The sequence below is a fragment of the Oncorhynchus clarkii genome, chromosome 22 (assembly GCF_045791955.1).
Source record: "Oncorhynchus clarkii lewisi isolate Uvic-CL-2024 chromosome 22, UVic_Ocla_1.0, whole genome shotgun sequence".
Lineage (NCBI taxonomy): Eukaryota > Metazoa > Chordata > Actinopteri > Salmoniformes > Salmonidae > Oncorhynchus > Oncorhynchus clarkii.
This window is the reverse complement of record NC_092168.1, coordinates 46,321,204-46,393,292: the sequence shown is the minus strand read 5'-3', so window position 1 is coordinate 46,393,292 and position 72,089 is coordinate 46,321,204. Positions and strand designations below refer to the sequence as shown.

Below are 72,089 nucleotides of genomic sequence, written 5' to 3'. Positions count from 1 at the left end.
CAGGTGGCTTGTGGCAATCTTTAAACAACACTTTTTATGGATATCTTTAAGAAATGGCTTTCTTCTTGCCACTCTTCCATAAAGGCCAGATTTGTGCAATAAACGACTGATTGTTGTCCTATGGACAGAGTCTCCCACCTCAGCTGTAGATCTCTGCAGTTCATCCAGAGTGATCATGGGCCTCTTGGCTGCATCTCTGATCAGTCTTCTCCTTGTATGAGCTGAAAGTTTAGAGGGACGGCCAGGTCTTGGTAGATTTGCAGTGGTCTGATACTCCTTCCATTTCAATATTATCGCTTGCACAGTGCTCCTTGGGATGTTTAAAGCTTGGGAAATCTTTTTGTATCCAAATCCGACTTTAAACTTCTTCACAACAGTATCTCGGACCTGCCTGGTGTGTTCCTTGTTCTTCATGATGCTCTCTGCGCTTTTAACGGACCTCTGAGACTATCACAGTGCAGGTGCATTTATACGGAGACTTGATTACACACAGGTGGATTGTATTTATCATCATTAGTCATTTAGGTCAACATTGGATCATTCAGAGATCCTCACTGAACTTCTGGAGAGAGTTTGCTGCACTGAAAGTAAAGGGGCTGAATTATTTTGCACGCCCAATTTTTCAGTTTTTGATTTGTTAAAAAAGTTTGAAAATATCCAATAAATGTCGTTCCACTTCATGATTGTGTCCCACTTGTTGTTGATTCTTCACAAAAAAATACAGTTTTATATCTTTATGTTTGAAGCCTGAAATGTGGCAAAAGGTTGCAAAGTTCAAGGGGGCCGAATACTTTCGCAAGGCACTGTAGTTTAGGTACAATGATTAAGAAATTAAACAAGACAAACAAAATGATCACAGATAACACAACACAAATACAGCAACAGATTACATCGGGTTATTCCCCTGACAGACTTAACCGGTGCCAAGTTCTCTTTTAGAAGTTTAAGTGGATGATATTGTGCCATTGAATTGACAAATAGCCAAAAAACATCAGTTAATTAAATGTCTGTACGTAAATTCATGGTTGTTATTGATATTATTATGACTTACTTTCGAACTGAAAGCCAATATTCAAATAATATAATAAGTTCAAATATCTTCACGTCAAGAAGAGCCTCCAGCCTTATTATTTTCTCAAACACCTGAATCAGCTTTTTCCTGAAATCTAGAGCCGTAATCATTATGTTTAATTCTACGTGGAAAAATCTGTGTATATTTGCATATCTAAGCATCTTGAGCCGTCTGTATCCTCCTGACCTGCAGTCCTTTTCTTATCTGTTTTTACACTCTTCTCTACATCTAAAATCTGGGTAAAAGATTTAAACGAATGTGGAAGTCGTATTCAGTGCATTTAATTATGGCTTTTCTAAAGACTACCAACAGTGCCAGCAGGCACGCCAACTAAGACCGTCAGGCTAGCTAGTTACTCTAGTTACTTGATTTATAGCGTAAAATGGCTTCTTAGTGGCTAGTTGTGAGATTGGGAGATTGGGAACCTATCTGGGCTAAATCCAACTTCGTAAAATGACAAAGTGGTTAGAAGATTTACAGAGAAACAACAATATGTTAATACTGTATATATTTTTGTATTATTTTCAACAGGAGACATCTGAGGGGGGGGGGGGGGGGGGGGGGACGGACGGACGTGCCCTCTATATGGATGACGCATCTGCTTCCGCCTCTGACTGACAGACGTATTGATGGCGACCTTTGACCTCTAGCAGAGGTCCAGACTGACCAGCTCATGTGCATTATGAGTAGATGAGTTGCACAGAGAGACCTGGTCCTACACCCTCCAAGTGGCCCGTGACCTTTTTCTTTAACAGTTCAGAGACAAGAGATAGGATGGGGGGGGGGGGGGGGGGGGGGGGAAACTAACAAATGTATATATTTAATGCATTTTAGAATAAGTCTGTAATGTAACAAAATGTGGAGAAAAAAAAAAGTCAATAGGGTCAATGGGGTCAGGAATTCTCTCCGATTGTCCTGTATGACATCCACATGGTAACTTACAGAACCGTGGGGGTCACATTCGGGCCTTGACCATAGCGAATGCATTAGAACATGTTGTCTGGATAAACTCTCTGTAACGGTTTTCTTGATGAGAAGGAGAGTCGGACCAAAATGCAGCGTGTCGATTGCGATCCATGTTTATTGTGACTATAGCAACACGAATCTAAATACAAACAGTGCAAAATAATAAACGTAATGAAAACCGAAACAGCCTAAACTGGTGCAAACTAACACTAAGGACAATCACCCACAAACACACAGTGAAACCCAGGCTACCTAAATATGGTTCCCAATCAGAGACAATGACTAACACCTGCCTCTGATTGAGAACCATATCAGGCCAGACATAGAAATAGACAAACAAGACATCCAACATAGAATGCCCACCCAGTTCACGTCCTGACCAACACTAAAACAAGGAAAACACACACGAACGATGGTCAGAACGTGACACTCTCATGCTATTTCTCTCAGGGCATGTAGCTGCTCTAAAAATAAACACTTGTATTTATATCTAATACACATAATATTGACTCAATAATCCCCCCCGTTACTCAATGTAAATTATACCTCGTAATAATCTTGGCTAACCCAGACTTAAAATCTCACGTCAGTTGGTCATATTGTTTGATGGTTTAAGTGGTCTGTCTGCGAGAGATTATCTGAACGGAGATATCAGTAACTACTTTGCCCCCGGGGACATTAAGAGCTCTGGTTAAATTGTGATTCAGCCTCAGTGGAGACGAGTTGGTGCAGCAGCAGCGTCTGTGTGAGTCTCTGTGTGAGTCTCTGTGTGAGTCTCTGTGTTGACGTACATCAGAAACCTTCAGGACAAATGAGACAAGGAAACCACACTGGGTCTGCTCACAAGGTCTGCTCCTCTGGGTCTGCTCACAAGGTCTGCTCCTCTGGGTCTGCTCACTGGGTCTGCTCCTCTGGGTCTGCTCACTGGGTCTGCTCCTCTGGGTCTGCTCCTCTGGGTCTGCTCACTGGGTCTGCTCCTCTGGGTCTGCTCACTGGGTCTGCTCCTCTGGGTCTGCTCACTGGGTCTGCTCCTCTGGGTCTGCTCACTGGGTCTGCTCCTCTGGGTCTGCTCCTCTGGGTCTGCTCCTCTGGGTCTGCTCCTCTGGGTCTGCTCACTGGGTCTGCTCCTCTGGGTGTACTCACTGGGTCTGCTCCTCTGGGTCTGCTCACTGGGTCTGCTCCTCTGGGTCTGCTCCTCTGGGTCTACTCACTGGGTCTACTCACTGGGTCTGCTCCTCTGGGTCTGCTCACTGGGTCTGCTCCTCTGGGTCTGCTCCTCTGGGTCTGCTCCTCTGGGTCTGCTCACTGGGTCTGCTCCTCTGGGTCTGCTCCTCTGGGTCTGCTCACTGGGTCTGCTCACTGGGTCTGCTCCTCTGGGTCTGCTCCTCTGGGTCTGCTCCTCTGGGTCTGCTCCTCTGGGTCTGTTCACTGGGTCTGCTCCTCTGGGTCTGCTCCTCTGGGTCTGCTCCTCTGGGTCTGCTCACTGGGTCTGCTCCTCTGGGTCTGCTCCTCTGGGTCTGCTCCTCTGGGTCTGCTCACTGGGTCTGCTCCTCTGGGTCTGCTCCTCTGGGTCTGCTCCTCTGGGTCTGCTCACTGGGTCTGCTCCTCTGGGTCTGCTCCTCTGGGTCTGCTCCTCTGGGTCTGCTCACTGGGTCTGCTCCTCTGGGTCTGCTCCTCTGGGTCTGCTCCTCTGGGTCTGCTCCTCTGGGTCTGCTCACTGGGTCTGCTCCTCTGGGTCTGCTCCTCTGGGTCTGCTCCTCTGGGTCTGCTCCTCTGGGTCTGCTCCTCTGGGTCTACTCACTGGGTCTGCTCCTCTGGGTCTGCTCACTGGGTCTGCTCCTCTGGGTCTGCTCACAGGGTCTGCTCCTCTGGGTCTGCTCCTCTGGGTCTACTCACTGGGTCTGATCCTCTGGGTCTGCTCACTGGGTCTGCTCCTCTGGGTCTCCTCACTGGGTCTGCTCCTCTGGGTCTGCTCCTCTGGGTCTGCTCACTGGGTCTGCTCCTCTGGGTCTGCTCCTCTGGGTCTACTCACTGGGTCTGCTCCTCTGGGTCTGCTCACTGGGTCTGCTCCTCTGGGTCTGCTCACTGGGTCTGCTCCTCTGGGTCTACTCACTGGGTCTGCTCCTCTGGGTCTGCTCCTCTGGGTCTGCTCCTCTGGGTCTGCTCACTGGGTCTACTCACTGGGTCTGCTCCTCTGGGTCTACTCACTGGGTCTGCTCCTCTGGGTCTGCTCACTGGGTCTGCTCCTCTGGGTCTGCTCCTCTGGGTCTACTCACTGGGTCTGCTCCTCTGGGTCTGCTCCTCTGGGTCTACTCACTGGGTCTGCTCCTCTGGGTCTGCTCCTCTGGGTCTGCTCCTCTGCTCTTTTCCAGTCACAAAAAATGTAGGTTGGAATACCAGAGAAAATAATCTTGAGAGGTTTGAAACTTTACTCACCTTTTTTACTCCACTTTTTGGGGGGGTAATTTGGTCAGATGTTAAAGGCATGTTTTTGTTTCGTTTTTTTCTTTTGGAGAACATGATCTTCACTGTCCTTTGGTCTCCTTCTTGTATGGCCATATCATTAATTTGTCCTTGATACTAGATATATGTAATGGCCGTTGGTGGAAGAAGGTGAGGACCAAGGTGCAGCGATGTACATGTTCATCTTGTTTATTTAACTGGACACTGAATAACCAAAACAACAAAGACGACAACAACCCAAAACAGCTCCGTCAGATGCGAAACACACTAAACAGAAAATAACTGTCCACAAACACAAGGTGGGAAAAGGCTGCCTAAGTATGGTTCTCAATCAGAGACAAATCCAAATCAAATTTTATTTGTCACACATACACATGGTTAGCAGATGTTAATGTGAGTGCAGCGAAATGCTTGTGCTTCTAGTTCCGACAATGCAGTAATAACCAACAAGTAATCAAGCTAACAATTCCAAAACTACTACCTTATAGACACAAGTGTAAGGGGATAAAGAATATGTACATAAAGATATATGAATGAGTGATGGTACAGAGCGGCATAGGCAAGATACAGTAGATGGTATCGAGTACAGTATATACATATGAGATGAGTATGTAAACAAAGTGGCATAGTTAAAGTGGCTAGTGATACATGTATCACATAAATATGCAGTAGATGATATAGAGTACAGTATATACGTATACATATGAGATGAATAATGTAGGGTATGTAAACATTATATTAGGTAGCATTGTTTAAAGTGGCTAGTGATATATTTTACATCATTTCCCATCAATTCCCATTATTAAAGTGGCTGGAGTTGAGTCAGTGTGTTGGCAGCAGCCACTCAATGTTAGTGGTGGCTGTTTAACAGTCTGATGGCCTTGAGATAGAAGCTGTTTTTCAGTCTCTCAGTCCCAGCTTTGATGCACCTGTACTGACCTCGCCTTCTGGATGATAGCGGGGTGAACAGGCAGTGGCTCGGGTGGTTGTTGTCCTTGATGATCTTTATGGCCTTCCTGTGACATCGGGTGGTGTAGGTGTCCTGGAGGGCAGGTAGTTTGCCCCCGGTGATGCGTTGTGCAGACCTCACTACCCTCTGGAGAGCCTTACGGTTGTGGGCGGAGCAGTTGCCGTACCAGGCGGTGATACAGCCCGACAGGATGCTCTCGATTGTGCATCTGTAGAAGTTTGTGAGTGCTTTTGGTGACAAGCCGAATTTCTTCAGCCTCCTGAGGTTGAATAGACAGCTGCCTCTGATTGAGAACCACACCCGGCCAAACAACACAGAAATCCAAAACATAGAAAATGAACATAGAATGCCCACCCTAGTCACACCCTGGCCTAACCAAAATAGAGAATAAAAACCTCTCTAGGGCGTGAAAATATATTTTCATATCTGTGTTTAGCACAGTAGAATACCGTTTGCATGATTCTTTTTTTTTAGAGTGGGTGCATGTAGGACTTGCATGGTGAATCAATCCACGCCATTGGGGCGGCAGGTAGCCTAGTGGTTAGAGCATTGGGCCAGTCACCAAAATGTTGCTGGGTCGAATCCCCGAGCTGAGAAGGTAAAAATCTGTCGTTCTGCCCCTGAACAAGGCAGTTAACCCACTGTTCCTAGTCCGTCATTGTAAATAAGAATTTGTTCTTAACTGACTTGCCTAGTTAAATAAAGGTTACACAATGTGGCAGAAAAATAAAAAAGTCGTAAGAGGAGAAACAGGAGGGTAGTTATGGCTGAAAGGTGTCCATGGGGACTGAATCATGAAGAAACATGCATTCAGACCTCAATGAATAAACCAACGATATGCTAATGAACGCCACCACTTAATGTATCAAATTCACAACACTATTTCTGGTTCCATCTCTTTCTTTCCATTCTCTCACTCTCTCGCCCTCTCAATTCAATTAAATTCAATTCAAGGGCTTTATTGGCATGGGAAACATGTGTTAACATTGCCAAAGCAAGTGAGGTAGATAATATATAAAGTGAATATATAAAGTGAAATAAACAATACAAATTAACAGTAAACATTACACATACAGAAGTTTCAAAACAATAAAGACATTACAAATGTCGTATTATATATATACAGTGTTTTAACAATGTACAAATGGTTAAGGTATACCCATCTCTCTCTCACTCTCTCTCTCTCTCTCTCTCTCTCTTTCACTCCCGCTCTGTCTCTGTCTCTCTCTCTTTCTCTCTCTCTCTTTCTCTCCCTCTCTCTTTCTCTCTCTCTCTCCCTCTCTCTTTCTCTCTCTCTTTCTCTCTCTCTCTCTCTCTCACTCTCTCCCGGTCTCTCTCTCTTTCACTCCCGCTCTCTCTCTGTCTCTCTCTGTCTCTCTCTGTCTCTCTCTCTCTCTCTCTCTCTCTCTCTCTCTCTCTCTCTCACTCCCGGTCTCTCTCTCTTTCACTCCCGCTCTCTCTCTTTCTCTCTCTCTTTCCCCTGGACTAATTGCTTGGGCTTTGATAGTAGACTCCCCTCCTCTCCCCTCGCCTCCCCCCGGCACGCACCTCCTCTCTCCCTATGCCTATTGCATTGCGGCCACCTTGTGGAAGTATTTCCCTTGCCCCTGCGGTAACACTTGTCAGGAGTATGCATACGTAGATTGGAGGTCCCATTTTGTCTACTGATGTCGTGCCTCCTCAAAATTCGCTCTGATGCAAAGCCCCCTTGGCGATGCCCCTCCCTCCCCCCCTTGCAAAACAGCCCTGCAGGAAGCTGGGGTACAGTCATTCAGAGACAGAGGCAGGGCATGCTCCCCAGGACTCTACCTCCGCTACTCTAGGGTGGTAATTGTTCAGCCCGCTTGGCTGACCAGCTGCCTTCTGATCCATGGGCTAAACCAACTGCACACAGTTGGGGAGGGGGGGGGGGGGGGTGAGAGTATCTAGGCTTGTGAGTTTTCTATTTTTTTGAGTTATTGTGTGTGTTTTCACAAGTCTGCACGGTGGTTCCAAACCTGTTGCATTGATACAACTCTATCTGGACAGTAATAAACCTCTATCTAGACATTAATACACCTCTATCTAGACATTAATATCTAGACATTAATACACCTCTATCTAGACATTAATATCTAGACATGAATGTCTAGACATTAATACACCTCTATCTAGACATTAACACACCTCTATCTAGACATTAATATCTAGACATTAATACACCTCTATCTAGACATTACTATCTGGACATTAATACACCCCTATCTAGACATTAATACACCTCTATCTAGACATAATACACCTCTATCTAGACGTTAATATCTAGACATTAATACACCTCTATCTAGACATTAATATCTAGACATTAATACACCTCTATCTAGACATAATACACCTCTATCTAGACATGAATGTCTAGACATTAATACACCTCTATCTAGACATTAATATCTAGATATTAATACACCTCTATCTAGAGATTAATATCTAGACATTAACACACCTCTATCTAGACATTAATATCTAGACATTAATACACCTCTATCTAGACATTAACACAACTCTATCTAGACATTAACACACCTCTATCTAGACATTAATATCTAGACATTAACACACCTCTATCTAGACATTAACACACCTCTATCTAGACATTAATACACCTCTATCTAGACATTAATACACCTCTATCTAGACATTAATACACCTCTATCTAGACATTAACACACCTCTATCTAGACATTAATACACCTCTATCTAGACATTAATATCTAGACATTAATACACCTCTATCTAGACATAATACACCTCTATCTAGACATGAATACACCTCTATCTAGACATTAATATCTAGATTATAATACACCTCTATCTAGACATTAATATCTGGACATTAATACACCTCTGACTAGACATTAATAAACCTCTATCTGGACATTAATACACCTCTATCTAGACATTAATACACCTCTATCTAGACATTAATATCTAGACATTAACACACCTCTATCTAGACATTAATACACCTCTATCTGGACATTAATATCTAGACATTAACAAACCTCTATCTAGACATTAATATCTAGACATTATTACACCTCTATCTAGACATTAATACACCTCTATCTAGACATTAATATCTAGACATTAACAAACCTCTATCTAGACATTAATATCTATACATTAATACACCTCTATCTAGACATTAATACACCTCTATCTAGACATTAATACACCTCTATCTAGACATTAATATCTAGACATTAATACACCTCTATCTAGACATTAATACACCTCTATCTAGACATTAATATCTAGACATTAATACACCTCTATCTAGACATTAATACAACTCTATCTAGACATTAACACACCTCTATCTAGACATTAATATCTAGACATTAATACACCTCTATCTAGACATAATACACCTCTATCTAGACATGATAGACCTCTATCTATACATTAATACACCTCTATCTGGACATTAATATCTAGACATTAACAAACCTCTATCTAGACATTAACAAACCTCTATCTAGACATTAATATCTAGACATTATTACACCTCTATCTATACATTAATACACCTCTATCTGGACATTAATATCTAGACATTAACAAACCTCTATCTAGACATTAACAAACCTCTATCTAGACATTAATATCTATACATTAATACACCTCTATCTAGACATTAATATCTACACATTAATACACCTCTATCTAGACATTAATACACCTATATCTAGAAATTAACACACCTCTATCTAGACATTAATACACCTCTATCTAGACAGTGATATCTGGACATTAATACACCTCTATCTAGACATTGATACACCTCTATCTAGACATTGATACACCTCTATCTAGACATTAATACACCTCTATCTAGACATTAATACACCTCTATCTAGACATTAATACACCTCTAACTAGACATTAATACACCTCTATCTAGACATTAATATCTAGACATTAAAACACCTCTATCTAGACATTAATATCTGGACATTATTACACCCCTATCTAGACATTAATATCTAGACATTAATACACCTCTATCTGGGAGAGGAGAGGAGAGGAGAGGAGAGGAGCGGAGAGGAGAGGAGAGGAGATGAGAGGGGAGAAACCCAGCCTGGACTAGCGGTGTGGGTGAGGTTGAAATGTAGTGTGGGACCGGCATGTACCTCATCTTCCCCCGCATGCCTTTCTCTTTCCCTTTCTCTCTTGACCTGATGCAGCCGCTCAGCCTAATCCTCTGATCAGCATGCCAGGGAGGCCCGCTCCTCCGCCCCGCCAGGCCCAGCCACCGATCAGATTGTGTAGAACCACTTATACTAATACACTGGGGCCTATGGAAAGAGGGGGGCAACCCCTAGAGTGGACACCCCCTCTAGCAGACACCAACCAACCCCTAGAGTGGACACCCCCACTAGCAGACACCAACCAACCCAGCCAACTCAATTGAGTGAGCGAGAGAGAGAGAGAGAGAGAGAGAGAGAGAGAGAGAGGGGTAATAGGAGAAAAACAGGAAATCCTTTACACCGTCGTGGCACAGGTTGGGTCCGTAGCCGTAGTCAGGTTCAAGTTTTCACCACCCGGACAGACAAAGGGCATGGTGAATGGACTGGCTTTGGTGGATCAGGGGGTGGGGGTGCTTGGCACACAAACACTAAGCACTCGTCCCTGCGAAGCCCACGGTGGCCCCAAATCCCCACATTTGTCTGAACAAATTGGCTGGACCCAGGGTCTTGTTTTCTTAGCTCTGCAGGGTTGATAAAGAGGGGCTAGGGGTAGCAAGAGAATGCCCTTCCATAGACCAGGGCTCATGGGAACAGAATAAATAGATGTTCTGGTCTGAAAATGGGCCTCACAGGACTCCTTTAGATGTATTGTGAGATACCCAAAAATGCATCTGTTCATGATGGCAACATTAAAGTCCTGTAGATCAATTCATTACTACCGGTTTGTTTACTACGCAAGGTTCCAACTTACCTAACTTCATTGCTAATGTATAAAAGAATGAGATGTCAAACCCGTTCACAGGGTTGGTTAACTCTTCACATTCCTCGGGTCTCCACGGAATTAGGTAAATTCGCTTTACATTTTTTTACACGCTTCGCATTTTTCGGGATTCACTTATAACATTCACTCCGTTTGCATTCTCTGGTGGCACGAGGGCATTTTAAAATCCTGATGATAAATGAGTTGACCAAGGTGTTTCTGTTGCTTTGATTGATTGATTTCTTAACTTGTTTATGGAAGCTTTGACGTCAGTGATGCTCTAATCTAATTGCTTGTTATTATACCTTGCTATATATATATTTTTTAAAGTTAATAGATGAATATGCTAATAAGTGTTATTTTTTTTTAAAGATAGCTGTTAAAACTGCTGGTTAGACTCCTAACTTGAGGGGTGCATCATAGAATTGGTAGAAATGTGTAACGTTAGAGGACCAAGGTTAAGAAACAGTGGCCGACACTGCTGACCTAGTGACCAGCTGGACAGCACCCAAAACAATGACAGGCATGTCACAGAAACAACCTCTGAACTTAGGGTCGCGACCCTCAATGACCACTTTCTCCATCTACACGAACAACAAACAAACCACGTCAATAAGATTCATTGGCTGTGTTGTCAGGGATGAGGATGGTGATCAATAACCAATAATCAACAGCCAGACAGTAGAAGGCAGTACCACGGATGACAGACAGCATCACGGTAATTATTATAAAGTGCGAAATGTTAAGATGTGATAAATCAATCACAAATATATATAATGATCCATTTGCCCCCAAAAGTTTCAGGAATCCATACAAAGAAAGTTAGAAGTAATGATGTGACTCTTTCAATAGAGGGACTGAGATGTTATATGATGAGTTGGTGCAGAACTAGATGCGCTGGTTGAGGGGTGCACTCACGGTGGCGAGGGTTGAGGAGCCCACTCTGCTCTCTCTCTCTCTCTCTCTTCAAAGGTCCTTGAGGAGTTCACTCTGACCTCTCTCTCTTCATAGGTCCTTGAGGAGTCCACTCTGACCACTCTCTCTCTTCACAGGTCCTTGAGGAGTCCACTCTGACCACTCTCTCTCTTCACAGGTCCTTGAGGAGTCCACTCTGACCTCTCTCTCTCTTCACAGGTCCTTGAGGAGTCCACTCTGACCTCTCTCTCTCTTCACAGGTCCTTGAGGAGTCCACTCTGACCTCTCTCTCTCTTCACAGGCCCTTGAGGAGTCCACTCTGACCTCTCTCTCTCTTCACAGGTCCTTGAGGAGTCCACTAGAGCCTCCTCCAGAGAGTGACCGCCTGTCAATCACTGGTGACCCATCAAAGGAAAGAAGGACAGCCCAGCAGCAGCTGTAACCCTCTCAGGGATTCCGGCGCGGCTCATCATCCCTCTGCACAATCAGATAATCCATTAAATCACTATGTACGAATACATTAATGGACCTGATAAAGATTCCTTTAGATGGAAAAGTTGTCAACCAACAGTGTCATGACGTGGCCCTTTCCGGGTATAGATCGTGGCTTCCCCCTCTCTCTCACTCTGTCCTACACCCAGGTTCTGTTATCTCAGGCCATAAATTCCTGGAGGAGACTCTCTCCCCCTGGTCATGCAGAGAGAGAGGCACAGAGAGAACAAAGGATTTCACGTGGCCGAACTCCTAAATCCCCAAAATGAGAATATGAAACAAAATGTCCACTTGAGAGAAGGTGGGAATAGTCCGTGGACACTTAAGGGATGGGTATGACGAGTGTGTTTCATTTGGTGACCTCAGAGAGGACAGGAAACACACATGACTATATCTTTGAATGTGTACATTTCTCAATTATGGGGGTTGCATCTAATTCTTGTATAAAATGAATGAGTAAAGATTAAACTATTTGTGAAATTACGTAATGTGCTGTTAAACCTTTAATGTGAGAGAATTGTATTCCCTTTAAAGTCATTGGCCCGCCCCCGTGAGCACAGACATGATCACATGTCAAAGAACCACCTTTTCTATTGGTGCGAATAAAAAACCCTCCTAAGGAAATCCTCTTCAGACCACGCATACCTGAGGTGGCACAGGTTTGAGTACCAAGACTGAGCAAACCCACAGCGTGAGCTGTGTTTGCAAATAGTTATTGAATTCCTAACCATACCACGTGGAGCATTGGCTACACGAAATGGAAATTGTTAAACTCTGAGACTATCGATCCCAACAGAATAAGAGCATACAGACCAGATACAATTTACTGGTCTGCAGCTAGAAATGATGTTAAACTGGGATGCGAATACCGACAACCGCCAAAACATCTATTCTATTAGAACATTTCTGAATGGTACTCTGAAGTATCTATCCTAACCATGAAATACTTTGATCTTCAGGGAAACAAAAAGAGAGAGAGAGACTAGGATGAACTCTCCAGCAGACGGACCGGATTCCAACAGAGAAGATCACAACGACACCTGGGCGTAAATATATATTGATTGCAATTATTCCCGAATGAGTGAGTGTTCATGTGCAAAGGATTAGCATTTCAATTAACATTATTATCAACTGTTTGTAGTGATTAATTTTGTCTTTCCAGCTTTCTCAGTCCACACCCACTTCCCTTTGTCCACCAAGCCGTCATATCGGCTTAGCCCACTAGGGAATCTTCCCTATCATTTGTTAGTAACATATCTACTGTTTGTTTGTTTATCCATTTCTGTTAGCTAGTAAATAAATGATTAAGCCAATTGGCAATTTTCATTAATAGAAGACTAATTGATCAGATATTAAAATATCTGAAGAGTTATATTCGGAAAATTATAACTTTCGTAATCTGAAGATTTTCCTTGGTGCCTCGACTTCCTAGTTAATTACATTTATATGATTAGCTTAATCACGTAATAACAATCACAGAGAATTGATTTTAATGATGCCAAAGACACGACAACAGGGTATGTAATAAACAGAGCATCTGTGTACTCAGGCCATACTTAATTCCAAGAACACAATTTATACGCTACTTATACCCTACTACCCTACGACTTAGCCTCGTATTACCACACTGATCTCGCAAGCTTACATAAATATGTTTTGTTATGAGTCCGCTATGACTCTGCTATGAATCCGCTATGACTCCACTATGAGTCCGCTATGAATCCGCTATGAGTCCGCTATGAATCCGCTATGAGTCCGCTATGAATCCGCTATGAGTCCGCTATGAATCCATTATGAGTCCGCTATGAATCCATTATGAGTCCGCTATGAATCCGCTATGAATCCGCTATGAATCAGCTATGAATCCGCTATGAGTCCGCTATGAATCCATTATGAGTCCGCTATGAATCCATTATGAGTCCGCTATGAATCCGCTATGAATCCGCTAAGAGTCCGCTATGAGTCCGCTATGAATCCGCTATGAGTCCGCTATGACTCCGCTATGAGTCTGCCATGAATCCGCCATGAGTCCGCTATGAATCCGCTATGAGTCCGCTATGACTCCGCTATGAGTCCGCTATGAATCCGCTATGAGTCCGCTATGAATCCGCTATGAGTCCGCTATGAATCCATTATGAGTCCGCTATGGGTCTTGCAAAACTAAAGAGATCAGTGTGGTAGTAGGAGGCTAACAACTACTATTTATTGGACCAATTAATCTGTCCACTTGCTTTAGTGTGGATTTCGCTGAAACCAATTAATCTGGCCACCAGCTGTAGTGTGGATTTCTATGAAACCAATTCATCTGGCCACTTGCTGTAGTGTGGATTTCGCTGAAACCAATTCATCTGGCCACTTGCTGTAGTGTGGATTTCGCTGAAACCAATTAATCTGGCCACTTGCTGTAGTGTGGATTTCTCTGAAACCAATTCATCTGGCCACTTGCTGTAGTGTGGATTTCGCTGAAACCAATTAATCTGGCCACTTGCTGTAGTGTGGATTTCGCTGAAACCAATTAATCTGGCCACTTGCTGTAGTGTGGATATCGCTGAAACCAATTCATCTGGCCACTTGCGTTAGTGTGATTTTCTCTGAAACCAATTCATCTGGCCACTTGCGTTAGTGTGATTTTCTCTGAAACCAATTAATCTGGCCACCAGCTGTAGTGTGGATTTCTATGAAACCAATTCATCTGGCCACTTGCTGTAGTGTGGATTTCGCTGAAACCAATTCATCTGGCCACTTGCTGTAGTGTGGATTTCGCTGAAACCAATTAATCTGGCCACTTGCTGTAGTGTGGATTTCTCTGAAACCAATTCATCTGGCCACTTGCTGCAGTTTGGATTTATCTGAAACCAATTCATCTGGCCACTTGCGTTAGTGTGATTTTCTCTGAAACCAATTCATCTGGCCACTTGCGTTAGTGTGATTTTCTCTGAAACCAATTCATCTGGCCACTTGCTGTAGTGTGATTTTCTCTGAAACCAATTCATCTGGCCACTGGCTTTAGTGTGGATTTTTCTGAAACCAATTAATTTGGTCACTTGCTGTAGTGTGGATTTCTCTGAAACCAATTTTGCAGAAGAGCTACAATACATGCACACTGTCTTTTGTAATTTTTTGCAATTTTCTTAACATTACCTTCAAGCAGAAAAGGCCAAACATTTTTCCAATCTCATCTCTTTATTCCACAGACATGAGTTCGCTGACAACATATCTTTGTTCCAGACATGAGTTCACTGACATGAGCTTTTGTTAATTTTGATTAAAACATAACCAAAGTTCATTAAATACGAATACCAAAATAGTTTTTGTGTGGATTCCGCAACACGGTTAGCTTTTAACAGGGTTAGCTTTTAACAGCTAGGACCGCAATTTCTTGTCCCAGAATCCCGCCTAACAGACCTGCTTGACAGAAATGCTAAGCTGCTAGCCATCAAGCTAACGAAGTTGGTACCAGATTAGTTTTGCAATGGAGCCCGATTTGTCTGGAGAAATAAATGAGGTTCCAGAGCTGTATCACTATGCTTCGGGACAAACCGGATCACTCAGAGTTCCAATGTGGCAATTGTTTGCTTGCCGAGGATTAAAGGCTTGAAGTGGTAAGAAACTGGGGAAAATGCAGAGTAGAATGTTTACCTTTTCTACGCAGGTGGCTGGAGGGCATACGCGCTTGTTGGATGCATCTCAGCCTTGTTGTTTATCAGGTGTTGCAATGATGGTCGCATGTTGTAAGCCGTGGAAGCCAAAGACAGTGCCCTCCCGCAAAGCAGTGTACACTCCCAACGAGAGGCCCGGAGCGGAAACAAACAACTAATACGTAACATTGCAAAAATCGGAAACTTTCTGTCCAAAAATGATGCCTTATCCATGCTTTTGTCACTTCTAGGTTAAACTACTGCAATGCTCTACTTTCCGGCAACCTGGATAAAGCACTAAATAAACTTCAGTTAGTGCAAAACACGGCTGCTAGAATCTTGACTAGAACCAAAAAAAAATATCATATTACTCCAGTGCTAGCCTCTCTACACTGGCTTCCTGTTAAGGCAAGGGCTGATTTCATGGTTTTACTTCTCACCTAGAAAGCATTACATGGTCACAAGATGCAGGCCTCCTTACTGTCCCTAGAGTTTCTAAGCAAACAGCTGGAGGCAGGGCTTTCTCCTATAGAGCTCCATTTTTATGGAATGGTCTGCCTACCCATGTGAGAGAAGCAGACTCGGTCTCAACCTTTAAGTCTTTATTGACTTGAACTTGCAACCTTCCGGTTACTAGTCCAACGGTCTAACCACTAGGCTACCCTGCCATCCAGATGATGAAGGAACTGAACTGAGCTGTTTAAACTACTGGCGCACAGCTCGGACACCCATGCATACAACACAAGACATGCCACCAGAGGTCTCATCAAATTCCCCAAGTCCAGAACAGACTATGGGAGGTGCACAGTACTACATAGAGCCATGACTACATGGAACTCTATTCCACAGTACTACATAGAGCCATGACTACATGGAACTCTATTCCACAGTACTACATAGAGCCATGACTACATGGAACTCTATTCCACAGTACTACATAGAGCCATGACTACATGGAACTCTATTCCACATCAAGTAACTGATGCAGAAGTAAAATTAGATAAAAAATAAACAGATTAAAAAACACCTTATGGAACAACGGGGACTGTAAAGCAACACAAACATAGGGACAGACACATGCATACACACACACACGATAACATACACACTATACGCACACGTACACAGATTTTGTTCTGTAGATGTGGTAGTGGTGGAGTAGGGGCCTGAGGGCACACAGTGTGTTGTGAAATCTGTGAATGTGTTGTAATGTTTTTAAAAGTGTATAAACTTCCTTAATTATGCTGGACCCCAGGAAGAGTAGCTTCTGCCTTAATTCAACATCACTTTATTCCACAGAAATGACGTTAACTGACGACATCTCTTTTTTCCAAATCATTCCCTAAGTTCCTCAGCTGAATCTGATAATGAATGGTTTGGCAAGTTAAGGAGACTAAATTACTTGCCGTTACCTTAGATTGTAAACTGTCATGATCAAAACATATAGATTCAATGGTTGTAAAGATGGGGAGAGGTCTGGCCGTAATAAAGAGATGCTCAGCTTTTTTGACACCACACTCCACAAAGCAAGTCCTGCAGGCTCTAGTTTTGCCTAATCTTGATTATTGTCCAGTCGTGTGGTCCAGTGCTGCAAGAAAAGACCTAGTTATGCTGCTACTGGCCCAGAACAGACTGGCACGTTCTGCTCTTCATTGTAATCAGAGGGCTGATATAAATACTATGCTGCTAGTCTCTCTTGGCTAAGAGTTGAGGAGACTGACTTCCTCTTTTTTATTGTTTGCATAGTCAACTTATACAAAGCTCTGACACACACACTTATCCCACCAGACATGCCACCAGGGGTCTTTTCATAATCCCCAAATCCAGAACAAATTCAAGAAAGCGTATTTTATTATATAGAGCCCTTATTTCATGGAACTCCCTTCCATCTCATATTGCTCAAATAAACAACAAACCGGGTTTTAAAAAACAGATAAAGCAACACCTCACGGCACAACGCCTCTCCCCTATCTGACCTAGATAGTTTGTGTGTATGTATTGATATGTAGGCTACGTGTGCCTTTTTTAAATGTATGTAGTTCTGTCCTTGAGTCCCTTAAAGTTGATGATGTGGTTGTTACTGACAAGAAGCAAATGGCTGAGCTTTTTAATCACCACTTCATTAAGTCAGGATTCCTATTTGACTCTGCCATGCCTCCTTGCCCGTCCAACATTTCCTCATCTCCCACCCCTTCTAATGCAACCATCCCCGATACTTCTCCCTCTTTTTCCCCTGCCCGCTACAAAGTTTCTCCCTGCAGGCAGTCACTGAGTCAGAGGTGCTAAAGGAGCTCCTTAAACTTGACCCCCCAAAAAACATCTGGGTCAGCCATTTGCTTCTTGTCAGTAACAACCACATCATCAACTTTAAGGGACATGGGCAGCTGTGAGGAGGAGGGTTTATTCTCCAGGTCTTTAACCATTTTCTAGAACTTCTTGTGTTAGACCCACAGAGAGAATTGCTCCTTAAAGTAACTAACTTTGGTCTTCTGAATAGCCTGAGTGCATTTATTTCTCATTTGCCTGAACGAGAGCCAGTCAGCCTGAGTGTGCGTGTGCCGAGCCTTTTTCCAAATGCAATGCTTGAGGTGGAGTAACTCTGCAAGATCATGGGTGTGTTTGTTAACAATACCACTGAAAATATAAAAAAAGAAGGTCCAAGCGTCTTCGACAGAGATCAAGCTGATTCTATACCATTTTGCAGAGGCCAGGTCATGAAGGAAGACTTGCTCATTAAAGTTTTTTAGCAAGCTTTAAGCTTCCCCCATCATCGCCAAGCCTATCTTCAATCTTTTTAACCTGTCTCATTTCTGGGGAGGTTCCCATTGCTTAGAAGGCAGCCACGGTCCGTCCATTATTTAAAGGGGGAGATCAAGCTGATCCTAACTGTTATAGGCCTATTTCTATTTTGCTCTGTTTATCAAAAGTGTTGGGAAAAACTCAATAATCAACTGACTGGCTTTCTTAATGTCTATAGTGTTCTCTCTGGTATGCAATCTGGTTTCCACTCAGGTTATGGACGTGTCACTGCAACCTTTAAAGGTCCTCAATGATGTCACCACTGCTATAGATTCTAAGCAATGTTGTGCTGCTATTTTTATTGGCCAAAGCTTTTGATACAGTACACCATTACTTTCTTGTGGGCCGGCTGAGGAGTATTGGTGTCTCTGAGGGGTCTTTTGCCTGGTTTGCTAACTACGTTCCTCTCAAAAGAGTGCAGTGTATAAAGTCAGAAAATCTGCTGTCTCAGCCACTACCTGTCACCAAGGGAGTACCCCAAGGCTCAATCCTAGGCCCCACGCTCTTCTCAATTTACATCAACATAGTTCAGGCAGTAGGAAGCTCTCTCCTCCATTCATATGCAGATGACACAGTCTTATACTCAGCTGGCCCCTCCCCAGAATTTGTGTTAAATGCTCTACAACAAAGCTTTCTTAGTGTCAAACAACCTTTCTCTGCCCTTAGCCTTCTTCTAAACACCTCCAAAACAAAGGTCATGTGGTTTGGTAAGAAGAATGCCCCTCTCCCCAACGGTGTGATTACTACCTCTGATGGTTTAGAGCTTGAGGTAGTCACCTCATACAAGTACTTGGGAGTATGGCTATATGGTACACTGTCCTTCTCTCAGCACATATCAAAGCTGCAGGCTAAAGTTACATCTAGACTTGGTTTCCTCTATTGTAGTTGATGTTCTTTCACCCCAGCTGCTTGACGAACCCTGATTCAGATGTCCATTCTACCCACGCTAGATTACGGAAACATCATTTATAGATCGGCAGGTAAGGGTGCTCTTGAGCAGCTAGATGTTCCATTCGGCCATCAGATTTGCCACCAATGCTCCTTATAGGACACATCACTGCACTCTATACTCCTCTGTAAACTGGTCATCTCTGTATACCCTTCGCAAACACCACTGGTTGATGCTTATTTATTAAACCCTCTTAGGCCTCACTAGCCCATATCTGAGATATCTACTGCAGCCCTCATCCTCCACTTACAACACCCATTCTGCCAGTCACATTCTGTTAAAGGTCCCCAAAGCACACACATCCCTGGGTCACTCGTCTTTTCAGTTCGCTGCAGCTAGCGACTGGAACGAGCTGCAACACACACTCAAACTGGACAGTTCTATCTCCATCTCTTCATTCAAAGAATCAATCATTGACTCTACTGACAGTTGTGGCTGCTTTGTGTGATGTATTGTTGTCTCTTGAATTTTGTGCTGTTGTCTGTGCCAAATGTTTGTACCATGTTTTGTGCTGCTACCATGTTGTGTTGCTACCATGCTGTGTTTTCATGTGTTGCTGCCTTGCTATGTTGTTTTCTTTAGGTCTCTCTTTATGTAGTGTTGTCTCTCTTGTCGTGATGTGTGTTTTGTCCTATATTTAGAATTTTTTTTTTTTTTTGTCCCAGCCCCCATCACCGCAGGAGGCCTCTAGGTAGGCCGTCATGAGAACTAAGAATGTGTTCTTAACTGACTTGCCTAGTTAAATAAAGGTTAAATAAATAAAACATGAGTACACTGACGACATCACTTCATTCCACAGACATGATGAGTTCACTGACATCTCTTTATTCAACAGACATGAGTTCAATGACAATATATATGACTCCAGGTAAGTAAAGCCATTCTCTAAACACTGCCTTTCCTTAGCGCAAGTTGTCTCAAGTCTGAATGAAATGCTTAAAAAATTATTATTTTTAAATCTGATTTCAGCATTTGAGATATTTATAGCTTATTCGCCTAGAAACACAGATGATTTTAAAGTTAATAAATTCGTACACCTGCTCTGAATCTTTGAATGAGAGAAGAACCTCAACATGTTTGCATTTAAAACCGAGTGACCAATGACATGTTAGCGCCCTCTGCTGGACAATACAGGAACTAGTAGTGCTTCTCTAAATTACAACACTAGAATTCCATTCCATTCCTATAACAGGGAAATGAACCTGTATCTAGTTAGCAGAATAAAGTAGTTTATTATTATAATACATTAATATTCTCTAGATTTCCAGCAAAAACATACAAAATAATTACTTCTATTGAATACTGGCACATATAATAAAATCTAAATCTTAAGCTTTTGACGAATACTTTGTTGAGAGCTGTAAAACCACATAACGAGCACACTCCTTCGATATAGTTTACTGGTGAAGTGGATTTGTGTTGGACAACATTGCTATTTGGTACGATATTTAATTATAAACTAATGTGGGTTCTGCTCTTTCCCTTTCCACTGAGTTTGAGGACGTTGGTTACCATGACGCCGATGCCGTCGAAGATCAGGTGCACCTGGGTCTCACACATGAAGGCTGGTGATGTCACCACCTTGTTCTTCTGGTCTACGTGGGCCTCGTGATGACACTCGGGGTCAAGGGTCACACACAGAGACAGGGATTACAGAGGCTAATCAAAAGCACACGTCAAAACAGCAAAGCTTAAATTACATATTCACTTTCAGCTGAGTGCAGTAACTTTGTAACATACTTTTCACATTGCCTTTGACAAATGTTGTAATATATGTAGTATTTAACATACTTACAATTGGAGTGGCAGGCAGCCTAGTGGTTAGAGCGTTGGGCCAGTAACCGAAAGGTTTCTGGATCGAATCCCCGAGCTGTCGTTCTGCCCCGAGCTGTTGTTAACCCACTGTTCCCCAGTAGGCTGTCATTGTAAATAAGATTTTGTTCTTAACTGACTTTCCTAGTTAAATAAAACATTTATAACATATGGGAGTTTAACCCACTTATTGCAAGCGCCATGATCTATCAAATGACCTTAAATGTGTTGAATTGCTGATGTCAACAGTAAGATAACAGTTAGATAACAAACACAATTGCATTTTATCGATGGCAATTTGAATGCATAGATATACCGTGACAAGATCCTGCGGCCCATTGTCGTGCCATTCATCCGCCACCACGGCCCCATGTCTCAACGATCAGTACACAATTCCTGGAAGCTGAAAATGTCCCAGTTCTTCCATGGCCTGCATACTCACCATACATGTCACCTATTGAGCATGTTTGGGATGCTCTGGATTGATGTGTACGACAGCGTGTTCAAGTAGCCGCCAATATCAAGCAACTTCGCACAGCCATTGAAGAGGAGCGGGACAACATTCCACAGGCCCCAATCAACATCCTCATCAACTCTATGTGAAGGAGATGTGGTTGTGCTGCATGAGGTAAATGGTGGGTCACACCAGATACTGACTGCTTTTCTGATCCACTCCTCTACCTTTTTGTAAGGTATCTGTGACCAACAGAAGCATATCTGTATTCCCAGTCATGTGAAATCCATTGCATGTTGCGTCTATATTTGTGTTCAGTATTTATAATGCAGCATGTGAAAGGATATGGTGACCTCCTTGACGATGTGCTTGGCTCCCAGAGCCTTAATAGCCCCAGCAGTGCCAGCATAGGGCCACTTGCCCCCCTTCTCCTCTTCGTGCCCCACCGTCACCTCTACCCCAGGAAGCAGCTTGGCAGCCAACACAGGAGAGATACAGCACAACCTAGGATAAATATAGCCAGGTTAGGACAATGTACTAATTCCATGTGACCAGCGTAGTTTAGAGGTTGGCCCTCTGATGTCACATAGGTGGATACATTGATATGTTTTAATTTATAAATGATTTTTACAAAAACTCCCACTTTACCTAACATCATTACTAACCTTTAGGCATATGAGCTACTATACGCAGATTGAAAACTAAAAAAATATGCTTTTTGGTCATTTGGTGGTTAAGGCTAGCGGTGTGGTTAAGGCTAGCGGTGTGGTTAAGGCTAGCAGGGTGGTTAAGGCTAGCAGTGTGGTTAAGGCTAGCAGGATGGTTAAGGCTAGCAGTGTGGTTAAGGCTAGCAGTGTGGTTAAGGCTAGCAGTGTGGTTAAGGCTAGCAGGGTGGTTAAGGCTAGCAGGGTGGTTAAGGCTAGCAGGGTGGTTAAGGCTAGCAGGGTGGTTAAGGCTAGCAGGGTGGTTAAGGCTAGCAGGGTGGTTAAGGCTAGCAGGGTGGTTAAGGCTAGCAGGGTGGTTAAGGCTAGCAGGGTGGTTAAGGCTAGCAGGGTGGTTAAGGCTAGCAGGGTGGTTAAGGCTAGCAGGGTGGTTAAGGTCAGGTTTCAAATTGTATTGTATGATTGTATGACTTTGTGGCTGTGCTAGCTAATGCCACTATGCAGAGCTCCCTCCGGAACAAGATTCATGACACAAAAAGTTAACCAGGTCTCAGGGATGGGTAACTCATCAGTTAGATAATTCGGGCTTTTTGTTTTTTTGCACCCCATTTCTGGAAAATCTTCAAAATGTTCTTGAATGTGATGTTCTGGTGTCTCTAGGTCCATTCAGAAAGCTGATCGAGGACTGTATTACTGATGAATGTGACGTTCTGGTGCCTCTAGGTCCATTCAGAAAGCTGATTGAGGACCTTATTACTGATGATTGTGATGTTCTGGTGTCTCTAGGTCCATTCAGAAAGCTGATTGAGGACTGTATTACTGATGAATGTGATGTTCTGGTGCCTCTAGGTCCATTCAGAAAGCTGATTGAGGACCTTATTACTGATGATTGTGATGTTCTGGTGTCTCTAGGTCCATTCAGAAAGCTGATTGAGGACTGTATTACTGATGAATGTGATGTTCTGGTGTCTCTAGGTCCATTCAGAAAGCTGATTGAGGACTGTATTACTGATGAATGTGATGTTCTGGTGCCTCTAGGTCCATTCAGAAAGCTGATTGAGGACCTTATTACTGATGAATGTGATGTTCTGGTGCCTCTAGGTCCATTCAGAAAGCCTTTTGAGGACCGTAATGCTGATGAATGTGTTTTTTAGGACCGTGTTTTTCTATCTGTTTGCATTTTGGATTTATTTTTTTGATATGAGTATTATCTATAATTTCTGTAATTCAGGGCTCATCTGTAAAATAGACCTTGGTCTCAGTATGACTCCCTGATTAAATAAAGGTTACATAAAAACACAATAACTCTTCCTCATTTATACAACCAGTTAGAGATACTAGAATCCTCGTCTTAACCTAGAGCACAAACTGATATTAGATGTTACTTTTCTAAAACGCCTTTCATTCCTTTCTGCCATCTATCCTGATGTCGTGAAAGATGTGGTACAGGCACCCATCTGACTGCTTTCCAATACTGTTTAACTTCAAATTAGTGTGAATGGAAGGATACAAGATTATGAAGCCACTTTAAAACTATTGAGATACACCCAAAAGGTATTCATTTACAAGGGGCACTCAATCCCTAGTCGCTATGGACAGACTACGTAAATATAAATCAAGCATCTGACCAGATTACACAATATTTTTTTGGTCTGGGTTAACCGAGCTCAATCCCCAACAAGCACAGTTTTACACACGACGACAGCACTGACCCGATAGGTTTGCCTGCCTTATGAAAGTCCTTCAGGACACGCTCCACATCTGTGTTGATCTTGCAGTCTGGACCGTCCACGGCAAACGTCGACCTGCCACACAAGACAAGCAAAACAGATCCGTCTGAGGGGTACAGAGAGAAACGTCGACCTACCACACAAGACAAGCAAAACAGATCCGTCTGAGGGGTACAGAGACAGAAACATTGAGATGCCCTTGCAGAAGCTCAAAGTGTTTGTACAGCAGGTATACTTAACATGAATGATATGAATTAACGGTTGTTGTTTTTTTTAACAATGTGGTATGACAACGCTGTTCCACCTACAGGTTTTTTGCAGCCCCAAAGCCCCCTGGGAAGATGATGGCGTCATGGTCGCCAACGCTGAGTTTGGCGAGATCTGTGACGTTGCCCCTAGCGATGCGTGCGGACTCTGATAAGACGTTCCTGGACTCATTCTCAACTGGCACTCCCTTCCCGTGGTCGATGACATGCATCTGGGACACGTCAGGGGCGTACATCTGCACCTCGGCCCCGCCCCTGCTCAGGTGCACCAGGATCCTGTTTCACACACACACACAACACATCAGTGAGAATGATGTAGCACCTCTTGTTCACTGTGTGAATCAGGCTAGACGCCACCTTCTGCTGGCCCACTTCTCACAGGCGACTGGTGCATAGAGTGGCGCACAGTTGGCCCAGCGTCGTCCGGGTTTGGCCGGTGTAGGCCGTCATTGTAAATAGGAAAATGTTCTTAACTGACTTGCCTAGTTAAATAAAAGGTTAAATTAAAATATTATAATCATTTTTAAGATGTAAAACTGTATGTTTTAGCCATCTTGTCAAGCAAGTTAATAGTATGTTGTATAGTGTAAGACAGGCTTGGAATAGAATGGAAATAGACTCACGCTGATGCTTCATGGATTTCTGTTCCGTCATACACACCACAGCCAGACAGCACCTGTTAACATGACTCGCATTAATATGACACGTTCACTTCATAAATTATTGATCATCTTATGGGAAATGAATGCAAAACTAGATCAACTCCCAACAACAAATCTATACTGAACAAAAAAAATATAAAACGCAACATTTAAAGTGTCGGTCCCATGTTTCATGAGCTGAAATAAAAAGATCCCAGACATTTTCCATTAAACAGCATGATCATTACACAGGTGCACCTTGTGCTGGGGGCCAATCTAAAACGTGCAGTTGTGTCACACAACACAATGCCACAGATGTTTTAAGTTCTGAGGGAGCGTGCGATTGGCTGACTGCAGGAATGTCCGCCAGAGCAAATTGCAAATTCTGAAAAACGCTTACCTGTACCAATGTTTGTCCTGTACAACTGCAGTCCTTCCACTGAAATTCATACTTTTAATAAAAACATTTATCATATACAGGCTGTTAAGTCTCCAGTTGATTAACACAATGAGGAGAAAGTCGATTTTATTCTAGAAAAGCTTTTATTCAAAGTATGAATCGCAGTTGTAGACGATAAACATAGGCACAGGTAAGGCACAGGTAAGCCTAAGCATTTTCAGGATTGACCATTTTTCAAAGCGGCTTGATGAGGAGTTGGTTATTTGAATCAGCTGTGCAGTGCTAGGGCAGAAACCTAAATGTGCCTCTCGGGGTGCAGAGGACCGACTCTGCACAAGCTTGCAAAAAAAATAAAAAATGGAGTAGTCCGCCTGAAGCCAGAAGTTGAATAACATTCCGTTTCAACTTACTCTGTCGACTGACTGTAGGCTTGGTTCTTATGCAGGGGCGAATAAACATTATAAAAAGTACATTCATGTAGTGTCTAATTTAACAGAATTTCCAAACGTGGGTCTGCAGTTCGTCAGCATGGTCAGTTCCTCTCTGCTTACCTCATGTCAAAATAAAAGTCCCCCCCCACACAAGTTCTTGCTTTTTTTGTGTGCAGGCATGGCACACTTGAATGACTTTTATTTTGACATGAGGTAAGCTGAGAGGAAGTTTGGAAAGTTGGTTTATGTTCTATTAGATGTTTGTTTTTTTGTAAAATGTTCCCTCTGCATAAGGACCAACCCTACAGACAATCGGCAGGGCGGACATCCCGAGGCGTTCGTGCTGATTGTACGGAGATTGTGACAGACGGTTAAAATGGCATCCCTTGACAAGACAAGAAGTATGTCAGAAGTGCAGTATTATCATAAGTAGATAGTTATACTAGGAATACGGAGGAGGAATGGAGGGGAAAAGAGAGGCAGAGGTTAGAGGGAGAGGGAGGCTAATCCATTTGTGGTTTCAGGGTGGGTGAAAACAAGAGTTGGGTGCTGTGGAATCGGTGAGGGTAACTCAGAAGTGGTCTTGTGATAATTGTTTGTGTTTCTGCTGGTCAGAGGGAGCAGGTGTTACACTAATGGGGGGGAGATGTGAATTGTTTTGCTCTCAAGAAAAGGGTGCCATTGAAAGGAGCTGACCAACTGAAGGGAAAGATTCCCGGTGTTTATGATGCGACGCAGACAGGGTGGCGTATGTGGTAAAACAGAAGAGTCCTTGTCTGTTGTTTTGGTGTTCAGTCTTTCCCCGACAAAGTTCTATTTCTGTCTAGTCCTGCCTCTCCCATCTCCTCATTGGTTTATAGAAGCAGGTACCCACTGTGCCATCCCCTCATTGGTTATACCCACGTGGGTGATTGAAAGACAAACTGTTTAGCCGGTCGTCGTGGTAATACTATGAAAGTGTAGATGCCAATCACCATATAAGTTCAAAGATGAAAAATCGTGGAAGGAGGAGAGATGACTACAAACGATTCGGTTGGCCGTTTTATGTGTGGATTAATTGTCGGAGTAGAGGACCTTGTGCATTTCAGGTAAAATAACAACTCAATGTTTATATCCCAGGACAAATTAGCTAGCAAGTACAAGCTAACTAGCTAAATTGCCATACATGTTTAATGCTTTTTGACCTGTCCCCAAATTAATGTAATTGGTTCAGTTTGTTTTGATATTTTTACCTGCTTGTGGTGATCGCGTTTGGTGTAGGGGGACAAAATATTTTTTTGCACAATGGCGCGTGCCGCCGCTCGTTGACGTGCGCGCGCAATAATTGAATAACATGGATTTCTAAATGTATTTTGCGACGCTCGCGCACGCAACGTGTCCGGTCTGGTCAGCATGTTAGATTAGATTTTAGGCATTTATAGTAACGGTTATCAACTGTACTGCAGGGATGGAACACTTAGAGGTTATGTGGTGGCAGCTGCAGAGAGGTATTTGCGTGTGTGACATCAGAAGAGTTACAGGGTGTGTTAAGTGGTGGTGTCCCATCCTTTCAGGCTGTTGGCATGAAGTAGGACTATATATATCTATATTTAAATAGTGGAGTAAGGTATTTATTTTCATTTTGTTTAATTATGCAAAGCATACGAGTTATACCCCAGTCTAGTAGGTGGCAGTTAACACAACATTTATTGGATGACAACTGCCGTTAAACCACATCGAAGAAGAAGAATCGGCAGGGTGACTTGAAATGACATTGTATTTCATTTCTGGCTTTGCAAGTTAATTCCTAGCAACCTTAGAGTGTAAATGCGTTGTTAAAAAAAGAAAACGGCAAGCGACAGATTGACTCAATGTTGCGACCATTTATCAATACTCAACAACACCGCAATATAATAGAGTGTAGTTGAGCGATTACTCAGCTAGGGATTTCCGATACTACCTGCAACTGGTCAGAACTGACTTGGCACACATTAATCATGTAGCCCACTACTCGACACACTATATCGGATCCAGGTTTACTTACAACTGCAACTTTTGCACCGCTCCATCTGGCACTGGTGTGAAGCCCCGAGTTTACCAACTGTGATTTCCCTGGGAATGAAACCGATTTAAATGCTAGTGATCTTAAAGCAAACATTGTTGACTACAGAGTTGTACATAAACCAGACAGGGACCCCTTTTGACAAACGCGCACAAGATGCCGGGCAGTGGAATCAGCGTCTCGACAGCGAAAATAAAATAGTACTTCCGGGTAACGGAATTTCGGAAACATACAAATTAACAGTACCTCACGTAAATTAGAAAAGTGTCATTAACCTGTATTTATTAATAAAGATGTATGAAAAAATTATTGTCTAAACATTAACAATGACTAATTTGTTCATATTTAACTGAAATTTGCATTAATTTGGGATTTTAAAACACGTTCCAACGTCAAATAAATGCCCCCAAATCACTATATACGCATTACATATAGGCTTATAGAGAAATAATGATTCTGTAAAAGTGGGGAGGGGAGTACTCAGTATGGTCTGTATATATATATACCACTTTGTTGGTTACTACATGATTTCCATATGGGTTGCTTCATAGTTTTGATGTCTTCACTATTAGTCTACAATGTAGAAAATAGTACAAATAAAGAAAAACCCTGGAATGAGTAGGTGTATGAACTTTTGACTGGTACTGTATATATTTACATCATTTGTAACATTATGTACTATGAAAAGCTGCAAAAAAGATTGATTTCTATCATACGCATAGAGTTTTACCAATTGAGATAGAGGACTCTGTGCCATGGCTTCATTAAAGTGGTGGAAGCCCTCAATGGCACTGCCAATGCTAAGACGCCCCTTTGGCCACTAGAGGCCTCTAGCATTCTCCATGGTTTTAATTGTAAAACCTTTATTTTGAAGGCAGAATCCCGAAACCGGAAGTCTTAATGTGGATAGCATCCAGCTAGTGTTGCTGTCATGACGCTAGTGAGAGTGGCCAGCAAATGTGACACCTGGCATGGCATGTTTCAGCAAGGTCATGCAGTGAAATACTTATTTGACATAATTATTTTAGCTATCATGTCATGAAAATACAACAATAGGTTTTGTGTCTGTGTCAGCGTGACCTTTTATTAGTAACCTGAAGTTAAAAAATATATTTTGTTTCTCGGCTCTCCAAGGCCGACCTGAGTCTTTAATCAGGTCAACACTCGTAAAAGCCTCAGGGCCGGACGGTATTCCACGGCGTATTCTTAGAGCATGGCAGGCATCAACACTGTCATTTCCAACCTCTCCTTATCCCAGTCTGTAATCCATACATCTCAAGATGACCACCATCATTCCTGTTCCTAAGAACTCTAAGGCTTTATGCCACAATGACTACCACCCTGTAGCACTCACATCTGTAATCATGAAGTACTTTGAGAGGCTGGCTTTGGCACACATTAACTCCACCATCCCAGACACCTTAGACCCAAGACAACTTCAGGAAATGGTGGGGCGAGCTTGCCCCCATCCACGTAGACGGGGCTGCAGTGGAAAGTGTTGAGAGCTTAAAGTTCCTCGGTGTCCAAATCACTAAGGACTTTAAATGGTCCACACACACGCAACAATGCATCTTCCCCATCTTCCATCATACAACCAGAATCTAAAGACGGTGACATCTTGTGGAAGCCCTAGGAAGTGCATAAACATCCATATCTAAGCTGGACTTCAAATGGCACTGTTTTCAAAATCGAGGTCTCACTTCCTGTTTGGATTTCTTCTCAGGTTTTTGCCTGCCATATGAGTTATGTTATACTCACAGACATAATTCAAACAGTTTTAGAAACTTCAGAGTGTTTGCTATCCACCAGTAATAACAACATGCATATATTCCCATCTGGGAGTAGGAGGCAGTTTACTCTGGGCACGCCTTTCATCCAAAAGTGAAAATGCTGCCCCCTAGCCCCAACAGGTTAAAGACTCCAAACACTCAAGCCATAGACTGTTCTCTCTGCTTCCGCACGGAAAGTGGTACAGGCGTATCAAGTCTGACACCAACAGGCTCCTGAACAGCGTCTATCCTCAAGCCATAAGACTTGTTGCTAAATAGCAAACAGGATCTGTTGACCCTTGTACTGTATTTGTGTACTGTCTCTATGAATACTCACAGGAGTCTACACCCTGATGCATTCTGACACTCCAATGCACACACACACACACACACACACACACACACACACACACACACACACACACACTAATTTAATTTGCTTGCACACATATTTATACTGACTCTACACACACACACACTCACATCCTGAAGGCTCGTCACCTTACCCCTAGATATATATACATGTACCTGTACCACTCCAGTATCCCTGTACATTGTAAATATGGTACTGGAACTGAACCTGTACATAGTAACCTGTAGGTGAGTACAGGTCCCACACTAACCTTTAATGACGTGAGCGATGTTGTGGTCCTGACACATGAAGTCAGCGTGGATAGGGCCCTTCACTCCCATCTCTCCCTTCAGGTGTTTGGTTTACCCCTCCAGGTTGGTGTTGGGCTCCCCAACTTTGTAAACCTCATCATCCTTGCACGCAAGGAGAGTTGGTCATGAGTAACTATCAAACTCCTAACTCCTGCTCGCTACAATCTTACCCCGAACAGGTTACTAAATACAAGTACGGCACTGAAATGTATAGCAGCTGTTTTATAGGCTCCTGACTAATCCTGCTGTTTTGTTGTTGAACACCAGAGGGCATCCTTGAGCACATCTATTCCATCTAGTTTTTATCATTATTTTATTAAAGGAAAACACAAAGATGTTGAAGGGCTCCCAAGTGACACAGAGGTCTAAGGCACTGCATCTAAGTGCTTGAGGCATCACTACAGACACCCTGGTTCGAATCCAGGCTGTATCACAACCGGCTGTGATTTGGAGTCCCGTAGGGCGGCGCGCAATTGGCCCTGGCGTCGTCTGGGTAGTCATTGAAAATAAGAATTTGTTCTTAACCGACTTGCCTAGTTAAAAAAATAAAATAAAAAGTTTACATACACTTAGGTTGGAGTCATTAAAACTTGTTTTTTAACCACTCCTCAAATAAAAACAAATACTGTATGCTTCGTTCTGTATGGTAAAGTGCCTTGCGAAAGTATTCGGCCCCCTTGAACTTTGCGACCTTTTGCCACATTTCAGGCTTCAAACATAAAGATATAAAACTGTATTTTTTTGTGAAGAATCAACAACAAGTGGGACACAATCATGAAGTGGAACGACATTTATTGGATATTTCAAACTTTTTTAACAAATCAAAAACTGAAAAATTGGGCGTGCAAAATTATTCAGCCCCCTTAAGTTAATACTTTGTAGCGCCACCTTTTGCTGCGATTACAGCTGTAAGTCGCTTGGGGTATGTCTCTATCAGTTTTGCACATCGAGAGACTGAATTTTTTTCCCATTCCTCCTTGCAAAACAGCTCGAGCTTAGTGAGGTTGGATGGAGAGCATTTGTGAACAGCAGTTTTCAGTTCTTTCCACAGATTCTCGATTGGATTCAGGTCTGGACTTTGACTTGGCCATTCTAACACCTGGATATGTTTATTTTTGAACCATTCCATTGTAGATTTTGCTTTATGTTTTGGATCATTGTCTTGTTGGAAGACAAATCTCCGTCCCAGTCTCAGGTCTTTTGCAGACTCCATCAGGTTTTCTTCCAGAATGGTCCTGTATTTGGCTCCATCCATCTTCCCATCAATTTTAACCATCTTCCCTGTCCCTGCTGAAGAAAAGCAGGCCCAAACCATGATGCTGCCACCACCATGTTTGACAGTGGGGATGGTGTGTTCAGCTGTGTTGCTTTTACGCCAAACATAACGTTTTGCATTGTTGCCAAAAAGTTCAATTTTGGTTTCATCTGACCAGAGCACCTTCTTCCACATGTTTGGTGTGTCTCCCAGGTGGCTTGTGGCAAACTTTAAACAACACTTTTTATGGATATCTTTAAGAAATGGCTTTCTTCTTGCCACTCTTCCATAAAGGCCAGATTTGTGCAATATACGACTGAGAGTTGTCCTATGGACAGAGTCTCCCACCTCAGCTGTAGATCTCTGCAGTTCATCCAGAGTGATCATGGGCCTCTTGGCTGCATCTCTGATCAGTCTTCTCCTTGTATGAGCTGAAAGTTTAGAGGGACGGCCAGGTCTTGGTAGATTTGCAGTGGTCTGATACTCCTTCCATTTCAATATTATCGCTTGCACAGTGCTCCTTGGGATGTTTAAAGCTTGGGAAATCTTTTTGTATCCAAATCCGGCTTTAAACTTCTTCACAACAGTATCTCGGACCTGCCTGGTGTGTTCCTTGTTCTTCATGATGCTCTCTGCGCTTTTAACGGACCTCTGAGACTATCACAGTGCAGGTGCATTTATACGGAGACTTGATTACACACAGGTGGATTGTATTTATCATCATTAGTCATTTAGGTCAACATTGGATCATTCAGAGATCCTCACTGAACTTCTGGAGAGAGTTTGCTGCACTGAAAGTAAAGGGGCTGAATAATTTTGCACGCCCAATTTTTCAGTTTTTGATTTGTTAAAAAAGTTTGAAATATCCAATAAATGTCGTTCCACTTCATGATTGTGTCCCACTTGTTGTTGATTCTTCACAAAAAAATACAGTTTTATATCTTTATGTTTGAAGCCTGAAATGTGGCAAAAGGTCGCAAAGTTCAAGGGGGCCGAATACTTTCGCAAGGCACTGTATATATAATATGACATTTGTAATGTCTTTATTGTTTTGAAACTTCTGTGAGTGTAATGTTTACTGTTCATTTTTATTGTTTATTTCACTTTTGTATATTATCTACCTCACTTGCTTTGGCAATGTTAACACATGGTTCCCATGCCAATAAAGCCCATTGAAATAGATAGATAGATAGATAGATAGATAGATAGATAGATAGTGGCTATTTGAAGAATTTCAAATATAAAATATATTTTGATTTGTTAATAACTTTTTTGGTTACTACATGATTCCATATGTGTTATTTCATAGTTTTGATGTCTTCACTATAATTTTACAATGTAGAAAATTGTAAAAAAATATATTAAAAAATTAAGAAAAACACTTGAATGAGTATAATGCAGTATAATTCTGTGGGTGTTGTGTGCTGTGTGCATCCGTGACGGCTCCTCTGAAGATTGTTTGTCTAAATCATCCAAAAGTATCTCAAATTGATTAAAGTCACTAATATCAAGTAACCTACAGACTTGATATCATTTGGCCACTTTAATAAATGGAACACTAGTCACTTTAATAATGCCACTTTAAGAATGTTTACATATCTCATATTACATGTATATACTGTACACTGTATCCTTCACTATCTATTCTTTACTATCTATTGTATCTTAGCCACTCTGTCACTGCTCATCCATATATTTATACTTATATATTCTTATCCCATCTCATTTACTAGATTGTGTGTATTAGGTTTTGTTGTGGAATTGCTAGATATTACCTACTGCCTGCTGTGCTGTCAGATCTAGAAGCATAAGCATTTCACTACACTCACAATAACATCTGCTAACCATGTCTATGTGACCAAAACAATGTTATTTTATATCACTTAATTTGAACATGATGCGCAAAAAATATGCTAATATCGGTCCCATTGACTTGAATGGGGATTTGTACCACAAACGCTAAAACGTCAGCATGTGGGAAAGTAAAACAAACCATGGGTGGCTGTCATACCATTTCCATAGACAGCTTACAGGGTAACGAAAGAAATGTGTCATTTTGTAATTTGTGTGTACTATCCCTTTAAGAGAGCGAGTAGCATGGTGCACAGTGTACAATAAACGTATTAACGTGTGAGAAAAATGTACATATATCATTGACTAAGCATGACCTGTGCAAGTGATGTTGATGACAACTACAACATCAATTAACATTGTAAAATTCCTTTACTGACAGCATTAAAAATGGTTTAACCCTACTGAGATGGAAGTGATATACGCATTGAGTATAGACTACACTGAGTGTACAAAACATTAAGAACACCTGCTCTTTCCATGACACAGACTGACCCGGTGAATCCCTTATTGATGGCACTCATTACATTCACTATCAATCGGTGAAGATGAAGGGGAAGAGACAGGTTAAAGAAGGATTTTTAAGCCTTGAGATAATTGAGACATGGATTGTGTATGTGTGCCATTCACAGGGTGGATGAGCAAGACAAAAGATTGGAGTGCCTTTGAACAGGACGTGGTAGTAGGTGCCAGGCGCACCGGATTGTGTCAAGAACTGCAAAGCTACTGGGTTTTTCACACTCTACACTTTCCTTTGTCCTCCACCTAAAGGACATTCAGCGATCTTAACACAACTGTGGGAAGCATTGGAGTCAACAAGGGCCAGCATCCCTGTGGAACGCTTTCGACAACTTGTAGAGTCCCACGACCTCGACGAATTGACACTGTTCTGAAAGCAAAAGGGAGGGGCGGGTTCAACTCAATCTTAAGGTGTTCCTAATATTTGGTATAGTCGGTGTGTCCTGCTAGTCACTGTAGAGAAGTGAAGAGATTCAACACAACAGATGGAAACCTGGAGGCAGAGACAGAGATAAGATATCAAACCGTTGAGGTACAGATACAGTAAACATTATGCAGATGAGAAGAGACATGTCGTGACCTGCTCCCACATCTCGGGGTCAAATTCAGCTGTTTTTTTTTCTTCTAGTCGAAGCCTTGACTCACACAGCTAGCTTCGTCTGTGATATGTGTCACGACCGGAGCGAAGCCCATAACAAAAAGGGAGACAATGTGGAGATAAAGAATATCAAAATATATGTATTTAACTGAAGTAAACTAAATACAATTAACAATGGTGTGTGTGTGTGTAGTCAGTAGTGTAAGTGAGTGGTCGCGGGTATACATGTGATAATGAGGGGTGTTGAAAGGTGCCAACGCAAACAAACCAAATAGCCACAAAAATGCCACAACCAAAATCTGTCTGTGTCTCCATGGAGAGAGTCTCCCCAATGAATGGGGAAGAGGTGCATTTATCCTGGGACACACCTGAGCCCAGGTGTGTCCCATTTAGCTGACGACCCTCCCGGCCCCGCCCACCTACATCCTATTAAGGAAAACGAGAGCGAAGAGAAAGAATTCGGCAGACAGAGTGGGAGGGATGTCACATTAGCTTCATGCTTCAGGAAAGCCCAGTAGAAATGATCGTTCACCTGTGTTTATTACATCATTTTACAACGGGTTGGGTCTTATCCTGAATGCTGATTGGTTAAAACTGCATTCCAACCAGTGTCTATTTCACAAGTTAACACCGGCTAAATCTATGACAATGAAATGCCTATTTACTCTGTTCCATCTCACTGCTTAATCCACTGTCTCATCAGCCCAGCCAGGCAATTTATAAACTTGATCCCCACTATAAAAAGTGTCTAGACATTACCTCACATTTCTTTTAGACTAACATTGTCTTATTCGGGCATTAACACTTAATTATTACACAATGTGGTTTATGAATGGGTCTGAATTGATAGAATGAAAAATAGATATGGGGCCCAAATAGAATAAATGATACACTTCAGGCTATTTTTCACCAAAAACAATTAAAGGACACGTTGACATACTTGTGAGCTCAACATTTTAATGGTCTCCCTCTTGACAGTTAATGAAGTTCGTTTTCTGCAATTCTACACATTTTGCCATGGGGGGGGGCATAGAGAAAATGTGGCCGATTTAAAGCAAGTTTTCTGCAATTCCACACATTTTGCCATGGGGGGGGGGCATAGAGAAAATGTGGCCGATTTAAAGCAAGTTTTCTGCAATTCCACACATTTTGCCATGGGGGGGGGCATAGAGAAAATGTGGCCGATTTAAAGCAAGTTTTCTGCAATTCCACACATTTTGCCATGGGGGGGGGGCATAGAGAAAATGTGGCCGATTTAAAGCAAGTTTTCTGCAATTCCACACATTTTGCCATGGGGGGGGGGCATAGAGAAAATGTGGCCGATTTAAAGCAAGTTTTCTGCAATTCCACACATTTTGCCATGGGGGGGGCATAGAGAAAATGTGGCCGATTTAAAGCAAGTTTTCTGCAATTCCACACATTTTGCCATGGGGGGGGGCATAGAGAAAATGTGGCCGATTTAAAGCAAGTTTTCTGCAATTCTACACATTTTGCCATGGGGGGGCATAGAGAAAATGTGGCCGATTTAAAGCAAGTTTTCTGCAATTCTACACATTTTGCCATGGGGGGGGGGGCATAGAGAAAATGTGGCCGATTTAAAGCAAGTTTTCTGCAATTCTACACATTTTGCCATGGGGGGGGGCATAGAGAAAATGTGGCCGATTTAAAGCAAGTTTTCTGCAATTCCACACATTTTGCCATGGGGGGGCATAGAGAAAATGTGGCCGATTTAAAGCAAGTTTTCTGCAATTCCACACATTTTGCCATGGGGGGGGGGCATAGAGAAAATGTGGCCGATTTAAAGCAAGTTTTCTGCAATTCCACACATTTTGCCATGGGGGGGGGGGCATAGAGAAAATGTGGCCGATTTAAAGCAAGTTTTCTGCAATTCCACACATTTTGCCATGGGGGGGGGCATAGAGAATATGTGGCCGATTTAAAGCAAGTTTTCTGCAATTCTACACATTTTGACACATGGTGAAGAGAATTATGTGCAGTTTTAATATGATATCTGAGTGAGTGACTAACAAAATCAATGCCCCCCCCCAGTCGGTAATTCGACCATGATTACTACAAGTTTAGATAGTCTAGCCAGCTAACTTACTCTTCTAAAAAAAATGTTAGCTGGGCTAATTGACTGACTGTCTGTGACTTACATAACGAGAAACTAGCACATTTAGAAAGTGAACTAGTTGCCCATCCCTGGGCTAGAATACATGTCCAAAGAAGTACTGTAAATGACTGAATGAATGCCAGTGCAGGTGTAGGAAGCCTAAGAGTCCTCTCTTTCAGTTGGACTCTTCCCTCCATTCTTGGCTGAGTTCCTTCCTGTTCCTGTTCCAAAACAGACAGATAGAAACGCACGGCTGTGAGAGGATTTCCTGCTATGATACATTCCAGCTATTTTTACATCCTTTTGGCAACAGGGAGTCAGGAAAGGAGATATGTTCCCTTAAAGCAATCAGTACCACACACACACACACACACACACACACACACACACACACACACACACACACACACACACACACACACAAATAAACATTTTCCCGTACATTAACCAATGTATTTCAGCATTGTGTGTCAAATGTAAAAAGCACCAATCAGCAACTACCTTTTTCTGGTCTCTTGAGAGCACATCCTTCTGTACAAAGAAACCACCTATAGAAACCACCTATAGAAACCACCTATAGAAACCACCTATAGAAACAACCTATAGAAACAACCTATAGAAACCACCTATAGAAACCACCTATAGAAACCACCTATAGAAACCACCTATAGAAACCACCTATAGAAACAACCTATAGAAACCACCTATAGAAACCACCTATAGAAACAAGCTATAGAAACCACCTATAGAAACAAGATATAGGAACAACCTATAGAAACCACCTATAGAAACCACCTATAGAAACCACCTATAGAAACCACCTATAGGAACAACCTATATAAACAACCTATAGAAACAACCTATAGAAACAACCTATAGAAACAAGATATAGGAACAACCTATAGAAACCACCTATAGAAACCACCTTTAGAAACCACCTTTAGAAACCACCTATAGAAACAACCTATAGAAACCACCTATAGAAACTACCTATAGAAACTACCTATAGAAACCACCTATAGAAACCACCTATAGAAACAACCTATAGAAACTACCTATAGAAACCACCTATAGAAACAACCTATAGAAACAACCTATAGAAACAACCTATAGAAACAACCTATAGAAACCACCTATAGAAACAACCTATAGAAACCACCTATAGAAACAACCTATAGAAACAACCTATAGAAACAACCTATAGAAACCACCTATAGAAACAACCTATAGAAACAACCTATAGAAACCACCTATAGAAACCACCTATAGAAACCACCTATAGAAACAACCTATAGAAACCACCTATAGAAACCACCTATAGAAACTACCTATAGAAACAACCTATAGAAACAAGATATAGAAACAAGATATAGGAACAACCTATAGAAACCACCTATAGAAACAACCTATAGAAACAAGATATAGAAACAAGATATAGGAACATCCTATATAAACAACCTATAGAAACAACCTATAGAAACCACCTATAGAAACCACCTATAGAAACCACCTATAGAAACAACCTATAGAAACAAGATATAGGAACAACCTATAGAAACCACCTATAGAAACCACCTATAGAAACCACCTATAGAAACCACCTATAGAAACAACCTATAGAAACAACCTATAGAAACCACCTATAGAAACCACCTATAGAAACCACCTATAGGAACAACCTATATAAACAACCTATAGAAACAACCTATAGAAACCACCTATAGAAACAACCTATAGAAACAAGATATAGGAACAACCTATAGAAACCACCTATAGAAACAACCTATAGAAACAACCTATAGAAACCACCTATAGAAACAACCTATAGAAACAACCTATAAAAACCACCTATAGAAACCACCTATAGAAACCACCTATAGAAACAACCTATAGAAAGCACCTATAGAAACCACCTATAGAAACCACCTATAGAAACCACCTATAGAAACCACCTATAGAAACCACCTATAGAAACTACCTATAGAAACAACCTATAGAAACAAGATATGAAACAAGATATAGGGACAACCTATAGAAACCACCTATAGAAACAAGATATAGGAACAACCTATATAAACAACCTATAGAAACAACCTATAGAAACCACCTTTAGAAACCACCTATAGAAACCACCTATAGAAACCACCTATAGAAACAACCTATAGAAACAAGATATAGGAACAACCTATAGAAACCACCTATAGGAACAACCTATATAAACAACCTATAGAAACAACCTATAGAAACCACCTATAGAAACCACCTATAGAAACCACCTATAGAAACCACCTATAGAAACTACCTATAGAAACCACCCATAGAAACAAGATATAGGGACAACCTATAGAAACCACCTATAGAAACAAGCTATAGAAACCACCTATAGAAACAAGATATAGGAACAACCTATAGAAACCACCTATAGAAACCACCTATAGAAACCACCTATAGAAACCACCTATAGGAACAACCTATATAAACAACCTATAGAAACAACCTATAGAAACAACCTATAGAAACAAGATATAGGAACAACCTATAGAAACCACCTATAGAAACCACCTTTAGAAACCACCTTTAGAAACCACCTATAGAAACAACCTATAGAAACCACCTATAGAAACTACCTATAGAAACTACCTATAGAAACCACCTATAGAAACCACCTATAGAAACAACCTATAGAAACTACCTATAGAAACCACCTATAGAAACAACCTATAGAAACAACCTATAGAAACAACCTATAGAAACAACCTATAGAAACCACCTATAGAAACAACCTATAGAAACCACCTATAGAAACAACCTATAGAAACAACCTATAGAAACAACCTATAGAAACCACCTATAGAAACAACCTATAGAAACAACCTATAGAAACCACCTATAGAAACCACCTATAGAAACCACCTATAGAAACAACCTATAGAAACCACCTATAGAAACCACCTATAGAAACTACCTATAGAAACAACCTATAGAAACAAGATATAGAAACAAGATATAGGAACAACCTATAGAAACCACCTATAGAAACAACCTATAGAAACAAGATATAGAAACAAGATATAGGAACATCCTATATAAACAACCTATAGAAACAACCTATAGAAACCACCTATAGAAACCACCTATAGAAACAACCTATAGAAACAAGATATAGGAACAACCTATAGAAACCACCTATAGAAACCACCTATAGAAACCACCTATAGAAACCACCTATAGAAACAACCTATAGAAACAACCTATAGAAACCACCTATAGAAACCACCTATAGAAACCACCTATAGGAACAACCTATATAAACAACCTATAGAAACAACCTATAGAAACCACCTATAGAAACAACCTATAGAAACAAGATATAGGAACAACCTATAGAAACCACCTATAGAAACAACCTATAGAAACAACCTATAGAAACCACCTATAGAAACAACCTATAGAAACAACCTATAAAAACCACCTATAGAAACCACCTATAGAAACCACCTATAGAAACAACCTATAGAAAGCACCTATAGAAACCACCTATAGAAACCACCTATAGAAACCACCTATAGAAACCACCTATAGAAACCACCTATAGAAACTACCTATAGAAACAACCTATAGAAACAAGATATGAAACAAGATATAGGGACAACCTATAGAAACCACCTATAGAAACAAGATATAGGAACAACCTATATAAACAACCTATAGAAACAACCTATAGAAACCACCTTTAGAAACCACCTATAGAAACCACCTATAGAAACCACCTATAGAAACAACCTATAGAAACAAGATATAGGAACAACCTATAGAAACCACCTATAGGAACAACCTATATAAACAACCTATAGAAACAACCTATAGAAACCACCTATAGAAACCACCTATAGAAACCACCTATAGAAACCACCTATAGAAACTACCTATAGAAACCACCCATAGAAACAACCTATAGAAACTCTTTCTAGCATATCCGGTACAGGTCGTGCCAAGTTCACACAGCTGGCCTGAACACACGATCTGCTGGCCTGAACACCCGATCTGCTGGTCTGATCATGTGACCTGCCAAGAACCCAAATATTTGTTTATTTATGACTTCATCACAGCACAGCTGTTTGCTCTAGCTAGCTAACGGCTAGACAAGCCATTGTAACAGCAATTGTAAATGTTTAATTTGCGTATCTACCAGCTAGCTGACTTGTCTTATTGTGTCTCATTGTTTGCACAAACGTACGTTCATATAAGATATGTTTATACAAAAGTTAACTAGACAAGCCTTCACTTCAAGCTGTTTATGAGTCACTTCCTCTGCATAGCTCACTGATCAAACAATCTGCCTAATGTGTTCCTTCGGGCTGTTTTATTGTGTGTAAAATGTCAACGTCTATGGAATTAAACAGTCTAAATATCAACGTTTAATATCAGAGTTTACATTTCAGAGCTTTGTTCAATATCCTACTGCGCTGTGTGCTACAGTATGTTCCAATGCCCCACTAGATGTAAGCCTATTGCCCCTACAGTGAACATTATGAGAGTAAAAGGTACGGAAACCATCAATCAACTGCTTAAAGTGATTGCATGGTCCTGCACACATCTGATCAGTATAAGAGGAATGTATTGGTAAAAACACAACATCACTGCTGACACATTTTTTTTAAATGATTATTTTATTTTTATGAAAAATACGTCTTTAAGAAATGTGATGATATGTTAACTATACATGTTTTTATATATATTAAACGTTTAAATAAATAAATTAGGCTCAACATCAATACAAATAACTTTGAAGAAGGAAAGCATTTTCTACAAGAAGCTTCTGGAAACAATTGGTTGTCATGATAACTGTATTTCAATCCCAGTTTGAAAGACACAATGGAATCCCCTTTACAGTCTGCTGTGCATGGATACAGTAGACGTCATACACGTCATACATCATGTGAAGTCATCGTCGTCTGCGTGGCCACAATTCAGATAAGCATCAAACCCTTTTACCCATCATCACGTTTAAAAAAAAATAATTAAAATTAAACAAAACACCTCTCTGAGCCTCGCATGCTTTCCTCACAAAACGTGGAAACAGTCAGAGTACATAAAGGGGCTTTGTCAGCGACCTAGTTAAAGGTTGGTTCCATCCTGATTCCTGCAATAACAGCAGCATGGGTTCTACTTCATCACATCTGTTTAATAATAACCATGTGAGGTGTACTTATACAGGAGTTCTGGAGCTCATTCACAACCTCCCTCCCTCCCCGAGCCAATCGCCTGGACAGGAGGGACCCAGGAGCGGTGTGAAAGCCTCAGTTATAGCATGCTGTTGTGGATGAACTTTGACCCCAAACAAGCAATCCAACTCCTCCTCTCTTTAGATCGCTCACACGTTCCGATATGCTCTCTCTTCTCTTTTCTTTACTCTCCCTCCCTGTCTCTGACTCACAGTTTAAATGCCACTCTGCTTCAATACATGCCCTGACATGCTGAGAAATGGGGGGGAAGAGAGAGGGAGGGAGGGAGGAAGAGAAAGAGAGAGAGAGGTAGGGAGGGAGAGAAAGAGAGAGGGAGGGGGGAAGGGAGAGAGGGGGAGGGAGGGAGGGAGGGAGGGAGGGAGGGAGGGAGGGAGCGAGGGAGGGAGAGGGCGTGTGAAAGAGGAGGGAATTTCATCTGAGCCAACTGTACAGAGAGGGAAGAAACTTTGAGACAAATGTAGGAATCGCAACGAGAGAAAGCAGGACTTTCAGCAGCAGCAGCACGGAGGGAGAACACAAGGATATCTTATCTGGGGTGATCCCTCGTCGCAATCTCTCACGGTCTGACACGCTCTCTGTCTTTCTCTTTTTTCTCTCTCTCTCCCAGACAGAGGAGAGGAGCAGCAGTGTGAAAGAACGAGTCGCTACTGGAACCGCATAGCAGCCGCAGTTCTATTCTACTTTCTATTCATTAACCTTCTCCTTTTATTTCTCACCTGCGGACCCCGGTTGAGATGGTAGAGACACACTGATTGACCTGAGGACCCCGGGTTGATATGGCAGAGACACACTGATTGACCTGAGGACCCCCGGGTTGATATGATAGAGACTCACTGATTGACCTGAGGACCCCCGGGTTGATATGGCAGAGACACACTGATTGACCTGAGGACCCCCGGGTTGATATGGCAGAGACACACTGATTGACCTGAGAACCCCGGGTTGATATGGCAGAGACACACTGATTGACTGGAGGAACCTGTGGAGAGACTAAAGGATCTCACTCCACACACCTGAGTGTCCAGAGGACTGATCCTAGTTGGCCACAGGGTGAAGGATTAAGGGACAAGGATGGTACCTGGAGGATCCACCAGAACACAACATCTGACGCAGAACTTTCGGGAAAGTATCCTGACACTACCAAAGCTATTATCCATATAATAGTCTACAATTGTCCATTCATATCAAAAGCAAAAGTACAAGAGGAACTGGAGAGGGGAGTATGGGACGTTGGATCCGTGGTGGAGTGACTCCTGGTTGGTTCCCAGGGGCCCGATGAGTGGCAGCAGCCATAGCACCAGCCTACTTCGGGGCCGCCGCTTCTACTGCCGGGAATGGGCCCTGGAAAAGCTTGGGCGCTGTCTGGAGGCCAGGTCCACTCCCGGCCGGCCCCCGGGGGTCCTGGTGACTGGGGGGCCCGGGGCAGGGAAGACAGCCCTATGCACAGAGGCAGTATGGCCCACATCGGACGCAGGGCTTGGGTTGGCACCACGCTGTTTGGGGTTTCACTTCTGCCAGCGGGAGGACGGGAGGACCGTGGCGGTGTGGAGGTTTGTCCTGGGCCTGGTGGATCAGCTGAGGGTCAGCCCCCTCCTCCCCCTGGGGTACAGGGACACACTGGACACCCCCTTGGTGGCGACCACCTTGGAGCCCCTACACTGCCAGAGGGACCCGGATGACACCTTCAAAAGGTCTGCACTCTATACCCGTCTATTACTCTCTGGCATTACTAATCAACTTATCTAGACGGCTTTGTGAATCGCTCTGCTCTGATGTGAATTCAATACATGGTCTGCAGAAGCGGATGTGACATTTTCTATAGAGACATTTCAAGGGTTGTCAGACTCAAACATTGAGTCACTCAGATTGATAGAGGGATGAGTACGTCTGAGGGAAAATACCCATTGTTTGATTTGACATAATAGTCACACTTTCACAATAGCATATGAATAGTCATATTAGCATAATGTATTTGGAAAGTGAAATAAATTACACAACCATCAAGCTTCTCCTAGTTAACTCTCCTTGACTTCTTCCTACACATAACAGGGAGTTTACCATTCGGCCATCAGATTTGCTACCATTGCTCCTTATAAGACATATTGCTGCACTCTGTACTCCTCTGTAAACTGGTCATCTCTGTATACCCGTCGCAAGACCCACTGGTTGATGCTTATTTATAAAACCCTCTTAGGCCTCACTCCCCCCATCTGAGATATCTACTGTAGCCCTCATCCTCCACCTACAACACCCGTTCTGCCAGTCTCATTGTTAAAGGTCCCCAAAGCACCCACATCCCTGGGTCACTCGTCTTTTCAGTTCGCTGCAGCTAGCGACCGGAACGAGCTGCAGCAAAACACTCAAACTAGACAGTTTTATCTCAATCTCTCTTCCTTCAAAGACTCAAACATGGACACTCTTACTGACAGTTGTCGCTGCTTTGCATGATATATTGTTGTCTCTACCTTCTTGCCCTTTGTGCTGTTCGCTGTGCCCAATCATTTTTTTGTACCATGTTTTGTGCTCCTACCATGTTGTGCTGCTGCCATGTTGTGTTGCTATCATGTTGTTCTCATGTTGTGATGCTACCATGCTGTGTTGTCATGTGTTGCTGCCTTGCTATGTTGTCGTCTTATAGGTTTCTCTTTATGTACTGTTGTGTTGTCTCTCTTGTCGTGATGTGTGTTTTGTCCTATATATATATTTGTATTTATCTGTATTATTTTTTTTAAATCCCAGCCCCCATCCCCACAGGAGACCTTTTGCCTTTTGGTATAGGTCATTTTAAATAGGAGTTTGTTCTTAACTGACTTAACTGACTTGTTCTTAACTTAACTGACTTGCCTAGTTAAATAAAGGTTAAATAAAAATGGCATTGACATTCAGATTCTATTTACACTGTACTTCTAAAAGCCTGTCACTGCTAGTGCTGCTCAGTCAAACAAAGAGGGCCAAAAGCACCACAGAAAAAAAAAAGCTAGTGATTGTCTCGCTTCCTTGGTTTATTTATTTATTTATTTCTCCCCTAATAATACAGGCCATTCAACGCTCTCACAATGGCCCTCCAGTATGAATGAATGCTACAATGCTATTTACGACACGTCCTTTCAGAAAAAAAAGAACAAAGACATGAAAAATGCGTTCCCTCGAGTCGCAAAGACGAAGTCGTTGGTACCGCTTGGTGAGGTCGCCATTCTTACGAGGACCCTCTCTGTCTGTCTGCTGCTGTCGTGCTGACTCTGGGGACGGTTGTGGACGGCGGAGGAACGCTCACGCTCTCCCTCTCTGTTTGCTGTGTTTCTGGTGTGAAGTATAGGGCTACATTCCACATTCCCCTGACCCATAGCCTGGAGGGAGCTGTGTGCATTCGGAGCCTGAGTGAGAGAAAGTGGCTGCGGTTGAGCCACTGTCATGTGAACACTGTCAGAGGAAACACGAGCTTGGAGTGACGGTGAAAGCATATACAGAGGATCCTTGAATTTGAACAGATTCTAGCTGTAGCCATTAGCATCGTTAACACCATATAAATGCTAGCTGTAGCCATTAGAGTCGTTAACACCATATACATGCTAGCTGTAGCCATTAGAGTCATTAACACCATATAAATGCTAGCTGTAGCCATTAGAGTCGTTAACACCATACAAATGCTAGCTGTAGCCATTAGAGTCGTTAACACCATATAAATGCTAGCTGTAGCCATTAGAGTCATTAAAACCATATAAATGCTAGCTGTAGCCATTAGAGTCGTTAACACCATATAAATGCTAGCTGTAGCCATTAGAGTCGTTAAAACCATATAAATGCTAGCTGTAGCCATTAGTCGTTAACACCATAGAAATGCTAGCTGTAGCCATTAGCATTGTTAGCACAATATAAATGCTAGCTGTAGCCATTAGCATCATTAACGCCATATAAATGCTAGCTGTAGCCATTGGAGTCATTAACACCATATAAATGCTAGCTGTTGCCATTAGCATCATTAATGCCATATAAATGCTAGCTGTAGCCATTAGAGTCATTAACACCATATAAATGCTAGCTGTAGCCATTAGCATCATTAGCACGATATAAATGCTAGCTGTAGCCATTAGCATCGTTAACACCATATAAATGCTAGCTGTAGCCATTAGAGTCATTAACACCATATAAATGCTAGCTGTAGCCATTAGCATTGTTAGCGCGATATAACTGCTAGCTGTAGACATTAGAGTCGTTAACACCATATAAATGCTAGCTGTAGCCATTAGCATTGTTAGCACGATATAAATGCTAGCTGTAGCCATTAGAGTCATTAACTCCATATAAATGCTAGCGGTAGCCATTAGCATCATTAACGCCATATAAATGCTAGCTGTAGCCATTAGAGTCGTTAACACCATATACATGCTAGCTGTAGCCATTAGAGTTGTTAACACCATATAAATGCTAGCTGTAGACATTAGAGTCATTAACACCATATAAATGCTAGCTGTAGCCATTAGAGTCATTAACGCCATATAAATGCTAGCTGTAGCCATTAGAGTCATTAACGGCATAAAAATGCTAGCTGTAGCCATTAGAGTCATTAACACCATATAAATGCTAGCTGTAGCCATTAGAGTCATTAACACCATATAAATGCTAGCTGTAGCCATTAGAGTCATTAACACCATATAAATGCTAGCTGTAGCCATTAGAGTCATTAACACTATATAAATGCTAGCTGTAGCCATTAGAGTTGTTATCAACATATAACAACCCGCTTAGCTTACACTGTACAATCACAGCAGGGCTGTGGGTTCAAAGGTCAGCCTTCGGGCCAGTGCCACGATGACAGGATGGAGCAGGAAGCCCTGGGTCAATTAAAGGGTCATTAACCTGATTCTGTGCACACACAACGTGCGTGCGCTCACATACACAGGGTGTGCTCCACTAGTATATCATAAGTGTGATAAAGCTCGTGACCTAAATGGTTTAGACTGGAGACTGCGTTCACATCCCCTCTCTCAATAGGCACTAAGTGCTTTTACATAAAACTTGAGCTTTAGTGTATTGTTCAGCGTGAGTAGTGGGGGTGGGAGGGGGAGGGGGAGGGGGGGGGGGGGGGGGGGGGGGGGGAGTACGGCAGACTTTTTCAATTGTGTTCACTAGACTATATCTTACATTTACATTAGCTGACACCTTCCTTTGGATACTTCTAAGAGAGATCATTGAAGCGTAGGAGTGTTACTCCGTTGTTGAATGTTTGTGAATGACCAAGGCTGTTATTCAGGCCTCTCTGTGAATTAGTACCTTCTTTTCTTTTTTTCAACACAGTCTCAACCAATCAAACACTTTATATACAGTACATGTGGTTCCAAAACGTTTCAACGTGTCACATCGTTAGATGTCTGCTGCATCGTGTTGTACTGTACTGCCAGATGTGAGGCGCTAAAACAACGCACAGCACCGTCGTGTCATCGCCCCCATACACACACACACACACACACACACACAGTACACATATACACACACACACACACACACACACACAGTACACATATACACACACACACACACACACACACACACACACACACAGTACACATATACACACACACACACACACACACACACACACACACACACACACACACACACACACACACACACACTACACACAGTACACACATACACACACTATACACACTATACACACACACACACACACACACACACACACACACACACACACACACACACACATACACTGCATGGATGTAACATGGCCTAGGTATGGTGTGAAGCCACCCTCCGGTCCCAGAGGACTCTATTGAACCCTGTATACTGTAGAGGTGTCCTGTCCAGGTGTGTCTGTTGTTACTCTGCTGTAGTTAGTACATCTACTGTGTATGTTGTTACTATGCTGTAGTTAGTACATCTACTGTCTGTTGTTACTATGCTATAGTTAGTAAATCTACTGTGTCTGTTGTTACTCTGCTGTAGTTAGTACATCTACTGTCTGTTGTTACTATGCTGTAGTTAGTACATCTACTGTGTCTGTTGTTACTATGCTGTAGTTAGTAAATCTACTCCTGTAGAACAGGGCTTTTGATAAGAATGTTATAAGAGGGCTGGCAGAGACTATAGACCTGTCTGTCTGTGTGTGTGTGTGTGTGTGTGTGTCTGTGTGTGTGTGTGTGCGTGTGTGTGTGTGTGTGTGTGTCTGTGTATGTGTGTGTGTGTGTGTGTGTGTGTGTGTGCCCAGGGCGGTACAGGAAATCCCAGGGCTTCTTTAGACCTGAGTCACTGGATCACTCTACCCAGGCCTAGGGAGACAGGGTTCAGGGAGTGAGACTGGGTGAGGGAGTTGAACCAGGGCGAGTGGGGCTGAAAGGCTTGCCTGAGCAGGACAGATGTAACACCCATAGCCCTGGTGAATGTAGAAGCTGTTTCCTCAGGAGAGAAAAAACACAGTTCTGTTCTACCTTTACGACACCAGCTTTCACTGTGTTTCATTACAGTGGCTTCAACCATGGACATTCGTGTTCAGACAGTTCAGTCACTGAACAATGCAATTATGTATATTACTACAGCTAGTTTGGGTGGCAGGTAGCCTAGTGGTTAGAGTGTAGAGGAGGCAGGTAGCCTAGTGGTTAGAGTGTAGAGGAGGCAGGTAACCTAGTGGTTAGAGTGTAGGGGTAGCAGGTAGCCTAGTGGTTAGAGTGTAGAGGAGGCAGGTAGCCTAGTGGTTAGAGCGTTGGGCCAGTAACCGAAAAGTTGCTAGATCGAATCCCCGAGCTGACAAGGTAAATATCTGTCGCTCTGCCCCTGAACAAGGCAGTTAACATGCTGTTCCTCGGCCGTCATTGAAAATAAGAATTTGTTCTTAACTGACTTGTCTAGTTTAAATGAAGGTAAAAAAAACATCTGATCTGTTAATTTACCACGTGTGATGAAATACCAGCTACATTCCTCTCTCTCTCTCTCTCTCAGGGCAGTGTTATTGCCTTTGCTGGGCCTCCCTCCCCCAGGGCAGCCCTTGTTTCTGGTTGTGGACTCCCTGGACTCTGGGTTTGAGTATGGGGCCGGTGAGGGGTCATGCAGTGCTGGGGCTCCAGGGAGGAACAGCTCTATCTCAGAGCTCCTGTCCAGCCACCAGCACCTCTTCCCCAGCTGGCTGCTCCTGGTCTGCTCTGTCCGCAGACAGAACAAGGCTGTGTGTAAGATGTTCTCAGGTATGTGTGGACTGTCTTCCTTTGTGTGTTCTACACACATATCAATCACATTTATTTGATAAAGCCCAGACATCTGCTGTACAGAAACCCAGCCTAAAACCCCTAACAGCAAGCAATGCAGGTGTAAATATTCCTCTCAAGTGCTGAACAAATCAAAAATAGATTTAACATTTGAGATTCTTCAAAGTAGCCACCCTTTGCCTTGATGGCAGCTTTGCACACTCTTGGCATTCTCTCGACCAGCTTCACCTGGAATGCTTTTCCAACAGTCTTGAAGAAGTTTCCACATATGGACATGTGTTGGGTCATTGTCCTGTTGAAAAACAAATGATAGTCCTACTAAGTGTGCCTTGAATTTTAAATAAATCACAGACAGTGTCTCCAGCAAAGCATCCCCACAGCATCACACCTCCTCCATGCTTCACCGTGGGAACTACACATGCAGAGATCAAGACATGGTAGTTGGAACCAAAAATCTCTTGGCCTAAGTAAGTCTCTTTTTCTTATTGGTGTCCTTTAATAGTGGTTTCTTTGCAGCAATTTGATCATGAAGGCCTGATTCACGTAGTCTCCTCTGAACAGTTGAGGTAACTCTGGGTCTTCCTTTCCTGTGGCGGTCCTCATGAGAGCCAGTTTCATCATAGCGCTTGATGGTTTTTTTGCGACTGCACTTGAAAAAACTTTAAAAGTTCCTGAAATGTTCCGCATTGACTGACCTTCATGTCTTAAAGTAATAATGGAAGGTCGTTTCTCTTTGCTCATTTGAGCCGTTCTTGCCATAATATGGACTTGGTCTTTTACCAAATAGTGCTATCTTCTGTATAGCCCCCTACCTTGTCACAACACAACTGATTGACTCAAATGCATTAAGATGGAAAGACATTACACAGATGAACTTTTAACAATGTTACTACTTGATTCAATATGTGTTATTCCATAGTTTTCATGTCTATTATTCTACAATGTTGAAAATAGTCAAACAAATTAAGAAAAACCCTTGAATGAGTAGGTGTGTCCAAACTTTTGACTGGCACTGTATATGGAGTGAGTTGGCTTGTGTTTGAAAGCACCACCTCAGGCTGCTACCCAGACCGGTTGAATTAGTATTATGCTTTTGTAAACATGAAACAAAGATGTCTGCCACCATTCTTGCCAATACACAGCCTAACATGGTTGTTTACTGTAAACGTGATTAGAACAGCTGTAGTGCCCTTAGGCTCATCAGCTGACAGAGTCTATATGTTTTCAACATGGACAATATCTCATATCAGGCTTTTCTGCTAGGCTTTTCAGTTGTACAACTGAATGCCTTCCAACTGAATGCCCTCTGAATCAGAGAGGTGCGGTGGGCTGCCTTAATCAGAATCCACATCTTTACTCCTGGGTGGCGCAGTGGTTAAGGACGCTGTACTGCAGTGCCAGCTGTGCCACCAGAGACCCTGGGTTCGTGCCCAGGCTCTGTCGTAACCGGCCGCGACCGGGAGGTCTGTGGGGCGATGCACAATTGGCCTAGCGTCGTCCGGGTTAGGGAGGGTTTGGCCTTGTCTCATCGCGCACCAGCGACTCCTGTGGCGGGCCGGGCGCAGTGCGCGCTAACCAAGGTTGCCAGGTGCACGGTGTTTCCTCCGACACATTGGTGCGGCTGGCTTCCGGGTTGGATGGCGCTGTGTTAAGAAGCAGTGCGGCTTGGTTGGGTTGTGTATCGGAGGACGCATGACTTTCAACCTTCGTCTCTCCCGAGCCCATATGGGAGTTGTAGCGATGAGACAAGATAGTAGCTACTAAAACAATTGGATACCATGAAATTGGGGAGAAAAAAAAAAAAAAGAATCCACACCTTTAGCGCCCGGATGACAGATTTGTACCATGTCAGCTCGGGGATTCGATCCAGCAACCTTTCGGCTACTGGCCCAATGCCCTAACCACTAGAGTACCTGCCGCCCCAAGCATATAACATGGACGATATCTCAAGTCAGGCTTTTCTACAAGCCTATAGCATGGACAATATCTCAAGTCAGGCTTTTCTACAAGCCTATAGCATGGATAATATCTCAAGTCAGGCTTTTCTACAAGCCTATAGCATGGACAATATCTCAAGTCAGGCTTTTCTACAAAAGGTCAACAAAACCAAAATACATTTGAATGTCATTAGAATGTGGGTAGTGTTAGAAAATGCGAATTTTAATCAACTGTGGCGTGATCATGAACAAAGCAGCGAGGGGACCAGCCATTGTATTCCTGTCCTTGTCAGGCGTGCTGAATGCCAGTTCTTACTGCCCACACAGCACTACATTAATTTTAACAAAGCACAGATACCCCACACTCTCGTAATCACAGGGTGGGTGACATCTGAAGACGTCCGTTCTGGAGAGGAGAGAGAGACTCTATTTCCAACACAATCCTGCTCATTACTGTTAAATACTGTAGCCCTCTGACACCAACACAATCCTGCTCAACACTGTTAAATACTGTAGCCCTCTGACACCAACACAATCCTGCTCAACACTGTTAAATACTGTAGCCTTCTGACACCAACACAATCCTGCTCAACACTGTTAAATACTGTAGCCCTCTGACACCAACACAATCCTGCTCAACACTGTTAAATACTGTAGCCTTCTGACACCAATCCAAGACAATGACCCAAAACACACCTCCAGGCTTTGTAAGGGCTATTTGACCAAGAAGGAGAGTGATGGAGTGCTGCATCAGATGACCTGGCCTCCACAATTACTCGACCTAAATCCCAATTGAGATGGTTTCCGATGAGTTATATTGCAGAATGAAGGAAAAGCAGCCAACAAGTGCTCAGCATATGTGGGAACTCATTCAAGACGGTTGGAAAAGCATCAAGGCAAAGGGTGCTTACTTTGAAGATTCTAAAATCTGAAATACATTTTGATTTGTTTAAAATCTTTTTTAGTTACTACATTATTCCATTTGGGTTATTTCATAGTTTTGATGTCTTTACTATTAGTCTACAATGTAGAACATAGTAAAAATAAAGAAAACTCTTGAATGAGTAGGTGTGTCCAAACTGTTGACTGGTACTGTATATATACACACTACATGAACAAATGTATGTGGACACCTGCTCGTTGAATATCTCATTCCGAAATCATGGGCTTTAATAACCCAAATAACCCATTTCATGAAGCTCCCGACGTACAGTTCTGGTGCTGACATTGTTTCCAGAGGCAGTATGGAACTCGGTCTTGTTGGAAAAGTGGTATCCTATGACTGGGCCTCAGTTGAAAGTCACTGAGCTCTTCCGTACGGGCCATTCTACTGTCAATGTTTGTCTATGGAGATTGCATGGCTGTGTGCTCAATTTTATACACCTGTCAGCAACAGGTGTGGCTGAAATAGCCTGTCTGCGTACTTATGTATATATAGTGTATATTTGAAGTCAGAGGTTTACATACACTTAGGTTGGAGTCATTAAAACCCGTTTTTCAACCACTCCACAAATGTATTGTTAACAAACTATAGTTTTGGCAAGTCGGTCAGGACATCTACTTTGTGCATGACACAAGTAATTTTTCCAACAATTGTTTACAGACAGATTATTTCACTTATAATTCACTGTATCACAATTCTAGTGGGTCAGAAGTTTACATACACTAAGTTGACTGTGCCTCTAAACAGCTTGGAAAATTCCAGAAAATTAGGTCATGGCTTTAGAAGCTTCTGATAGGCTAGTTGACATCATTTGAGTTAATTGGAGGTGTACCTGTGGATGTATTTCAAGGCTTACCTTCAAACTCAGTGCCTCTTTGCTTGACATCATGGGAAAATCAAAAGAAATCAGCCAAGACCTCAGAAAAAAAAATGTAGACCACAAGTCTGGTTCCTTCTTGGGAGCAATTTCCAAACACCACGTTCATATGTACAAACAATAGTACGCAAGTATAAACACCATGAGACCACGCAGCCATCATACCACTCAGGAAGGAGACGCGTTCTGTCTCCTAGAGATGAACGTACTTTGGTGCGAAAAGTGCAAATCAATCCCAGAACAACAGCAAACGACCTTGTGAAGATGCTGAAGGAAACAGGTACAAAGTATCTATATCCACAGTAAAACGAGTCCTACATCGACATAAACTGAAAGGCCGCTCAGCAAGGAAGAAGCCACTGCTCCAAACCGCCATAAAACTGCACATGGAGACAAAGATCTTACTTTTTGGAGAAATGTCCTCTGGTCTGATGAAACACAAATAGAACTGTTTGGCCATAATGACCATCGTTATGTTTAGAGGAAAAAGGGGGAGTCTTGCAAGACAAAGAACACCATCCCAACTGTGAAGCACAGGGGTAGCAGCATCATGTTGTGGGGTTGATTTGCTGCAGGAGGGACTGGTGCACTTCACAAAATAGATGGCATCATGAGTATGGAAAAGTTTGTGGATATATTGAAGCAACATCTCAAGACAGTCAGGAAGTTAAAGCTTGGTCGCAAATGGGTCTTCCAAATGGATAATGACCCCAAGCATACTTTCAAAGTTGTGTCAAAATGGCTTAAGGACGACAAAGTCAAGGTCATCACAAAGCCCTGACCTCAATCCTATAGAACATTTGTGGGCAGAACTGAAAAAGCGTGTGCGAGCAAGGAGGCCTGCAATCCTGACTCAGTTACACCAGCTCTGTCAGGAGGAATGGGCCAACATTCACCCAACTTATTGTGGGAATCTTGTGGAAGGCTACCCAAAATGTTTGACCCAAGTTAAACAATTTGAAGGCAATGCTACCAAATACTAATTGAGTGTATGTAAACTTCTAACCCACTGGGAATGTGATGAAAGAAATAAAAGCTGAAATTTCACGTTCTTAAAATAAAGTGGTGATCCTAACTGACCTGAGACAGGGAATTTTTACTAGGATTAAATGTCAGCAAACGTGAAAAACTGAGTTTAAATGTATTTGGCTAAGGTGTATGTCAACTTCCGACATCAATTGTATCCCTCTGGCCTGACAGCAGTTCAATGCTACCCCATACACATAATACACCTGTCTTTGCAGGGAAGTACAATACCTCTTCCTAAAACAGAAAAATAATTTAAGTGAGTTTCAATAAGTCTCTCTCTCCTCTCGCTCTCTCTCTCTCTCTCCTCCAGGTTTCCGTAAGCTGTGTCTGGATGACCTGCGGAAGCCGGCGCCAGTGCGTGACGTGCAGCAGTACATCTTGCGGAGGCTGGACCAGGAAGGGGCGCTCCGCCGTCAGCTGACCCCCGAGACAGCCGACATGCTCAACCTGCTGCACATCAAGAGTGGCTGCTGCTTCCTGTTTCTGGAACGCGTTCTAGACGGCGTGGCGGGGGCCTTGGTGGGTCTCCGGGAGATCCGAGACATCCCCGGGACCCTCAACGGCCTCTACCTGTGGCTCTGCCAGAGACTCTTCCCCAGGTGCCTGTTCCTTGAGGTTAGGCCCCTCCTCAACGCCCTCCTGGCCTCCCCTAGGCCCTTCACCACCCAGGAGATCTACACAGCCACCTGGACCCAGGACATGTCCCTCAGCCCTATGGACTTCCAGAGCAGGCTGAAGGCTCTGTCTACGCTGCTCATCGACGGGCCGGGAGGCAGCAAGCTTCTGTTCCATGCTAGTTTTGCAGAGTGGCTGACGGACGTGAAGTATTGCACCCAGAAGTATCTGTGTAGCGTGTCTGAGGGACACACCATGCTGGCCATGGCTCTCACCCTGCGCGCCCCACACCTTAACACAGAGGACACCTGTCAGATGGGCTCGCACCTGATCAGCTCAGGCATGCACAAGGACAAACCTGCCCTCCTGGCTCTATGGCTGTTGTGGGCAGATGTGGCCCCTCTGGCTAGCTCCTCATACCCCTCTTCCCCTGCCTCTCAGCCCCCTGTCCTGGTCAAGCAGGAGGTCCTCCAACTGCTGATGAAGAGTGGGGTGTTCCCTCCCTCTTGCGCCCCAGACAGAGGCCCCAACATGGGGGTACACTGTGCAGGACAAGGGGGGACCATCATCCGGCGGGTGCTGGAGAGGCAGGACTCAATGAGGATGCTCTTGGACAGCGGGGTCAGTGTGAACCGGACCGACCCCACAGACGGACGCACCCTGCTGGCCAGGGCGGCTCACGCAGGCTCAGCCGACGTTGCCATCCTGCTCTTGTCCCGAGGGGCTGACCCTTTGATCAGTGACCACCAGGGCCAGACACCCCTGACGCTGTCTGCCAGGCAGGGCCATGTTAAGGTGCTGGGAATGCTGCTGGACTGGGCCAGGGGTCAGCAGCCAGAGGCCGCCGTGAGTATGGTGGAACACGCGGACAGCGAGGGCTGGACAGCCTTGCGGTCTGCGGCCTGGGGGGGTCACACTGAGGCAGTGCACCTGCTGCTAGATGCGGGGGCGGACGTGGACGGGTGTGATGCGGAGGGCCGGTCGGCGCTGAGGGCGGCAGCCTGGGGGGGTCATGAGGAGATCCTCCTCACACTGCTGGACTACAGAGCGCAGGTGGACATGGCAGACCGGGAGGGCCGCACGCCGCTGATCGCTGCCGCCTACATGGGACACAGGGAGGCAGTAGAGATCCTGCTAGACCACTGTGCGGAGGTCGACTTGGCCGATGGAGACGGACGTACTGCCTTGTCCGTGGCTGCCCTCTGTGTGCCCACAGCAGCCGGGGTCAAGGGTTATGGAGACGTGGCCAGCCTGCTGTTGGAGAGAGGGGCTGACCCGGGGCACAGGGACCGGAATGGGATGACCCCTCTGCTGCTGGCGGCGTATGAAGGTCACGAGGAGGTGGTAGAACTGTTATTAGAAGCTGGGGCCGACGTAGACGAGAGCGCCGGGCCACATGCCGCCGCCGCTTCTGCTGCTGTCACCCCACTGTTGGCGGCAGCCGCCATGGGCCATACTAAGACGGTGGGCAGGGTGCTGTTCTGGGGCGCCTCGGTGGATAGCATCGATGGGGAGGGTCGTACAGCTCTGAGCCTGGCAGCAGCACAGGGCAGCGTGGAGGTGGTCAGAGCTCTCCTGGACCGAGGGCTGGATGAGAACCATAAAGATGATCTGGGCTGGACCCCGCTGCACGCCGCCGCCTGCGAGGGCCACCGGGGGATATGTGCCATCCTGATGGAGAGTGGGAGCATGGCACGTGTCGGAGAGATGGACATCGAGGGACGGACGCCCCTCATCTTGGCTGCGCAGGAGGGCCACTGTGGCACGGTGAGGCTGCTGCTGGACCACCGTTCACCCATTGACCACCGGGCGTACGACGGCCACTCTGCGCTGAGCGCCGCCGCCCTGGAGGACCACGCTGAGGTGATGGAGCTACTGATGAGGCGCGGCACCGACACGGATGTACGGGACGCAGAGGGCCGTCCGCTGCTCTACCTCCTGGTTCTGGAGGGACATCTGGACATGGCTGCCCTCCTCATAGAGAAAGGGGGCGTTCCCTTGGAGTCCCGGGACATGGAGGGGCGTACGGCGCTGCACGTGGCCACCTGGCAGGGCAACCTGGAGGCGGTGGGGCTGCTGGTGAGCCATGGGGCGGACCCTAACGCCCAGGATGGGGAGGGACGACCCCCCCTGCACTCTGTAGCCTGGCGGGGTCATGTGGCGCCTGGTCGTCTGCTCCTGGAGGTCAGGGGGATCAACGTGGATCTGGCCTGTAGACAGCAGGGGGCCACTGCACTGAGCATCGCGGCTCAGGAGGGCCACGCCAACATCGTTGCCATGCTACTGGAGGGAGGGGCCAACCCGGACCACATAGACAAGTACGGCCGCAGCCCCGTCAAGGTAGCCGGAAAGCGGGGCCACTTCACCATCGTCAGGATGCTGGAGAGCTACGGAGCCAAACCGTACTCAAGCCTTCTGCCCCAATCGAATACCCGGTCGCCCAAGTCATCCACTGTGAAGAGCCTGTACTCAACCTGCTCAGAGAGTAACGAGGCTAGCGTCTCCACCTCCTCAGCCTCGGCCTCCTGCTCCCCAGGCTCCACAGCCGAGCACTTCCACTCCATCCAGAGCTCCCAGACATCCTCCTCCACAGCCCACTCCCTGGCCACGGTGCAGACCGTCCCCGCTGACAGCCTGTCTTTCACCCAGCAGATCCAGCAGCACTCCCTCCCCCGCAGCCGATTTGGCCATTCCACCCTGCCTCCGCCAGACTCCGCTCATGGCAGCCTGCACAGCAGCAGCCGCAGGGCCCAATGCCCTAAGGCCAGCCCTCCTCCACCCACCCTCTGCACAGTCACGGCCATGGTACATGACTCTGAGCAGCCTTGCAAAGGCTACCCATTAGGATTCGACTATCCCAGTAAACACAAACCCCCCAGCCTGATCCAGGAGGAGAGGTCTCAGTACGAAGGGGGGAGGTGGAACTCTGTTATGGCTTCTCTAGGGGTGACGCCTGGACAAGATGGCCCCAAAAACAGGAACTGTCTCCCTATGGGCTACCCTTACGAGCTCCAGAACCCGGCCCAGAGAGAGACACGGGAGGAGAACCAGAAGATGTCTATAAAGTCCAGTAGTGCCTTATCTCCTCCCTGCATGGTGGTCATGACGACCACGGACCCCCAGCTCAACCTGAAACAGGCCATCAAGCTGCAATTTGAAGGGCCCACCAGCGCTGCCTTATACAAAAGAGAGACGCCCCTGTGAACTACGGACACCTACGGTGAGTACCTGTCTATCACAGAAGAAAGAGGAAAGAAGAAGAAAGGGAGTAGACAAAGTTTAACACTAGCATTAAGGAAAGGGACTAAGGGACCCAGGTGTGTAGGCAATCATTCATTGTGTGAGTCTTTAGTAGAAGCTGAGTGTAGAGTGCTGTTATGTCAGAAATCAATTCTCACTAACCTCCTACTCAAAAGCAGACGTTATCTGAACTCCAGTTGGCCGTACTTTCTGTCCATTTGGTCCATTTTTTATTTGATCGTATTGATCTTCCCCACAGTGAAAGTCAAGTCTGCAGTAGTATTATGTAAAACCAGAATTATGTCAAATCAGAATTGGTCAATTACACGTGGCCTCTCAAGGATGGCACGTCCCAAACCATGAAACCAGCAGCCACTGTGGCCTGTCATCAGTGTCCTGTCGGCATAGTCCTGTCATCAGTGTCCTGTCATCAGTGTCCTGTCGGCATAGTCCTGTCATCAGTGTCCTGTCGGCAGTGTCCTGTCGGCAGTGTCCTGTCGGCAGTGTCCTGTCGGCATAGTCCTGTCATCAGTGTCCTGTCGGCAGTGTCCTGTCGGCAGTGTCCTGTCGGCAGTGTCCTGTCGGCATAGTCCTGTCATCAGTGTCCTGTCATCAGTGTCCTGTCGGCAGTGTCCTATCGGCAGTGTCCTGTCATCAGTGTCCTGTCAACAGTGTCCTGTCGGCAGTGTCCTGTCGGCAGTGTCCTATCGGCAGTGTCCTGTCATCAGTGTCCTATCGGCAGTGTCCTATCGGCAGTGTCCTGTCAGCAGTATCCTGTCCTTTCATGTGGTATATTTTTTGAGGAATGTTTGGAATTTTAATGACAGCATTCTCTGTTTTAGGTTCTAAGTGGACGAGGTACATTTTCACAGTGAATAATGGCTCTTACAGGGCAGATGATCTCTCCGCTCCACCCTCTGGTCATCCCACCCTCTCCGCACCACTCTCAGCAGAGACGATGAGAGAGGAAGGGATCTCTCCACTCCACCCTCTGGTCATCCCACCCTCTCCACTCCACTCTCAGCAGAGAAGATGAGAGAGGAAGGGATCTCTCCACTCCACCCTCTGGTCATCCCACCCTCTCCACTCCACTCTCAGCAGAGAAGATGAGAGAGGAAGGGATCTCTCCACTCCACCCTCTGGTCGTCCCACCCTCTCCGCTCCACTCTCAGCAGAGAATATGAGAGAGGAAGGGATCTCTCCACTCCACCCTCTGGTCGTCCCACCCTCTCCGCTCCACTCTCAGCAGAGAAGATGAGAGAGGAAGGGATCTCTCCACTCCACCCTCTGGTCGTCCCACCCAAGGCTGTAACTAGGGTTTTGAGTTTAAGTTTGGTTCTGGAAGGGTGAAGCTCATTACCTTGAAATGCTATTTGGAGAACAACACATCATTAACCCCTCGGCTGCTTCATTCAACTCAGGCCATCTGCAAACACCTAGCCCATTAGCTATACAGTTGTAATGTCGTACCTCTGAAAGGGGGGAGATATGAGAAATGATTCACACTGACACGTAGCATCAGCGACAAACTGAAAACGTCTGACATTTTTAGAGTTGTGTTGGTTGCATTTTAATGTTGGACGATATGGAAGATAGGCCATGTGGAGACGTTCATATTTATTTTTTGCTTGTTCGATAAGGGCTAGTACAGATTTTCTCACGGGGCCCCTGACCCCAAGTTTGGGAACGACTGTACTAACCCCTCTGTCTGCTTACTCTCTGTCTGCCTCCTCTTCTTCTTTCTCCTGAATGCATTGTAGTCTGCCTCAGCCTCACCACTGAGTTCCACATCACTGTCTGTCTCAGTAGCCTGCTCTCTGTAAAGTAAAGTTACTATGAAAACTTAGTAGCCTATTTTTTGCTCCTATTGAGGTAGGCTTTGTTTAATGTTAGCTTCTTACTTCATCTTTTTAGCTGGCTCAGTAATACTGGCCAGACACCTTCAACGTTACTGCCGGCAGACTGACAGATCTATAAGACAATTTATCAGTTGTGCCCTCATTCTCTGACAGACGGTTTTTGTTTGTTTGTCTTTAGACACAACAGGAGTCACGGGACTGTTCTATCATGGCCAGAGACAGAGACAGAGACAGACCAGAGACAGACCAGAGACAGACACAGGCCAGAGATGGAGACAGACCAGAGACAGACCAGAGACTGAGACAGAGACAGACCAGAGACAGACCAGAGACAGAGACAGAGACAGACCAGAGATGGAGACAGACCAGAGACAGACCAGAGACAGACCAGAGACAGAGACAGACCAGAGACAGAGACAGACCAGAGACAGACCAGAGACAGACCAGAGACAGAGACAGACCAGAGACAGAGACAGACCAGAGAAAGAACAGAGACAGAGACAGACCAGAGACAGACCAGAGACAGAGAGAGACCAGAGAAAGAACAGAGACAGACCAGAGACAGAGACAGACCAGAGACAGACCAGTGATAGAGACAGCTCTGTGACACACACATACTTGTCCCCTTTAGAAAGAAAGCCCTTATTGAGTCACCTCTGGTTTAAGGCTGTATCTCTGTAGGCCCAACACAAGGCTGTGGGTTTCACCAGGGTTTGATACTTAACCAATCATTAATGGACTTCTTCAGAAGCAGAAACCAAACATTTCTACTCTACGATCAAAAGCCTTCATCAAATCCACCACAGTGGTGCAATAGAGTAACATACTCTAATGAAAGGGCTCTTACTCAGACAAGACTAAACGGGTAAGAAAACCCACAACAACCCACTCTCACGGGACTTAAGATTGGTTTTTATGCCGGAGCTCTTTTTCACACCCCTTTTTGTTTTAAAAGCAATGATTATACTGTCTGTATGAGGGCACTTACACTATGTATACAAAAGTATGTGGACACCCCTTCAAATGAGCTATTTCAGCCACACCCGTTGTTGACAGGTGTATAAAATCGAGCACACAGCCATGCAATCTCCATAGACAAACATTGGCAGTAGAATGGTCTTACTGAAGAGCGAAGTGACTTTCAACGTGGCACCTTCATGGGATGCCACCTTTCCAACAGTCAGTTTGTCATATTTCTGCCCCGGTCAACTGTAAGTGCTGTTATTGTGAAGTGGAAACGTCTAGGAGCAACAACGGCTCAGCCGCGAAGTGGTAGGCCACACAAGCTCACAGAATGGGAACATCGAGTGCAGCAGCGCAAAGAGAGTAAAAATCCTCTGTCCTCGGTTTCACATCTCACTACTGAGTTCCAAACTGCCTCTGGAAGCAACATCAGCACAAGAACTGTTAGTCGGGGACTTCAGCAGTGTCACACACAAGCCTAAGATCACTGTGCGTAACGCCAAACATTGGCTGGAGTGGTGTAAAGCTCGCCGACATTGGACTCTGGAGCAGTGGAAACGTGTTCTCTGTAGTGATGAATCACGGTTCACCATCTGGCAGTCCGACGGACAGATCTGGAATTGGAATGCAGACTGTGAGCCAGGCCTAATCGCCCAACATCAGTGCCTGACCTCACTAATGCTCTTGTGGCTGAATGGAAACAAGTCCCCACAGCAATGTTCCATCATCTAGTGGAAAGCCTTCCCAGAATAGTGGAGGCTGTTATAGCAGCAAAGGGGGACCAACTCCATATTAATGCCCATGATTTTGGAATGAGATGTTAGACGAGCAGGTGTCCACATACTTTTGTTCATGTAGTGTGTCATGCCTTGATCTTTGTCTTTACTCTGACTAATGTTTTGAACCTGGGACATGGCAGGTATTGTGTTTTCCAGCTTGGATTCTGTCAACAATTATCTATGGCTGGCCAAGTCGAACAAATCAGCAGAAAACACAACTGACCTGCCAAGGCCAGACCTGGCCTACAGTCAGCGGAAAACACAACTGGCCTGCCAAAGCCTGACCTAACCTACAGTCAGTAACGCTGTTCAAATTCTGCTGGGTTTAGACATAAACCAACCAGCAGGCTCAATACTCTAACACACTGAATGACACTGTTGGAATGGACTGCTAATGATGACTTGAAACATAAATACAGAAAATAGATTAGAAAGACAGAGAAGATAGATTAGAAAGACAGAGAAGATAGATTAGAAAGAGAGAGAAAATAGATTAGAAAAACAGAGAAAATAGATTAGAAAGACAGAAAAAATAGATTAGAAAGACAGAGAAGATATGTTAGAAAGACAGAGAAGATATGTTAGAAAGACAGAGAAGATATGTTAGAAAGACAGAGAAGATATGTTAGAAAGACAGAGAAGATATGTTAGAAAAGACAGAGAAAATATGTTAGAAAAGACAGAGAAAATATGTTAGAAAAGACAGAGAAAATATGTTAGAAAAGACAGAGAAAATATGTTAGAAAGACAGAGAAGATAGATCAGAAAGCGAGAGGAGATAGATCAGAAAGAGAGAGAAGCAGGGATTGTGTAGCTAGCAATTAATAAAAAATAATGATCCGGCCTAATTACTTCCCTTTGTTTTTGTTAGTATTTTTCATCTTGTTCATATTTAACGGTATAATGGCGTGATTAAAATTGCAGAAGTGCCGTAATTAATAGCAAGCACTGCTTGTGGTGGTGTGCCTTCATTTGTTCATTTGTGTGTGTGTGTGTGTGTGTGTATGTGCGTGCGTGCGTGCGTGCGTGCGTGTGTGCGCGCCCGTGGAAAGAGTCTGAGGTGTAAAAGATAGATTGTTTATGTGACACAGACAGAGATGAAAAGAGACAAAGGTTGCTCACAGGCCAACTACCATCAGGTCAGGAAAACTCAGCTGCCAGTGAGAATGAAAGAAAGAGAGAACGAAAGGCCTCGATTTCAACTAACCTAACGCAATGGTAAATCTAAGCGCGGGTGGTAGTGCTATAGGTTCAAGGATGCATCAGAATTGTTTGTTTTTTTGTTGCTATTTTTAGTATCACACGTATCGGTGCACGTGTTGACGTTGGTGAAATGAATAAACAACTTTGAAGAATATACAACTTCAAATCAAAGTTTATTTGTCACGTTCGCGGAAGACAGTGAAATGCTTTACTTACAGGCTCTAACCAACAGTGCAATTTTTAAGTAAAAAATAAGGTATTAGGTGAACAATAAATAAGTAAAGAAATAAAAACAACAGTAAAAAGACAGTGAAAAATAACAGTAGAGAGGCTATATACAGTAGTGAGGCTATATACAGTAGAGAGGCTATATACAGTAGATAGGCTATATACAGTAGAGAGGCTATATACAGTAGATAGGCTATATATAGTAGAGAGGCTATATACAGTAGAGAGGCTATATACAGTAGATAGGCTATATACAGTAGAGAGGCTATATACAGTAGAGAGGCTATATACAGTAGAGAGGCTGTATACAGTAGAGAGGCTGTATACAGTAGAGAGACTACATACAGTAGAGAGACTACATACAGTAGAGAGGCTATATACAGTAGAGAGGCTATATACAGTATGGGGGCTATATACAGTAGAGAGGCTATATACAGTAGAGGGGCTATATACAGTAGAGGCCATATACAGTAGAGGCTATATACAGTAGAGAGGCTATATACAGTAGAGGGTCTATATACAGTAGAGGCCATATACAGTAGAGGCTATATACAGTAGAGAGGCTATATACAGTAGAGAGGCTACATACAGTAGAGAGGCTATATACAGTAGAGAGGCTATATACAGTAGAGAGGCTATATAGAGTAGAGAGGCTATATACAGTAGAGAGGTTATATACAGTAGATAGGCTATATACAGTAGATAGGCTATATACAGTAGTGAGGCTATATACAGTAGAGAGGTTATATACAGTAGATAGGCTATATACAGTAGAGAGGCTATATACAGTAGAGAGGCTATATACAGTAGAGAGGTTATATACAGTAGATAGGCTATATACAGTAGAGAGGCTATATACAGTAGTGAGGCTATATACAGTAGAGGCTCTATACAGTAGAGAGGCTATATACAGTATAGAGGTTATATACAGTAGATAGGCTATATACAGTAGAGAGGCTATATACAGTAGTGAGGCTATATACAGTAGAGAGGCTATATACAGTAGAGAGGCTATATACAGTAGAGAGGCTATATACAGTAGTGAGGCTATATACAGTAGTGAGGCTATATACAGTAGTGAGGCTGTATACAGTAGAGAGACTATATACAGTAGAGAGGCTATATACAGTAGAGAGGCTATATACAGTAGTGAGGCTATATACAGTAGTGAGGCTATATACAGTAGAGAGGTTATATACAGTAGATAGGCTATATACAGTAGTGAGGCTGTATACAGTAGAGAGACTATATACAGTAGAGAGGCTATATACAGTAGAGAGGCTATATACAGTAGTGAGGCTATATACAGTAGTGAGGCTATATACAGTAGAGAGGTTATATACAGTAGATAGGCTATATACAGTAGAGAGGCTGTATACAGTAGAGAGACTATATACAGTAGAGAGGCTATATACAGTAGAGAGGCTATATACAGTAGTGAGGCTATATACAGTAGTGAGGCTATATACAGTAGAGAGGTTATATACAGTAGATAGGCTATATACAGTAGAGAGGCTATATACAGTAGATAGGCTATATACAGTAGAGAGGCTATATACAGTAGTGAGGCTATATACAGTAGTGAGGCTATATACAGTAGAGGCTCTATACAGTAGAGAGGCTATATACAGTAGAGAGGCTATATACAGTAGAGAGGCTGTATACAGTAGAGAGACTATATACAGTAGAGAGGCTATATACAGTAGATAGGCTATATACAGTAGAGAGGCTATATACAGTAGAGAGACTACATACAGTAGAGAGGCTATATACAGTAGAGAGGCTATATACAGTATGGGGGCTATATACAGTAGAGAGGCTATATACAGTAGAGGGGCTATATACAGTAGAGAGGCTATATACAGTAGAGATGCTATATACAGTAGAGAGGCTATATACAGTAGAGAGGCTATATACAGTAGAGAGGCTATATACAGTAGATAGGCTATATACAGCAGAGAGGCTATATACAGTAGAGAGGCTATATACAGTAGAGAGGCTACTTACAGTGGTGAGGCTACATACAGTAGAGAGGCTATATACAGTAGAGAGGCTATATACAGTAGTGAGGCTATATACAGTAGAGAGGTTATATACAGTAGATAGGCTATATACAGTAGAGAGGCTATATACAGTAGAGAGGCTATATACAGTAGATAGGCTATATACAGTAGAGAGGCTATATACAGTAGTGAGGCTATATACAGTAGAGAGGTTATATACAGTAGATAGGCTATATACAGTAGAGAGGCTATATACAGTAGAGAGGCTATATACAGTAGAGAGGTTATATACAGTAGATAGGCTATATACAGTAGAGAGGCTATATACAGTAGTGAGGCTATATACAGTAGTGAGGTTATATACACTAGATAGGCTATATACAGTAGAGAGGCTATATACAGTATGGGGGCTATATACAGTAGAGAGGCTATATACAGTAGAGGGGCTATATACAGTAGAGGCCATATACAGTAGAGGCTATATACAGTAGTGAGGCTATATACAGTAGAGGCTCTATACAGTAGAGAGGCTATATACAGTAGTGAGGCTATATACAGTAGAAAGGCTATATACAGTAGAGAGGCTATATACAGTAGAGAGGCTACATACAGTAGAGAGGCTATATACAGTAGAGAGGCTATATACAGTAGTGAGGCTATATACAGTAGAGAGGCTATATACAGTAGAGAGGCTATATACAGTAGAGAGGCTATATACAGTAGAGAGGCTATATACAGTAGAGAGGCTATATACAGTGGTGAGGCTACATACAGTAGAGAGGCTATATACAGTAGAGAGGCTACATACAGTGGAGAGGCTACATACAGTAGAGAGGCTATATACAGTAGAGTGGCTATATACAGTAGTGAGGCTATATACAGCAGAGAGGCTATATACAGTAGAGAGGCTATATACAGTAGAGAGGCTATATACAGTAGTGAGGCTATATACAGTAGAGAGGTTATATACAGTAGATAGGCTATATACAGTAGAGAGGCTATATACAGTAGTGAGGCTATATACAGTAGAGAGGTTATATACAGTAGATAGGCTATATACAGTAGAGAGGCTATATACAGTAGAGAGGCTATATACAGTAGATAGGCTATATACAGTAGAGAGGCTATATACAGTAGTGAGGCTATATACAGTAGAGAGGTTATATACAGTAGATAGGCTATATACAGTAGAGAGGCTATATACAGTAGAGAGGCTATATACAGTAGAGAGGTTATATACAGTAGATAGGCTATATACAGTAGAGAGGCTATATACAGTAGTGAGGCTATATACAGTAGTGAGGTTATATACAGTAGAGAGGCTATATACAGTAGAGAGGCTATATACAGTAGTGAGGCTATATACAGTAGAGGCTCTATACTTAGAGAGACTATATACAGTAGAGAGGTTATGTACATCCACAGGTTAGTCGGGCTAGTTGTGGTAATATCTACATGTATGGATAAAGTATACGATAAACAGAGAGTAGCAGCAGCGTATAAGAGGGCGTGGGCGTGTCGAGGCTTCAACGCCTTGGAACCAACTCAATTCCAATGTTATGTAACGCTCGTCGTTGGACTGAGGGGAGGACCAAAGCGCAGCGTGGTAAGTGTGATTAAGTAAGTATGTATGTATGATTCTCAATCAGAGACAACGAACGACACCTGCCTCTGATTGAGAACCATACCAGGCCAAACACAAAAAAACACAACATAGAAAAAATAACATAGACTACCCACCCCAACTCACGCCCTGACCATACTAAAACAAAGACATGACAAAAGAGCTAAGGTCAGAACGTAACATGTTCGTCAGTTCTAGTTTGTTCGATGGCTTACGGAAACAAAGTAACAAAATGTATACCTACTGTATCTTTGCTAAATACGTTAACTCGAACCCATTTGCAGTGCACATTGTTCTAACTAATTGTACGTCTTCAATAGCATTCACACTGACATAGGGGCTAGGCCTACTGTACATTACATTATGGCTGAGCGTGGTCATGCCAAACATTGTCAATAAGCAAGATTAAATTAATGAATGATAAGGCATAAACAGGGAAATAATAATTATAATTGAATTCTAAACAAAACGAAACAACAACTTGTTTTAAATAGGCTTGATCACACTTTACAGGCGCCATCATCATCTCCCTCGTGGGTGTATCATATTAAAACAACACAGACTATGGAGAGGATTTTACACACATCCAAACTTTTCACAGTAGCTGAACGAAAATCCAATATCAGGAGAAAGGGAGAGAATGTCCACTCACCGTTATACTGCTCCCAAAAAAGGCCTGCGTTTTAATGAACATAATCGGAAACATCTGCCAGAAGTTGAATTGCATTGCGCTCCACAGACTTTGTAACCATAAAACCAGAAATGTGAATCATTCTGCAGTATCTTGAATAGACCAAGAACTAATTGGAGGACACAGGATGCAATCTTTACTTGTCATTTATTAGGAACTGATTTACACCACTATCTATCTTCTTTCGATCAGTCTGAGAACTTCACTGGTTCCATGGTTTTGTTGTCCTGACAACGATCTAACTCAGCCTCTATCTTCGTTTTCATTGCAAATGGTACTGACCTTGGACTGAAGAAACAGAGTGTAGCATCACTTGATACACTACTGCTCAAAATAACATCAAATTGATCAGAAATACAGTGTAGACATTGTTAATGTTGTAAATGACTATTGTAGGTGGAAACGGCTGATTTTTTTTATGGAATATCTACATAGGCGTACAGAGGCCCATTATCAGCAACCATCACTCCTGTGTTCCAATGGCACGTTGTGTTAGCTAATCCACGTTTATCATTTTAAAAGGCTAATTGATCATTAGAAAACCCTTTTCCAATTATGTTAGCACAGCTTAAAACTGTGGTTCTGATTAAAGAAGCAATAAAACTGGCCTTTAGACTAGTTGAGTATCTGGAGCATCAGCATTTGTGGGTTCGATTACAGGCTCAAAATGTCCAGAAACAAATTATTTCTTCTGAAACTCGTCAGTCTATTCTTGTTCTGAGAAATGAAGGCTATTCCAGTGCGAGAAATTGCCAAGAAACTGAAGATATTTTTCAACGACGTGTACTACTCCCTTCACAGAACAGTGCAAACTGGCTCTAACCAGAATAGAAAGAGGAGTGGGAGGCCCCGGTGCACAACTGAGCAAGAGGAAAAGTACATTGGATTGTCTAGTTTGAGAAACAGACGCCTCACAAGTCCTCAATTGCCCCAAAACACCCGTCTCAACGTCAGCAGTGAAGAGGCGACTCTGGGAGGCTGGACTTCTAGGCATCCCTCTTATTGGTGCCAGCCTCAGTAACTGGTTTCACTGTTTTTTGTTTTTGGTACCAGCCTCAGTAACTGGCTTCACTGCTTCCTGTTATTGGTGCCAGCCTCAGTAACTGGCTTCACTGCTTCCTGTTATTGGTGCCAGCCTCAGTAACTGGCTTCACTGCTTCCTGTTATTGGTACCAGCCTCAGTAACTGGCTTCACTGTTTCCTGTTATTGGTGCCAGCCTCAGTAACTAGCTTCACTGTTTCCTGTTTTTGGTGCCAGCCTCAGTAACTGGTTTAATTGCTTCCTGTTATTGGTGCCAGCCTCAGTAACTGGCTTCACTGTTTCCTGTTTTTGGTGCCAGCCTCAGTAACTGGCTTCAATCTCTCCTCTTGGAAGTGGAATGAAAATAGACCGACACCCAGGTCTACTAGTCACAGTACTAAAGACAGGAGGTTTTAGTAACGCTCCGAGAACGGAAATTAAAGCTTTCACTGAATGATTCAATAAGACTTTTAATTACATTGCTAGCTTATTTTGGGTTCATGTTTTAACTCCAAGCACAGAGAGGACACATGGAAATGTATTTCCTTAGACATTAATTATTATTAATTATTATTATAATTATTAATTATTACACATTTATTTTTCATCAGTGAGTTTCAAACCTATTATCTTATTGTCTCTATCCATGGAATTAATCCCCTGGCGCCACCAGGATGGAGCAAACCAAGCTGTTACTTTGGGTTTATTTAAACAGACCCCATTTCAAAGGAAACAAACACTCATTAAGATCAGGTGTGTTTCCAATTAGTGGGCGCGGCCAACACACCTGAACACACTTAACAACATAGAGGACAGAGAGAGCTCTCTGAACATTACTAAATTACTGAACATTACTTTTTTTAATGGAAAGTTGTAACGTTCTCCGGAACACTTTGAGAACATGACTTTAAATAGAACCACGAGGAAACCTGTAGGAAATGTCATGCTGAAGTCCTGAAATTCCCACAGGTTTCAATATATTTTTTAAATGCACTATTCTTTGCGTGGGTTGAATGCTGTAACAACAACAAAATAAAACAAGTCCCATGATGGTGGTAACTGCTTATCACTTAATCATAATTTGTTCACTTTACTTTAGTAAAATATTTCATATGTTGTGTAGGAGGAAGGAACCTGCCTTAACGTACTCTGAACAATTTGAGAACATTGCCAATGTCAAACCATTTGGGGAACGTTCCTAGAACATTACCAACATTGAAATTGAACCATTTTTGAACTTTTAGGAAACATTGTTAGTTATGAAATTCCCAAGAACATAAAATGTTTGTCAAGTTACTTAATAAATGTGCTGAGAAAGTTGCTTGGCTTTGGAACGATCCTAAACCAATCCCAGAAAGTTGTCAGAAGGGTGGCATGCAAAATTACCATTAAAAAACAACTACTCTCTCACCAAGCTGTAAGAAACACAAAAGGTTCTCTGAATGTTATGTGCTAGCTGGGTAGGAATTTGACTGGCCCAGTCTCCTTCCATTTGCTCCAACAGAAGGGTTGAGTGGAAGTTGCAGACAGAACATGTGACTAGTAGACTGGGAACAGCTACCTGTGAAGAAGCTACAGTTTTTATTGGTCTTTTCCACCAGTTAGCTCCCCACTCACTACTCCAACATCCCCTCCGGCAAGACAGCTACAGTACAAAAGACAACCTACCCACTGCCACCCACGTACATACATACTGGAAGCTCTGTCAATACACACACATGGTTTTTATTAAAGCACACACTCACAAAGCTGCTTACCGGGATATATTGCTGAATTACAAAACAGCACACACTCAAACAGTGCCTAGTTAAAGTCTACACACCCCCTTCACACAGTTTTTCACATTTTGCTGCCTTTAAAATTCCAATCGAAAAAGAGATTGAATTGGATTGTTTTCTACACATTTTCACAGTGAAAGAAGAAGAAAAATACAACGAACATTTAATAAATACAATGTAATAAAACAATTTGAAAAAAACAAATGATGTCTTGATTGCGTCTGTCTTCACACCCCAGAGTTAATCCTTGGTGGATGCACCTTTGACAGCCATGACAGCTATGAATTATTTCGAATACGATTCGACCAACTCTGCACAACTCTTAGGGCAATATACACTACCCTTCAAAAAAGTTTGGGGTCACTTAGAAATGTCCTTGTTTTGGAAAAAAAAAGCTACATTTTTTTTGTCCATTAAAATAACATCAAATTGATCAGAAATACAGTGTAGATATTGTTAATGTTGTAAATTACTATTGTAGCTGGAAACGGCTGATTTTTAATGGAATATCTACAGGCTCAAAATGGCTAGAAACATAGAACATTCTTTTGAAACTCGTCAGTCTATTCTTGTTCTGAGAAATGAAAGCTATTCCAGTGCGAGAAATTGGCAAGAAACTCGTACAACGCGGTGTACTACTCCCTTCACAGAACAGCGCAAACTGGCTCTAACCAGAATAGAAAGAGAAGTGGGAGGCCCCGGTGCACAACTGAGCAAGAGGACAAGTGCATTAGAATGTCTAGTTTGAGAAACAGACGCCTCACAAGTCCTTAACTGGCAGCTTAATTTAATAGTACCAGCAAAACACCCGTCTCAACGTCAACAGTGAAGAGGCGACTCCGGGATGCTGGCCTTCTAGGCAGAGTTCCTCTGTCCAGTCTCAACGTCAACAACTGAAGAGGTGACTCCGGGATGCTGGCCTTCTAGGCAGAGTTCCTCTGTCCAGTCTCAACGTCAACAACTGAAGAGGTGACTCCGGGATGCTGGCCTTCTAGGCAGAGTTCCTCTGTCCAGTCTCAACGTCAACAGTGAAGAGGCGACTCCGGGATGCTGGCCTTCTAGGCAGAGTTCCTCTGTCCAGTCTCAACGTCAACAACTGAAGAGGTGACTCCGGGATGCTGGCCTTCTAGGCAGAGTTCCTCTGTCCAGTCTCAACGTCAACAGTGAAGAGGCGACTCCGGGATGCTGGCCTTCTAGGCAGAGTTCCTCTGTCCAGTCTCAACGTCAACAGTGAAGCGGCGACTCCGGGATGCTGGCCTTCTAGGCAGAGTTCCTCTGTCCAGTCTCAACGTCAACAACTGAAGAGGTGACTCCGGGATGCTGGCCTTCTAGGCAGAGTTCCTCTGTCCAGTCTCAACGTCAACAGTGAAGCGGCGACTCCGGGATGCTGGCCTTCTAGGCAGAGTTCCTCTGTCCAGTCTCAACGTCAACAGTGAAGCGGCGACTCCGGGATGCTGGCCTTCTAGGCAGAGTTCCTCTGTCCAGTCTCAACGTCAACAGTGAAGCGGCGACTCCGGGATGCTGGCCTTCTAGGCAGAGTTCCTCTGTCCAGTCTCAACGTCAACAACTGAAGAGGTGACTCCGGGATGCTGGCCTTCTAGGCAGAGTTCCTCTGTCCAGTCTCAACGTCAACAACTGAAGAGGTGACTCCGGGATGCTGGCCTTCTAGGCAGAGTTCCTCTGTCCAGTCTCAACGTCAACAGTGAAGAGGCGACTCCGGGATGCTGGCCTTCTAGGCAGAGTTCCTCTGTCCAGTCTCAACGTCAACAGTGAAGCGGCGACTCCGGGATGCTGGCCTTCTAGGCAGAGTTCCTCTGTCCAGTCTCAACGTCAACAACTGAAGAGGTGACTCCGGGATGCTGGCCTTCTAGGCAGAGTTCCTCTGTCCAGTCTCAACGTCAACAGTGAAGAGGCGACTCCGGGATGCTGGCCTTCTAGGCAGAGTTCCTCTGTCCAGTCTCAACGTCAACAGTGAAGCGGCGACTCCGGGATGCTGGCCTTCTAGGCAGAGTTCCTCTGTCCAGTCTCAACGTCAACAGTGAAGCGGCGACTCCGGGATGCTGGCCTTCTAGGCAGAGTTCCTCTGTCCAGTCTCAACGTCAACAGTGAAGCGGCGACTCCGGGATGCTGGCCTTCTAGGCAGAGTTCCTCTGTCCAGTCTCAACGTCAACAACTGAAGAGGTGACTCCGGGATGCTGGCCTTCTAGGCAGAGTTCCTCTGTCCAGTCTCAACGTCAACAACTGAAGAGGTGACTCCGGGATGCTGGCCTTCTAGGCAGAGTTCCTCTGTCCAGTGTCAACGTCAACAACTGAAGAGGTGACTCCGGGATGCTGGCCTTCTAGGCAGAGTTCCTCTGTCCAGTCTCAACGTCAACAGT

General features: G+C 43.6%; 2 protein-coding genes across 3 annotated transcripts; one reads left to right on the top strand and one right to left on the bottom strand.

Moving 5' to 3' along the window:
- Nucleotides 1-20,058: 20,058 nt before the first annotated feature.
- On the bottom strand, nt 20,059-27,902 carry LOC139380976 (glutamine amidotransferase class 1 domain containing 3). The gene is made up of 6 exons (XM_071124181.1): nt 27,673-27,902; nt 24,801-24,853; nt 24,220-24,453; nt 23,894-23,986; nt 21,867-22,023; nt 20,059-20,861 (listed from the first exon to the last, which is right to left on the bottom strand). The coding sequence occupies exons 1-6, from the start codon at nt 27,784-27,786 to the stop codon at nt 20,706-20,708; spliced, it is 807 nt and encodes a 268-aa protein (XP_070980282.1). The 5' UTR covers nt 27,787-27,902; the 3' UTR covers nt 20,059-20,705.
- A 14,212-nt stretch (nt 27,903-42,114) lies between these two features.
- Nucleotides 42,115-62,510, top strand: LOC139380975 (ankyrin repeat domain-containing protein 50-like). 2 transcript variants are annotated; one of them, XM_071124180.1, is made up of 4 exons: nt 42,115-43,395; nt 48,659-48,900; nt 54,018-57,542; nt 58,454-62,510. In XM_071124180.1, the coding sequence occupies exons 1-3, from the start codon at nt 42,980-42,982 to the stop codon at nt 57,524-57,526; spliced, it is 4,167 nt and encodes a 1,388-aa protein (XP_070980281.1). In that variant the 5' UTR covers nt 42,115-42,979; the 3' UTR covers nt 57,527-57,542; nt 58,454-62,510. The 2 variants fall into 2 exon arrangements, with proteins under 2 accessions (XP_070980281.1, XP_070980280.1); XM_071124179.1 differs by having other exon boundaries at nt 58,405-62,510.
- The last annotated feature ends 9,579 nt before the right edge of the window (nt 62,511-72,089 follow it).

Excerpts from the sequence above, each read along its gene's own strand:
- LOC139380975 (XM_071124180.1), top strand. The coding sequence starts at position 42,980 with ATGAGTGGCAGCAGCCATAGCACCAGCCTACTTCGGGGCCGCCGCTTC. Across the intron at positions 43,396-48,658 it reads CCGGATGACACCTTCAAAAG|GGCAGTGTTATTGCCTTTGC; the intron begins GTCTGCACTCTA and ends TCTCTCTCTCAG. Across the intron at positions 48,901-54,017 it reads TGTGTGTAAGATGTTCTCAG|GTTTCCGTAAGCTGTGTCTG; the intron begins GTATGTGTGGAC and ends TCTCTCCTCCAG.
- LOC139380976 (XM_071124181.1), bottom strand. The coding sequence starts at position 27,786 with ATGTTTGCTTTAAGATCACTAGCATTTAAATCGGTTTCATTCCCAGGG. Across the intron at positions 23,987-24,219 it reads TTTGGGGCTGCAAAAAACCT|GTCGACGTTTGCCGTGGACG; the intron begins GTAGGTGGAACA and ends CTTGTGTGGCAG. Across the intron at positions 22,024-23,893 it reads AAGGCAGGCAAACCTATCGG|GTTGTGCTGTATCTCTCCTG; the intron begins GTCAGTGCTGTC and ends TATTTATCCTAG.